Genomic DNA, 72089 nt, shown 5'->3' on the forward strand with positions numbered 1-72089 from the left:
CCTGAAATGTTTCGGTGGGTCCATACACATAGACAACAATAACATCATCATCATCATCATCATCGGCCAGGGTCAATCCACTGCTGCATGATAAAGGCCTTCCCAAACCGCCACCATCTCCTGAGCATCTTCCGATGGGGAAAATCCTCCCGGCTAATTTCTGCACCGCGAGCTCGTTTCGCTGATCCATCTCCACGGTGGATGTACTTTCAATTATAATTCCATATTTAGATTCTTGCACCCTAGCAAAACGTACACCACTATCATTCCCTCATTCTAAAGTTGTAGTTTTCGTATTTTCCTCTTATAGGCAAATAATAAAGTTTGTTCAAATAGTTCTAGAACATTCCATGCAATGTTTATCATTCACTCAATCTCGGCGGTCTACATGTACTCTGTATTAGATGCCGTCCAGTGATGTGTATATGTACTGCACGGGACAACAACACCACTAGTCATCATTAACAATAACAATGCCATTTATTCATCTTGGGAAGGGCCATCGAGACTCACAACTCGTTTTTGTGCGGGGGGGGGGGGGGTGGCGCTACATCGGGGCTCGTGATGCAGTTTTTGTTGTTGTTGTTGTTGTGTTAGATCGCGTAAATATATAAATGTGTCGTTACACCCGCAACCACCCGACCACAGCCAATTAGTAAGGTATGTCACGTAAACAGAACATGCCAATCTGTAAATGTTTCCTCTCCAACTGTACTAGTGACGAATTGGCACGTTCTGTTTACGTGACAAACCTGACTAATTGGCTGTGGTCGGGTGGTGGCGGGTTTCACGACACATTTATATGATAATAGGATTTTTCCCCTTTTTTCTGGCAACAAAACAGGTGTTAAGATGTTAAAACACCAAACTGAAACCTTTTACAAGGAATCATGTCTGCATTAACCACAATGCTTGTGGTCAGAATGCAAACAAAAAACATAATCTGATAATAAATGCATTGTCTTTGAAACTGATTGGTCCACACCAGAGACAGCTTTCTTTTGAGCCTTGTCTCAAACGGTGTTAGACCAGAGGACGCCAAAAGGCGTTACACGATCTAACCCAAAAAAAAAACCTTGTATCATGGATGATACTGGTCGTGAATGTGTTACACATTGGGGCCGTTTGTCAAAAACACAAATCGCACGATCGACAGTTTTAGCTTCACGCGGGAAGAAAACCCGCACTGCTGTGACCACGTGGAGGGGGGGGGGGATAACACTCAACGCTCCGCACAGATGGATTCGAGAATACATTGCCGTGCCGCCATCCTGGGACCACCTCGCACCAGCGCGGTATCTCCACGACGCGAGGCCGTCTCTAGCCCGAGTGCGAACCGAGCGTCCGACGTGATGTGCTCATCGGAAAAACGCACGCACTGTACATGCACACGCGCCGTTGTTGTGTGCAAGGTTATTGTCGTATAACTGGTGTATACATATAGAACTACAATGTTATATGGTGCTGTATACACGTCAGTAGTGGGTACACGTTTACGTGCTGCGTATACACATCATATATATCGTACGAACGTTAAAGTATCGTGAATAGACACACGTGTAACAAAAACACACGCATACGGCCCAGTATATGCTGTGCAAGTGATACGGGGTGCTGGCATGCGTGTTCAACCGGAGGCCACCGATATCCACATCACGCTGACCGCCACACAGGCTGCCACCAGGTCCACCGACTCTGCTGACGAGACCCCGATGAGTCGAAACCGGTTCAAAACGGCTGCTGATGCTGAAAAACATTTGTTCGGAAATCGCCGATGATAATCATGGTGATGATGGTGATGATTATCATGGTGATGATCATCGTAATAACGATGCCAATAATGCAACTCCAGTCATTTGGCTGGATGTATGTGCTGTGTGTTAAACTTCTTTCGCACCGCACGTAGCCAGCCGTGCTCGTCGGAGATGCGGGAGAGAATGCCTCTTTAAACTCCCCGCGTCTGATTCGGTCTGTTGGGAAGATCGCGTACGACGCCTTTTCTGTTGGGGCTGCGCTTTCTCGCAACGAAATCGTTCTCCACCCCGCCCCCCCCCGAGAGGAGGGCAATAAAACCCCCATAGCCACGTTCACTCCTCAAACTCAGCGTCCTTGCAAGACGTAGCCCTCGTAGGCCATCGGGGAGGAGAAAGAGGGTCGGACAACTGCGACTCCGAAGCCGCATGCCGTGGCTCTTTGAGGACCAAAACAAAACAAAAATGGCTCTTCTTGTTATTTTGGTTGCCAACTCCTGACCATGGAAGTCCAGTTCACCATGGCAGTCCAGTTCACCATGGGAGTCCAGTTCACCATGGGAGTCCAGTTCACCATGGCAGTCCAGTTCACCATGGGAGTCCAGTTCACTATGTGAGTCCAGTTCACCATGGAAATCCAGTTCATCATGGAAATCCAGTTCATCATGGAAATCCAGTTTACCATGGAAGTCCAGTTCACCATGGCAGTCCAGTTCACCATGGAAATCCAGTTCACCATGGAAATCCAGTTCACCATGGAAATCCAGTTCATCATGGAAATCCAGTTCATCATGGAAATCCAGTTTACCATGGAAATCCAGTTCATCATGGAAATCCAGTTCACCATGTAAGTCCAGTTCACAATGGAAGTCCAGTTTACCATGGAAGTCCAGTTCACCATGGAAGTCCAGTTCACCATATAAGTCCAGTTCACCATGTAAGTCCACCATTGGTACCTCATTTGCCAGTAAAAAATATGATAATTGGATTTTTACCCTTTTATCTGGCAACAAAATTTACACCATACATTATCAGAGTTATGTTTTTTGTTTGCATTATGACTGCAGGTATTGTGGTCCATGCAAACATGACTCCTCGTAAAAAAAGGTGTCAGTTTTGTTGCCAGATAAAAGGGTAAAAAACCAATTATCATGTAAGTCCAGTTCACCATGAAAGTCCAGTTCACCATGTAAGTCCAGTTCACCATTAAAGTCCAGTTTACCATGGGTAGGGGTCGACAACCTACGGCTCTGGAACCGCATGCGGCTCATTAAGAACTGCTTCGTGACAGTTATTTATTAAGGACCACCATCTCGTATTCACCGCCGTGGCATTGCGGCTGTTGAAATATCGAGGTTTTTTTACCGAATTAGAAAATAATGGATCCTCTTGTTACTTTGGTTTCCAACCCCTGGGCAAGAGAATAGTGAGCCCGTGTCTCTTGTGTGTGGATCGCACTTAAAGTTTCATGTTTACCGATTCAGTGTTTTAATTTGTGAAATGACGTTGTTTCTGTTAATGTAGTTTTGTTCGTAAAAAAGTGCACTCTCGTCATGCTTTGTGTATTTTTGTTGTTGTTGTTGTTTACGTTTTCGAGCGGTCCCCTACTTCTAAAACCTGTAAAACACACGAACCGATACTCGATCTTTGTACCGATACTCTCCGATCTCTGTATCGCCACCTATTTGAACCTCGATTGTGTAACTAAGATGTGTACCGTTGCAGGGCACCCATGAAACAATAGATCTTCATTTGGGCCCTTCCTGCTGAAATAAATAAAGACGCAATCTCTATCCACCGTTGGATGGAATCCAGTAGGTAACCGCAGCGGAGTTGGCCAATGATACGTGGCTGTGATTGGATGGACTTGGTCACGTGTCGTTGCGTATCGCCATTGTTATGTCACTTTACTGCGTCCCTTCACGCAGTTATTACTCGCCGCTGTGTTATAAAGAACGTCAATAATATTTATTCTGATGGACACTTTGATCAAAGATTATTTTTTTAAGAAAGACTTATAGAAATACGTGCGTGTTATTAGTTTTTATTGTTGTTGTAATTATTGATTTTTGTACAAAATAGTTCGTGGTCGAATGACATCTTTGTCGAATTCGGATAGAAATGTGAACTGGAAGGCCGACCCGATTCCTCTATGACTGTCACTCTCTCGCCTGTGTGTAAACATCGCCACTGGGGAGACAAAGGCGGCCGGGTGTGGTGCTCGCCACGCACCCCTTCGTGTAGCGTGCCGGTCCTATAATAGGTGCTCGCAAACAGCACTTGCCCCAACAGTCCGGTAAAGGCTATACGGGTGTCTTTGTACGTACGTTGTGTTCGCCACACCACTCCGTCCATCGTGTGCCGTCCCGGCCTTAATAGGTGCTCGCTAACAGCAATTACCCCAGCAGCCTTGATGGCTATATACATGGGATGTTTGTCTTTTGTATACTCTGTATATATATACACTGTACTGTAATGCCATACGCTCAAATAATAAGATACTGGTGTATATTCTAGATTTAATTTTATTTCTTTTTATCTTTTATTTTTTATTTGATTTATTATTTTCTTTACCTACGTGACTTTACCGAAGGAACCAAGATTACTGGTGTGTATATCCGTCGAGTAACTGTGGGGTGGAGCGGTGGTAAAGTAGTTGGCACACTACGCTTCGAACCCGGCAACCTGAGTTGGATTACCGATCACGGATATAACAAGAGAGTAGCGAGTGACATCTGGACCAGTGGTGGCTCTCCCTTCATCAGCTCCGCGGTTATAAATACCACACAATGCATATATTGTATATATACTGCCATATACGTAACACTGGAGGTACATATTACGATGTCGTACACGCACACACGCACGCATGTATACACGTGCACGTGAGCATAGGCTATATGTGTCTGTAGGGGCTACCCCTTAAACCCATACAGACTCCTACAAATATCCCCTACAGACTTCACGTAAAGTTCTATAGTGCCCTCTCAATGCGTGAGACCCACTCACTCCTACAGACACGTTCACATATCCCATGACAACCCCATACAACCCCCTCCCCCCGACAGGGATCTTATTAACAGACCCCGACACCCCAGATACAGATCGCATTCAGACCCCTGCAGATCCAATTTAGGACCCCACTGGGTGTCTGGAGCGACGGCGTTGGCAAGACCGCAGGGTTCGTGGAATGATCGAGTAAACACGTCAATAAACACATTCATAAATAAATGCACAAACAGATATAAACACAGTAGTAATAGGGTTTTACCCTTTCAACTGGTACAAAAACTGACACCTTTATACAAGGCATCATGTTTGCAATAACCACAACACAAGCAGTCAAAATGCAAACAAAAATATATAAACACACACGAACACGAAGGAATGAAAGGAGTAAATATGGAATAAACACGTAGGAAGATAAACAAGTCAACAAAACAGAGGCAAAGAAACAAACACGGGTATACACGCGTACACAAATATGTAAACAAAATATAGATGTAAACAAAACTAACACGTAAACAAAGAGGCACACGAGTCCAAACACAAATTAATATTGAAACATACCAAGAAATTACAATTTTAAACACACAAACACATAACAATAGAAAGGTTAGCAAATAAACACAAACAACTGAAGACAAACAAAGGCATGTAAACAAACGCATACAGTAACAGCAAAAACACTAATATATAAGGCATGATACATAAAACATGGGTTCAATAACCGACACGCACATCATTATTAAACAAACACCGAGGCATGAACACAGTTTTAACAAACACACACACATTGTCACGGTATGACTTTATTGTTGACTTTAGCCTACGTGTGTTAGACTTACACATTTTATAAATATTGGGCCCTCAAATAGTTGTTGGTGACAACTCAGGTCGCCCTTTGCAAAAGAAGGCAATGTTGTTCCACGTGTGCTCAATGGGTTTATTTCATCTCCTGGTTAACATAAAGGAGACAACAACAACACTTAGCACGAGACAAACACGTAGACAAACAGCAGTACAAAACACACAGCACTGGCTTTATGGGGTCAGGGTTACAGCTTCCGAATCCATTTGTAGAGAGCAGTTCCTTACCTAATTTTGGTCACCCGTTCAAATCCACATGGCGACTCAAAAAACAATTATCGCCAGGCACCATTTAATTGGGCGAGGCTCGATAATTATCAACTGGGTGGTCATGCACGATACAGCCGACGTGCTCAGCATCAAAGCGATCACACGTACACATATATCAGAACAAATAAATAACACGACTACAATAGGTCTCCATCCCACAGTTGTAACAATGGCAAGTGTGTGTGTTTTTACCCATCTCATCGAGCACACGGTATTCTGCGAGTCACATTTTTTCAACAGCATTTGCACGGATTAATGCAATCAACCACTCGACTGGTTTCGAAATTCAGTGTCTCGTGTAAATCAGCGGAAGCAGAGTGAACCCTTGCTTAAACCAATGTTGACGAACTACCGGATGTTTGTAGGCAAGGGCACTGTTAGACACGGGTCCGAAGTTGGACACAACACTCGACAAAACACAACACGTACAATAATCATGAGCGTCGTTGTGGAGAGAATATGAGTAACAAAATTATCTTCACATCGACGCTAATGATTATTTTGTGATATATGTGTGTAGATGTATATACAGTCGTGGGGAGACGTTCATCCAGCAGTGGATTGATAAAGGGTCTTAAAGAAATCGCTTTGTTGCCGCGCAATGAGGGGCTGTGGCGGCCGCCATTTTTGCTCGCAGTGAAACGCGCTCCCATTGGTCCATGCGAGTCAGAGGCGCAACTCAAAATGGCGCTCCCCCATGTGCTTGCGGGTTGTGCCGCGTAGTATTCAGCGGCGCGGTGCTCGACGTTTCGCTCTCGGCAGGTGATGGGACGCTCTTTCGTTAGCTGACCCAAGCAGCTCACCTCCTCTCGATCGAAACGTCGGACATCATGCCAAAGATTAGCGCAGTACAACCCAAAAACACACCGATTGACTAAACAACACAACCGCGACACCCAATATTGTTGCAACCCAATACATATTTAAAATACATAAATATATTGGGTTGCAACAATATTTAAAATATATATTGAAATCGGCGACCCGGATAGTATAGGCAATACAACATAGCATTGATTCTTGCACCATATGGAAATATATACTCTTTGGTGCTTCCGGTCAAGGCACGTAAATAGCAATAATATATCACGACGTTTCGATCACAACACAAGCAATCGTCGATTGCCTGTGTTGCGATCGTCGATTGCTTGTGTTGCGATCGAAACGATTGAAACGTCGTGATCTATTATTGCTAATTACGTGACTTTACCGAAAGACCCAAAGAGTATGAATTACTGCAGTCACGAAAGCTTTAAATCAAGATTAATATGGAAATATATAAAATAAATTCAACTTTAACTTTGTTCTATGGCAGCGAAACAGATTAAAGTTGATTCTGTGAAAAGAATATCACGAATCTGCATATGTGAGCCATGTTAGAGCTGCCTCCCACAATGCATTGTTTTAAAGTGTACGGCAGTTTCGCTGTAGTGACGGCAACGCCACAGCGTGATGTGGAGGCACAGCTGATTGTGACTTCAAATTATTTGTCTTGATATTATGACACGCAGTCTAAGTGTGTAGCTCATAGAGAAGACCTGTTTTAATGCATTGGGTTGTGTCTCCCTTTAAACTCAAGAGTTTCCCAAACTACAGTCCTCGCGGTACCAACCACAAAACTCGACAATACAAACAACAGCGACAATAACAACACTAACAACAACAGCAACACAGTAACACAACAAGAGCTGGTGTTAGATAGAACACGACAAACCAGCCGCTCACCAACCACACCGCAACGAACACACCGCCATTATCCACGTGCGGCAACACGTAAAAGACACGTGACGGCAACACAAACACGACAATGTGCTGTAGGCTATACCACATTGGAACGCGAAGTGACAGCTAAAAGCCAGTATTGCTTTCGTTTTCACACAGAGACCTTTTCATAAAAACTCATGATATAAATCATCTTAATCATTATCATTAACACCACCATCATCATCATCGTGGCCAGCCAGTATGACCTTTGCCACAGTACTGCCCTGCTGTAACCCATCAGTGAGCTCCAGGGGCAGGCGCCGTGATGTATGTATGTTGAACTTCTTGAGCGTCGTAACTAGCCAACAGTGCTAATCGGAGGTGCGGGGAAGGACAACAAACTAAACACAAAAAGCAGTTGTAAAGAAATTAGTTTTCAATGTAAATGATTTAAAAGTGCATCGCTCCTAATATCGGAAGGAAGAGCGTTCCAGACGGCCGCAGAAGCGCATCTGAAAGCGCGCGATGTGCTGACCGTCAAAAAGCCACTGCGAGGATGACCACCGGAGTTGACCACCGGAGTTCGCGTGATTGATGGTTTATGTCCCTCGACGAGTTTCGCAAGGCATTGTGGGTTCATTTTTGTGGCAAGCACTTTGTGTGCAATAAGTGCGATGTGATGTCATCACTTCTTAGAAAAAGCTGTCACGTGATTATAAATGGAGCATCCGTGTGTACAAGGAGGAGCTTCTTCAGGGATCAGTGTTATCGACGCTGTCACATCGAAGGATAGAGATTGAGCTGAGCACAAGTCATCGCAGGCGAGCGATTGGTTGGAAGAATCGATTACTTAATCGTTATCGTTTATGCCCCCTCCGTCTCGTCATTTGTAATGCTTCGCATGTGTTCTGTGTAATATCATCATCACAGTAATCGAATAAGTATACGTTTCTCCTATAACCGCAACCAATCGATTCCCGCACGAACAAATGGATGTGGCTAATCGTGAGCAAAAAAAACTAAATCGAAGCCGATCGATGCATCGTTTGCGTCAGCACGCGCCTATCGGTGTGTCACGCAGGGCTCCAGCGAGCAACTCGCTGGAGATTTGCCCTTTGAACTTGTAAACAAATTATCTGGCGATGATTGCTGCAGATGCTTGCGATAGCAGTGTCGCAAAAGCGCAGTCGACCTAAACAAAACTCAACGCATCCATCAATAACACTGTGTGGCTTTAAATTATATAAAATATATAATAGGCGACGTTCCGAGCAATGGCTCTTCTTCAGAGCACACATATGGAAAGTTAGACGTTTAAAACACTGAGATGCTTGTCTCAATGGCCATGACCTGGTTTATTTGAGGGTTGTTATCAGATAACCGGTAAACCGGCAAACCGGTTTTTCATAAAGTCAGGAACCGGTAACCGTTCCCAGTGGAATGTTAGTAGCGAGTGCACCGAACGGCACGGACAAACCGCACGGCGGCCGAAGTCACCGAGTGGTAAAACATTTTTTTTCCTATTAGTTTTTTTTTTACGTTCAAAAGGTACAAATGTTATATTTATTGCCCGGCGTCTGTACTCTATATATGCGGAAAACCGGTAACCGATTTTTACCGGTTTTTCATACGGTTACCGCTAATGCAACAACAAAAACATAGATTTTAACAACCCTAGTTTATATATAGTAATGTATGTAGTTGAGTGCCTACGTGTATGTGTGTGTACGTGTATATAGGTATATGTCTCTTTATGTATACAGTGTGCGTGTGTGTACGTAAGGCTATAAGAGGATCTTTGTATATTATAGGGAGCGGTGGGGCAGTGGTTAGCGCACTGCGCTACTAAACACGGCGAACGGATTCCCGCTCACATCCAACATTGGTGACGAATATCTGAACCGGTCCCTGGGCTCTCCCTGAGGTCGACTCAGCCTTAAATGACTACCTGTTGGGGTGTGTAAAAACATCAGCTCTGGGGAGACAAAGGCGACCGGGCGTGGTGGTGCCCCCCCCTTCAAAGGTTACTTACTCGCTAACAGCACTTGCCCCAACAGTTTGTTAAGGCTATACAGGGGAGATCTTTGCCTTTCTCTTTATGTGCACACGTATGTGCTGATGCTATCGTGCACGCGCCAATGACGAATCCACGATGCCAAAGCGCATTTGGAGTTTCTCAATTGAATCCACCTGCCCGCCTGATTATCAACCGAGACCGTGGAAAACCCGGGGTGGAGTTTTTCTTTTAGTTTTAAAGCCTCCTCAACCTGGATCCTGGAGCCACCACCACTGCTTGGCGTTTGTGAATCATTCAAGCGCTCGAGTCGAGGACTGCAGCGTCGCTACAAACAACAGCCATCGCGCCGCATGTAAACGGAGCCCGGGTCGCGCCCGGTTCGCGATGGAAACAAACACCGGCTCCGTGAAATGAACCACAGAGCGGCCACGTGGAGTTGGAGGCGCAGAGGCCTTGGGGGTTGTCGGTAGGCACGTGACGAGCATTCCTCTTCGAACGCTTTCTTACGCTCGTGGTACAATCGCGAGGGTAATCGAATATTATTCTTAGGTTTTTTCGGTAAAGTCACGTAGGTAAAACAAGCTAATTCGGCTGTGACGGTCCCACCTGATGACGGAGACTTGTGTTGCCTCCGAAACGTCGTGATTTTTGTTTTTATTTTATTTTATTTTCATTAATTTTGATGTTTTACCTACGTGACTTTACCGAAAAAACCTAAGAATATGATTCCTTGCAGTTACGAAAGCTTCAAATCTAGAATTAATCGAATATTGCGACGTATTGCAGCCGATGTATAGACGTGGGGTTGTTGTGCGCGCTTATGAAGCTACGGCGAGGCTGGTGGAACGAATGAAGGCGTCGACGGGCCGGGAGACGCGCAGCGCACGGGAAAGAGAGAGACCGAGAGACGGAGCGGTGGCACAAGAAACGAAAGAGACGTCGCTCGCGACGCGAACGATGCACACGAGACGGGGTGCGAACGAGGCAGACGACAGACAAAGGATCGAGGACGCAAACAAGGCGGTTCGAACGAGACAAACAATACAAAGAAACGATGTAAACGAGACGGGAACACATAAAACAACCATACCGATGGTATAAATGAGACGGACATTTTTTTTCAAAGTAAAAATCGAATATCGATCTCCGAATCGTGGTAATTCTGAGAACGTGAGGGGTAGGGAGGTGGGTGGTGGAGTCGTTAGGGGCCGAGAGCTGTCACGGTTCTGCGCAGCGCTTGGCAGCAGCGATAGAAGACTCAGTCGATACTCACACACACGCACGCAATGCACACATAGACCCACGCATGCACTTACACATACTCACACGCAGACTCGTGCACCTACACACAAACTTACGCGCACACAGACTCACTCTTGCATTTACACACAGACTCGCACACACGCAGACTCGCACACTTACACAGACTCGCACACTTACATAAAAACTCACGCACACAAAGACTCACACTTGCACTAACACATTCAAACACGGAGACTTATGCACTTACAGACTCACGCACACACAGACTCAAACATATACATACAGATTCACACACACACCTACTCGTTTAAGGCTGAGTCGACGTAGGGGTGGCCCACGCCCGGTTCAAACATCAGTCGCGCCACTCGCTTGAATCGTGACCGGGGAGGAAAGGGGAACGCGCGTCGCCGCGGGCTGGTGGGAACGCAGTGCGCTAACCACTGCGCCACCGCTCCCCGTGCACAGACGATTCGCACAGGCCACTCGTAGACACGCCGGAATAAGTTAGTCGATATCGGGTAAACAAAACAACGACAGTAGTTTCAACACTCTACTCGTCAACAACAACAACAACAACAGCGGCAACCACAACAACAAAACTACAACTATTAATATCAATTACAAGCGCGTGGCAAAGGAGCAGCACCTGCAATTGCCTGGCTCACGCGCTGCTCTTAGAAGGGCCTCCATGAGAATGCAATTGGCCGTATCGCTCATTGCAATGGCAGTTGATAACAGTCGTACTAATTCCGTGTCATTACGGTATAAATAACGAGGATCATACCGTGGCGCTGCTGTGCGGTGTAATGGTTGGTTGTAGCGAAGTGTGGACTTGCAAATCCAGTGCGCTTCGGTGCGGTTCTATCTCCGGGCGCGGCAGTTAAAGGGAGTTTCTTAACCCCACCCCCCACCATCTCCATCCAGCAGTCTTCTACAAACGGGGTCGCCATAGTTAGTCGATCGGCAGTTCGCGTGTGGTGGGGTAACGTGTGGGTAACTCCCACCGCTTACAAGATGTGGAAGCCTAGGCCAAAACACGCGCACATACCCTCTCTGGCGGGTCTCTCTCTCTCTCTCGCTCGCTTAGAGCTGCTGACGCGAGTGGTAGGCCCTTCCACCAGCAGCGGCTCGAGCCCGGAAATTGCAGAGCCGCGCCTTTGCCCTCCTCCTCCTCGCCATCACCACCACCATCATCATCATCATCATCGAGGGCAGCAGTGGAGAGTGAGTGCGGAGTGAGCGCCGTAAGAGGGCGTGTGAGCCCCTTTGTTTGTTTGTTGTTGTTGTTTACGGATCATCGCTCTTATCTCTCTTCATCTTCTTGAGCTTCATGCGCCGGTTCTGGAACCAGATCTTCACCTGCCTCTCGGTGAGGTTGAGACCGCGCGCCACCTCGTAGCGGCGGTCCCGCGTCAGGTACATGTTGAAGAGGAACTCCTTCTCCAGCTCCAGCGTCTGCTGCTTGGAGTAGGGGCAGCGCTTCTTGCGGCCCGCGCGCGCGTGCAGCCAGTGGGCAGAAGGGTCGCCTGCGGGGAGGAGGAGGAGGGGGCAGGGCAGGTGGGCACCGTGATGAGGACCGGGAGCATCGCCTTACCCTCGCAAGCTCGTGATGTACCACCGGTGGTACATCACGAGCCGCACTGATGTACCACCGGCGGTGCTGATGGTAATTGTACTACCGACTCTATGGCGAGATGGATACCGTGCGGACTGGAGTATCGCCTGCTGATACTATGAAATAAATAGGCAATGCACTGCCTTCACATACCTGTCCCTCGACACAAACAAACGTATCTTCTTTACGCATCACATCAGCCACACGGAGCTTCTGTGAGTGCGTGGGTTCTGTGTGTGTGTGCGTCTGTCACGCTATGAGACCTACATCTAACAGAGATGAGCCCCTGCCAATCCGTGTGGTAGTTCACCATACACGGCATTGGTTCAAGCAAGCCCTAACGCTGCTGATGAGACGCTGAAAGTCAAAACCGGTGCCGAGTGTGCTCGTGTTGAACCAATGCTGCTGCCATTCTAAGTAAGGGATGTGTACAAAACACTTTGCGATTTAAGTGTCCAGACAACCACGTGAAGGCAGTAGTAGTGTGTTGTTGACTCATTATCCGAGTGACGATATTCTGAATCAGTCCTGGGACTCCCCTAGGTCGTTTCAGCCGTAAATGAGTACCCGGTGCGTTGTGTAAACATCGCCACTGGGGAGACAAAGGCGGCCGAGCGTGATGCTGGCCACCCACCCCCTCGTGTGCCGTGCCGGCCTTCATAGGTGCTACTCGCCAACAGAACTTGCCCCAACAGTCTGTTACAGGCTTTAGGGGAGATCTTCGTCCTTGCAATACTCCACTAACCCGAGTACACAAACATATTTAATGACGCTGCTGCGATGGCCGTGGTGGTGCACAAAGCACGGACTAACTACAACGACGACGACGACATTAAGCCCAGCACGCTCCGTGTCGATGCCACTACCGTGTGCGTGCGTATTGGGGGGGGGGGGGGCTTAACATGCAAACGAATGTAACAGGGTGACGTTTCGGGCGATGGCCCTTCTTCATAGCATTGCCCATCAAATAAAGCCACCGTCGTGTTGACGAATCTGGCAAGTTCGTTTGTTCTCACGCCCTACGGAGAGCGACGCACGAGTTATCCGCGAACACGCTGAGCACGAACACCCCACCCCTTAATATTCGCGACGTCTCGCGTTGCACCGATGTCCGCGAACATTAAGGGTTCGCATGTTATGTTGAACTTCCTTCGCACCGTAGGTAGCCAGCCGTGCTCAATGGGAGGTACCGTTCACTGTGTTCATCGCTTTACCAGCAGCATCGGAGATCACCCCCCCTCCCCCCTGTCCTCAAAATCCAAACGCATTCGTTCCTTAACCCGTGCATTCGATTTATTCCTGGACAAGGGATTACTTTCTCACTCGACATTTTTTGCACGTTGACGCTGCTGCTAGGCTGCCGCGGAGTAAGATTTAATCGGCGTAAGGCACTACTACTACTACCACTACAGCTTCGTTCCCTCCATTCAATTCCCATTGTTTACGTCCCTCTGAGACCGACGCAGCGCTTACTTACACATGTACCTAACCTTGTTGATCTTGCTCCCCTCGCTCCCGTAGTTATGTTGCCACTCTTCGTTTTAGATTCGCGCGTGTTTCACTTAGGAATGTCAAAAGCACCTGGGTTTAACACGTAGGCTTTCGCGACAAATATCATCCATAATAGAGGTTTTTTTTGGGTTAGTTCTTTTTTGGGTTAGTTCTAACCCAAAAAAAACTCTCTCATGGATCAAAAAACACCTCGTTTGTTCGCTGCACAATATTCCTCGAGGATGCTGTGTCTTCGTTCTGTGCGAGGTCGATGCCTTCGTTTGTGTTGCTGCGTCTGCTGCACTCACGTTTCAAAGAGTCGGGAAACTGTGGCGGCAACGGGATCATAATTATCTGAGTAACAAATCAAATAAACTGAAACTCAACCTACAGCACAAGGTACGTCTATCCGTAACATAATCCTAACAGGAGGGTTTCTCCACACATCTGGCTGTCGCCTGATGATGCCGGTTGTAATTACTGGGAGAAACGTCGTGCTCAGATTGTAAATGTTGTGGCTTGGCTCTCCAACACACCGGTGTGCTGTACTAGTATACTACACTATACACTATTATACACTACACTACTATACACATCACTACTATACACTACACTATACACTAGTGCTGCACTAGTGACGAATTGGCCACGTTCTGTTTACGTGACAAACCTTACTAGTTGGCTGTGTCGGGTGGTGGCGGGTATAACGACACATTTATATTTACGCGATATAATCCACAAACACCTCTTATGGATTATATTGGTCGCGAAAGCCTACGTGTTAAACATAATGATCCTATATGCGTGTACATATACACATACGTGTATCATCATCGTCATGATACGAACAGGTTTACAGGAATATTTGGTGCAATGAGAACGAAACTATCAACGAAACTATTTTTCATTTTATCAGCTAAAGCCCCACTGAGCTATGCATCTATTTTTCAGAAGCGACCTGGCAATCACAAATGATAACTCAACGAAGTGTGCTTATCGCGTGTACATATATAGCAGCCAAATACTCTAAGAAGCGCGTGTTTGTAAATGTGGAGGGAAAAACCCGGAGGACCCGGAGCAAATCCACGCGACCACGGGGGAAAGAGAGAGACACGCAAACTCCAAATCTACAGCAGCAGGCGTCAGGGTCTGGATGGGACCCACCACCTCCTGCACACCAAGCGAGGTAGTCAACATCTCTTAGCCACGATGATGATGATGAGAGACACGCAAACTCCAAATCTACAGCAGCAGGCGTCAGGGTCTGGATGGGACCCACCACCTCCTTCATACCAAGCGAGGTAGTCAACATCTCTTAGCCACGATGATGATGATGATGAGAGACACGCAAACTCCAAATCTACAGCAGCAGGCGTCAGGGTCTGGATGGAACCCACCACCACCTACATACCAAGCGAGGTAGTCAACATCTCTTAGCCACGATGATGATGATGATGATGATGAGAGACACACAAACTCCAAATCTACAGCAGCAGGCGTCAGGGTCTGGATGGAACCCACCACCTCCTTCATACCAAGCGAGGTAGTCAACATCTCTTAGCCACGATGATGATGATGATGAGAGACACGCAAACTCCAAATCTACAGCAGCAGGCGTCAGGGTCTGGATGGAACCCACCACCACCTACATACCAAGCGAGGTAGTCAACATCTCTTAGCCACGATGATGATGATGATGATGATGAGAGACACACAAACTCCAAATCTACAGCAGCAGGCGTCAGGGTCTGGATGGAACCCACCACCTCCTTCATACCAAGCGAGGTAGTCAACATCTCTTAGCCACGATGATGATGATGATGATGATGAGAGACACACAAACTCCAAATCTACAGCAGCAGGCGTCAGGGTCTGGATGGAACCCACCACCTCCTTCATACCAAGCGAGGTAGTCAACATCTCTTAGCCACGATGATGATGATGATGAGAGACACACAAACTCCAAATCTACAGCAGCAGGCGTCAGGGTCTGGATGGAACCCACCACCTCCTTCATACCAAGCGAGGTAGTTGGCATCTCGCCGCTCTGTAGACGAGGAGATGGATGGATCATTGCCGGAGCAGCGTCCTGGACTGTTCCGGCTGGAAATTGACCACGGCGAAGAACTAACTCGGTCACATAGATCCTGGGCAAACTTGTAGCTGCGTCTACTTGTGTGTTTAGTTGTGTGTTTACTTGTGTGTTTAGTTGTGTGTTTACTTGTGTGTCTACGTGTGTGTTTAGTTGTCTACTTGTGTGTTTAGTTGTCTACTTGTGTGTCTACTTGTGTGTTTAGTTGTGTGTCTACTTGTGTGTTTAGTTGTGTGTTTACATGTTTGTTTGTGTGTCTAGTTGTGTGTCTAGTTGTGTGTCTACTTGTGTGTTTACATGTGTGTCTACTTGTGTGTCTAGTTGTGTGTTTAGTTGCCTACTTGTGTGTTTACTTGTGTGTTTACATGTGTGTTTGTGTATAGTTGTGTGTCTAGTTGTGTGTCTACTTGTGTGTTTACATGTGTGTCTACTTGTGTGTCTAGTTGTGTGTTTACATGTGTGTTTGTGTGTCTAGTTGTGTGTCTAGTTGTGTGTCTACTTGTGTGTTTAGTTGTGTGTTTAGTTGTCTACTTGTGTGTCTAGTTGTGTGTTTAGTTGTCTACTTGTGTGTCTAGTTGTGTGTTTACATGTGTGTTTGTGTGTCTAGTTGTGTGTCTAGTTGTGTGTCTACTTGTGTGTTTAGTTGTGTGTTTACATGTGTGTTTGTGTGTCTAGTTGTGTGTCTACTTGTGTGTTTACTTGTGTGGGTTAACATGTGTGTCTACTTGTGTGTTTAGTTGTGTGTCTACTTGTGTGTCTAGTTGTGTGTTTAGTTGTGTCTAGTTGTGTGTCTAGTTGTGTGTTTACTTGCGTGCTCTATTTAAACCAAGAGTCATGCGTGCGGTCTGTCAACTAAAATCTGTCACAGGGCAACATGCTGTCTCGTCTTCAGACTGCATCTTCTCAAGTCGATTTATTCTCCGTCGCCTCTCTGGCTCTCTGTGATGTTTCCTTATCCCTGATCTTACAAGGCGCATGGAGACATTGGTGGAAGGCGCCTTACTAATACATGTACATTATCGTCAACGATTATGTCCCTACATGTTCCTTTTCAGGGTTAAGGGTTCCTTGCACTGAGTATTTGACAGGACAATTGAGTTTCCAAACATTCCCAAGTATTTTTTTTATTCATTTATTTAAAAAAAAACTTACCACTAAGCGACCAGTAACAAGCAGCGCTATCAAAGTTGGTATATACGCGTTAATAGGTTTCTTGAATAGGGAAAGTTTCCTATTATGATTACTACAATAATTTGGGGGAAACGACGAGACGATGGTGGCAAGAGGAATTTCCAGAGTGCAGCGGTGGAAGGGAAGAAGCAGAAAGAGAGAGAAGTGAGGTGACCGGCGGGGTGGATGGTGAGTGAGTGAGTGGGTGAGTGTGTGGGTGAGTGAGTGAGTGAGTGGGTGAGTGAGTGAGTGGGTGAGTGAGTGGGTGAGTGTGTGGGTGAGTGAGTGGGTGAGTGTGTGGCTGAGTGTGTGGGTGAGTGTGTGGGTGAGTGAGTGGGTGAATGAGTGGCTGAGTGTGTGGGTGAGTGTGTGGGTGAGTGAGTGGGTGAGTGAGTGGCTGAGTGTGTGGGTGAGTGAGTGGGTGAGTGAGTGGCTGAGTGTGTGGGTGAGTGAGTGGGTGAGTGAGTGGCTGAGTGTGTGGGTGAGTGAGTGGGTGAGTGAGTGGGTGAGTGAGTGGGTGAGTGAGTGGGTGAGTGAGTGGCTGAGTGTGTGGGTGAGTGAGTGGGTGAGTGAGTGGATGAGTGTGTGGGTGAGTGTGCGGGTGAGTGAGTGGGTGAGTGTATGGGTGACTGTGCGGGTGAGTGAGTGCGTAAGTGTGGGTGAGTGCGTGAGTGTGTGGGTGAGTGCGTGGGTGAGTGAGTGCGTGGGTGAGTGGGTTGGAGTGTGGGTGAGTGCGGGTGAGTGAGTGGGTGAGTGTGTGGGTGAGTGTGCAGGTGAGTGAGTGGGTGAGTGAGTGCGTAAGTGTGGGTGAGTGCGTGAGTGTGTGGGTGAGTACGTGGGTGAGTGTGGGTGAGTGTGCAGGTGAGTGAGTGGGTGAGTGCGTAAGTGTGTGGGTAAGTGAGTGAGTGAGTGTGTTGTTGCGACCGGAAGTGTGGTGAGCAGGTGAGAATGTGCGTGTGTGAGTGAATGTGTTGTCGGTGGTGTAGCGCTGAGCGCGCTACGAACCCGGCGACGCGAGTTCGATTCCCGCTCACGGCTAACACCGGCGACTATTATCTAAACCGGTCCTGGACCTCCCCTAGGTTGACTCATCCTCAAATGAGTACAGTATCTAGTGCGGTGTGCAAACATCCCCACTCGGGAGACAAAGGCGGCCGGGCGTGGTGCTGATCGTGTTGGTGTGGTGAGTGAGTAGGGGTGAGTAGGGGTTGAGTGTGTGGGTGAGCAAGCATGTTGTTGTGACCCGCAGTGTGGTGAGTGAGTGAGGTAGGGGTGAGTGAGGTAGGGGTGAGTGAGTAGGGGTGAGTGAGTAGGAGTGAGTGAGTAGGGGTGAGTGAATAGGGGTGAGTGATTGTGTTGTGAGCTTCAGTGTGGTGGTGGTTGAACACACAGAGTGGTGGATGAGACGTAACAGAGTTTGCTTGACCAAGTTCGCAACACGGGCAGGGGAACCAATGTGTGGAACTTCCACGTTGATGGAGATTCACCCAAAGTTGATGGAGATTCACCCAAAGTTGATGGAGATTCACCCAAAGTTGATGGAGATTCACCCAAAGTTGATGGAGATTCACCCAAAGTCGATGGAGATTGACCAGCGGACTCGCTTTCACTTCTGTTTATATTTAGCCGCTACTCCCACACGGCTGTAGTTATAGTTCTAACGGCGAGTACCAATATAGCCGACTTCACTCTTAACATTACCGATATTTAATCATAATAATAATAGCAATGATTAGTCCCCCTGTAAGTCCAGGTCAGTGATGGTGGTCATTTTACTTGTGAGCGCATTCCATATCTCCCCTTCAAACAGCACACACAACATATACGCAACATATACGCAACATGTACACAACAGATACATAGAGGACACGTATTAGGCATACAAGCATTCTACAACATACACTATACACACGTATCGCAAATACCAGATACATAACAATTGCAATTATATAATGGACACATTTCAGGACATGTAACATGTAAACTAACTATTTAAACCTCTTTTTTAAAGCAGGTAAGACCCGCTCTTTTTCAGAAGTGAAGTGGACAACATCCAAACACTCTAAACGCGTGTTCATCCTAAATGTGGAGGAAACCGAAATCACGCGACGACGGCAAGAGAGACGCCGCAAACTCCAAATACACAACGGCAGCAGCAGGCATCAGGGTCAGGATCGAACCCACGACCTCCTGCATACCAGGCGAGGTAGTTAACATCTCCTAGCCACCGTGATGATGATGAGAGAGACACACAAACTCCAAATATACAGCAGCAGGCATCAGGGTCGGGATCAAACCCACGACCTCCTGCATACCAGGCGAGGTAGTTAACATCTCCTAGCCACCGTGATGATGATGATGATGAGAGAGGGAGACACGCAAACTCCGAATACACAGCAGTAGCAGGCATCAGGGTCTGGATCGAACCCACGACCTCTGCATACCAGGCGAGGTAGTTAACACTCCATTACATAACAGACACTTCGCAAACAGCGCACGGAAACAGAAGCATAACAAATAGACGTATGTATATTCGTGATTGCACAACGAATACATAAAGTACACGAGACACACGTGACAAATACACAACAGACGCGTCGCAAGCACCAAACGGAACACAAGAGACATGGAAAATAGACGCAATTCAAATAGCTGGTATGTAACGGATACACGAAGGGCACAAAAGCCGCGTATCAGATCGTGGATACACAACGTGTACACGTGGCATGTGCATGACGAGTAGCGGACACGCCAAATAGTAGTTCACGAGCACATGCTTAATAGACACGTCGCCGTCATCAACAGCAACAACAACAGCCGCTGTACTCTATCCACTGTTGGATGACCCCCCCCTCTCTACCCCACCGCCATTGTCGTGGCCGTTGTGAGTCTCGGCCGCTTGCCCTCATCATCATCATCACTCGCGCCGCCGTCACCATCACCACCATCATCATCACCATCATTGTCACTGATGCCGCCGTCACCATCACCACCATCATCACCACCACCACCAGCAGCATCATCATCACCATCATCATCATCATTATCAACACCAGCATCATCATCAACACCAGCATCATCATCAACACCACCATCATCATCACTACCACCATCATCATCAACACCACCACCATCATCATCACTATCACCATCACCACTACCGTAACCACCACCATCATCACCACCACCACCATCATCACCACCACCATCATCATCAACACCACCATCATCATCACTATTACCATCACCACTACCATAATCACCACCATCATCACCACCACCACCATCACCATCATCACCACTACCATAATCACCACTACCATCATCATCACCACCATCATCACCACTACCATCATCATCACCACCACCATCATGATCTATTCGGGCGACGTGCTCTTCACCGACTCGCTACACTTTTCCGATCGATTAATCTCGCATCTTTAACTCGCGCGCGTGTTCTTTCTCTAATCCACGTGTTCCCTTTCTACCTCTCTGTGTGTTCTCTCTAATGCACGTGCTCTCTCTCTCTCTCTAATCCACGTGTTCCCTTTCTACCTCTCTGTGTGTTCTCTCTAATGCACGTGCTCTCTCTCTCTCTAATCCACGTGTTCCCTTTCTACCCATCTGCCTTCTTTCTAATCCACGTGCAAGTAGCTACTCATACTGGACATTCGCGAAAAAGAGCTTCACAGCTCATCGGATTCCTCCAGGATAAAAACTAATTATTCTGACTATAGTATGATAGTAGCTACTGAGTACAGTACCAACATAATACAGCAAGCATGTACCGCAGGGGCAATAATCAGACCAAATACACGACAAATACCCGATCGATACGAAGTACATGAAAGACAAATACTCGATAAAGGAACATAGTATGCACAAGCCACCTTCTAGACACGTAACATATATAAGCAATACAAATAAGGTAAATACTGTACTGCAATCAATATATTCGGTGCATGAAATCGACGCAACCGAATGCCATGCTAATATTTGACAAAACAACAGATATACATATCACAATACATGCAACATTAATTAACAGGCACGCACTACTATATATATACATGGAATACATAACAAGTGCATAATATATACTCGACAATCAGAGAAGCGTACACAATAGACGTACATAGATCGACCAACAACTCGCACAGAACAAGAACGCAGCAGAAACGCACCAGATCATCATTAGACACACTGGGTATACATACCACACACACACAGCAACTGATACATAAACCATTCCAGGTGCATAGCCTATACCAGACCCATGCTCGTTACGTAACGCATAGATTATAAACACCGAAACATGATACACAACGGGCAATTCCAGAAGCATCATCGACGAACAGCTGATAGATGATACACATCGGATTCTAAACATACACACACCCGATACATACTATACACATGCACGGCATGAGAAGTGGAAGGCACACAACAGCCGCACACAGATACGGATGGATAATCCGGACACAAACTAGACAGACAACAGATGGTATATACACAATTAACACATATAAAGACATAACGTACACATCGAAGGCACGTAACATACATCCGAGTTCTGTAATGAGACCAACAGAGACACACCATAAACACAATAGAAAATACCCAGACACGTATCAGACACATACTTACATAACAGAGACATAGCAAACACACGTAACGGACACACACACACACACATGTATAACATAACACATCAAATACTTAATAGACACACAGCAGACGTGTACCAGACACATGCGAGATTTATGATGGATTGATCACCGACACATACATAATAGAGGCATGATTCACACACCGCAGGCGCATATCAAACACAAATCAGATACACATAATATGTCTATCATAATAATACCAAACACATAACAGTACACAATACGCACACCAATCATATAGACACATGATATAACGAATATGTGCAATAGTTACATATACACAAAGGAGACCTGCACATACATACTACACATGGCTACATGATATATATGTCAATGTACACAATGGACACCACACTAATACTATATAAACAACAGTCACACAAGGCACGTAACACACACACACAACAGACATGCAGCAGAAACCACACGCAACACAGACGACATCATACACACGCCAGTGAGACACACACCACACACACACACACCACACACACACACCACACACACACACCACACACCCCACACACACACCACACACACACACACACCACACACACACACACACCACACACACACACACCACACACACCACACACACCACACACACACACCACACACACACCCCACACACACACCACACACACACACACCATGGCAACACGTCCCAGACACACAAACAGATGCGTGATCGACTTGCACCGCAGACACACGGCCTACATGAGAGACACACAAAGGACACACACAACACTCCACCACGGTCCGTCGCCCATTATCATCACCACCATCATCATCACAACTATCATCATCACCACCACCATCATCACCAGCATCATCATCACCACCAGCATCATCATCACCACCACCATCATCATCACTACCACCATCACCACTACCATAATCACCACCACCACCACCAGCATCATCACCACCATCATCATCACTACCACCATCACCACTATCATAATCACCACCACCACCATCACCACCATCATCATCACCACCACCACCACCATCATCATCACCACCACGACCACCACCACCACCATCATCATCACTACCACCACCACCACCACTACCGCCACCACCATAATCACCACCGCCACCATAATCACCACCACGACCACCACCACCACGACCACCACCACCATCACCACCACCACCATCACCACCACCACCACCACTACCGCCACCACCATAATCACCACCGCCACCATAATCACCACCACGACCACCACCACCACGACCACCACCACCCCCGCCCGTGCCGCTTGACGTACTCGCTTGTAGCCGCGCCCGGCTCTCCTCTCCGGGGTCCGTGCCCGCCAGGTCCCCCTTGTGCTCGGGGTAGGGGTCCCCGTGAGACCCCAGCACGGGGTCCGGGGTCTCGGCGACGACCCCTCGGAAGAGCAGCGACTCCGCGTCGAAGCGGGCCACGCTCATTCCGTCAGAGCCGACCTGCAGGAGTCCCGGCGCCGGTCCGCACCCCCCCGGCCGGCACGCCAGCCCGTATGGAGCCAGGGACCCCTGCGGGGACCCCATCCCCATCCCGGGGTAGAGGCCGCCGCCGCCGCCGCCGCCGCCCGTGAGAGATTCGAGCCACGACGACCCCGGGGGGTCCTGACCTCCTCCCGGGGGTCCGTAGAGCCCCGGCTGAGTCCAGGGGGGGCCCCCCCCCATCTTGTGCTGCTGGAAGCCGCACGCCGCGTGGGGAGGAGGAGGGGGCGGTTCGAAGTCTGGCAGCTGGAAGGCGGCGATGCGGCGGCTCTCGCTCGACTGGAGGAGCGCCGGGAGGGAAATGCTGTCCGAGGGGTCCCCGCGGGGTGCAGCGTCCGCGTAGAAGCGAGCGTGGAGAGGGGGGCCGACCCCCTTTAGGGGTCCGGACATGATCGCGGGACTCGTGTGACACCGCCGTCACGAGTAAGTGGGGGGGGGGGTCTGGGTTTGGGTGGGGGGCAAAGGGGGGGATGTGACCGTGGATGAGGAGGGGGGGGGGCTCAGGTCGGACCCACTAATCCGAGAGGAGCGTGGTGGAGTGTTTTGGAGCGAGCCCCCTTCTGATGACGACGGCCGCTCTGTGCTCACGATCACTCGCTCCCAATTGTGCTCGTCACTCGCTCCCAATTGTGCTCGTCACCCTCACTCCTGCCTCGTCACCCTCGCGCCTGCCCCGTCACTCGCACGAGCCCCGGGCTCGCGTTTAACACCCCCGCCCGCCACTGGCGCCGTCTCAAGAAAACGCTGCTGCCCGATGCATAAACGACGCCCCCCCCCTCCCTCCCCTTCGTCGAAGCGCCGCCGAAACACTTCTTCTCCGATGCACAAACACTGCCCGAGCCGAGCGCTTCTGCAACGACGGCAGCGAAGCGCCACCACTCATTCACTCCCCTCCCCCCCCCGGCAATGGAACGGACGCCACTCGCGAGCTCCACGCACGCGACTCTGAACCCGACGATTCCGGCCAAGCTCCACGCGCCTCGCCCAACTAAGACGCGGACGCTCCCAGCCGCTCGTTTACACCCCAGTGCAGGGGTGGGTGCGGTGGAGTGGGGGGGGGTCTAGGGGATGGGGGTGGTTACAGGGATGTATTTATTTATTTACTTACTCCATGCTTAATTTCAGTCGGGAAGTCGTTTGACACCCAGCGCGTAACCCATCTCCTGCCAGGCCTTATCTCGCGATTACAAATTGTTTATTTGTTTTGGGATGCATGTAAAACGCGTGAATTTAATTGTAAGACTAGGGGGGGGGGGTATAATGGTGTGTGAGTTATTATGCATAGGTGCACTTTGTACTCTCGTGGTAGTGCCTTACGCCGGCAAAATCCATACTCCAAGCCAGGCCAGTCTGAGCAGCGTTCCGGAAAATATCGATTATTTTTTCTTAGTACTTGTGCACACATCACTAACTTACCTGGCTGCGTTCTCACTCGGTTAGAAACCTGCCCGTGTATTATACACACAAACACACACATATAGACACACACACGCACGCACACGTTGAATCTGAACTCATTCGCCTGCTTTGCTGTTCGTGTGTCTCTAACGCTGCATGTAGATGTCTGCCGTGTGTACGAGGATCAATGGATACGATGCGAAATGTGTCAAACACTAATCCCACTCACTCTGCCCGTGTGAGTCCCGTCTCCCGTTCGCGCGTCTCGTTCCCGACCACAATGCGCCCATTATTTTTTATGGGACCGAGGGGCGGAGGCGGTGGAAGAGGGGGAGGAGGGTGGGGGGGTTGGGGGATGGGGGGGGAATTGGTTACCCCCCCCCCTCTCCCGTCCCACTCTCCCACCCCCCACCCACCGAGGTCACGTGGCGCTCGTTAAGCGCGTCGCTAAATCAGCGGAGATGTCCCATATAAGGTCACCATTTGCATATATGCAAAGTAGTTGCGTCCCCAGCAAAGGCCGCGCTAAATTAATTCAACTGGAATTTGATCACCGACAGTGGCGATAAAACACGAGTGTGGGGGGCACAGGGGGGGCACACGCTGTGGGTGAGTGTTTGTCAATAGGGGGGGGGCATCAATAGGCGCTCGCTAACTGTGTACCCCTTTGGTTTCTCCAAAGGGCCACGAGGATTGCACGTGGCTTGATTTCGGTTCGGACCCACTCATCATCATCATCAACATTCTCGTCTGTCGTGGCCGATATCCACTGCTGGATGATTTCCTCCCCAATCCGACGGCCGCATCTTCACGAGCCTGCGATGGTCACGAACTCCATCCAGCCGCCGCACGCTAGAAACTCGCACCATCGCTACGCGGACTCCGTCTCTCCACCACCACGTGGCATCATCTCTCCTCCTGCCCCAGGCCCGCCGCGTTCCCCAGTGCGCCTCTTAACGCCACTGCGAAGCAACGCGCATCTCATCCAAGCGTCAGCGCGCACTTTTTAAAATTCCACTCGTCGATGGAATGGAGCGGCGAACGAGAGCAGGTTGGAGCGCTCTTGACGGGCCCACGACGACGATGATGATGATTTTTGAAAAGCAACAAAGCGGTGTGACTGGCAAACCAAAGACCGAGATCCCCGTAGAAGCCCTAACACGCCGTGCGGGCGAGCGCTCTGAGCGCGAGCATCTACGAAGGCCGGCACGGCACTCGGAGTGTGTGGGTAAGCACCACACAAGAACACGCGAGACCTCAGCGACTCGAGTCACCGCAAGATACACCTCGTCAGCCCGTGGCGGAAGTGGCTGAGCTCGCTTTAATTGTAAACACAGCGTTGCTATCAGGTCGAAAATATGTTTAACACGTCGTGGGCTTCCCGACCAAATATTTTCCACAATAAATTTTTTTTGGGGGGTTAGATCGCGTCCGTTTGATTGCATTTACGCAATTTAATCCAAAAACAATGTTTACTATCGGGAAATGTGCCCCTTCTCTCATACCCGACAAGGCGCGGCTAAAGCTGCGTGCTCTAAAACTCATTTGCGGGCCGATTCCAAGTCACGTGGGTCCCGTGCGAGTCGCGGGGCAAATCAAACGAAGCCGCGGGTCGCTTCAGGCCCCGTGGGCAATCTCGAGTGGCCACCCCAGAGCCAGGGGCGACTGCCCCCCCCTCGACCCACGTCACCCGTCCCCAAACCTCCCCACCCGCCCCCCCCCCCCGCGCTCAGTCGTCCAATCCGCTCTGCTGTCCAGGTGCGTGCAGGTGCGCGCGGGGTCGCCGTCTCCGCTGCTACCGGCGGCTTCTCGCTTCCTCCTTCGCCGTGGGGACGGAGTCAACGCGGCCCGCTGAGACACGCGAAGCGACCTCGCCTCTTGGTGGTTGTTGTTGTTGTGTTTTTTTAAAGTGAGGTTCGACCCCGGGGTGACATCGAATTACAATCGCGAGTCATTTGAAGCCATGGTGGGTATGGACGGAGGAGAAGAGCGAATCTTGGCATGAGATTGATCAATCGTCTCTCCGCCCCGCTCGACCAGCCTGATGATGACTACACCTCGCAGCGCCGCGCGCACCCTACCCGCCTGCTGTGTTGTCTGCCAGGTCCGTACGGTCACCCCCCCTCCCCTCGCAACCCCCTCCCCACCCCCGCCCCCACCCCCCGCCCCCCAACTTCCCTCCCTCCCCTCCCACCGCACGTCTTTGTGCAGCAGTGGTCCCAGTTGCATCCCCCAAACAGCCCCCACCCACTCCTCCAGCCCCTCCCCTCTCCTCCACCCTCCCCTCTCTTTAACACGTGGGGGGCTTTCGCGACAAATATCATCAATAGTAGAGGTTTGTTTGGGTTCGATGGCGTAAATATATAAATGTGTCGTTAAAACCTTCCACCATCCGACACAGCCAACCAGTAAGGGTTGTCACGTAAACAGAACGTGCTCTCCCCTCTCTCCCCCCATTCATGCTCTGTAAGGCTCTACCTGCCCCCCCCCTTTCGGTAATGATGCCCCCCCCCTCTCTGTCTCCTCGTGCCCATGTGGAATCGCTCGCTCGACCTGTGGGGAGCGGTGGCGCAGCGCTTAGCGCGCTGCGCCACAAAGCTGGTGACCAGCGTGCCATTCCCGCTCACGGCCACCAACAACGGAGACGATCATATCTGGCCCCCGACCCTACGTCGACTCATTCTCAGATGAGTACCTGGAGCGGTGCGTGAGCATCGCCACTTGGGGGACAAAGGCGGCCGTGCGGGCGTAGGTGCTGACCAATCACCCCCTCGTGTGCCGTGTCGGCCTTGAATGTATTATGCCGTACGAGGTCAATCGTGCTAATCAGAGGTGCATGGAAGGACTGGTAACAGCACTTGTCCCTACAGTCTGTTAAGGCTATACGGGGGATCTTTGTATTTGTCCCCCCCACCACCCACATTCCGCCCCTTGCTCCGTGATGACCACCACACCTCCTCCAGCACCCCCCCCCCCAGCACCTCCCCAGCCCCCCCCAGCCCCTCCCCTGCTTTATGGAGCCCTCTCCACTCTGGCTGCTGTTTTAGGGCCCCCTAATCACGTGCGCAGCCAAGCGACGCTTCCTGGCTCTCTTTTGTTTACTCGGAGCGCGGGGAGGAGCTCGTGTCTAGCGGGTCATAAAACAACAACAACAAACAAATACACAAGTAAACAATAATAATTATGCCTTTCCACGTTCTTCTCAGTGCGGCTGATGTTGATGTATAGAGCAACAGATGTCATTCGACATTCAGATGGCCGAGTCCCAGATGGCGGAGTGGTGAATCGTCGCGACTGTGATTGTCTAAATCTCTGTGTGAGTCTATAAACTATGACAACAATTTTTTTATGTTACCAGGTAAGATAGCCACTGAGCTACAGAGTTATTTTTCAGAAGCGACCTGGTTATCACAAATAATAGCTCAACGAAGTGGCTTTTCATCATCACGTGGAAATGTCCAGCAGCCAAATACTGTGAACGCGATGACTTTGATTTTAAATGTGGAGGGGGAAAAAACCGGAGGACCCGGAGAAAAATCCACGCGACCACGGGGAGAGAGAGAGACACGCATACTCCTAATATACAGCAGGTGTCAGGGTCAGGATCGAATCCACGTCCTCCTGTATACCCAACGAGGTAGTTAATATCTCCTAGCCACCGTGGTGATGATGAGAGAGAGACACGCAAACTCCAAATATACAGCAGCAGGCGTCAGGGTCGGGATCGAACCCACAAACTCCGGCATACCAGGCGAGGTAGTTAACATCTCCTAGCCACCGTGGCGCCGAGTCTAAGTGAGGATTTACCCCCCCTCCCCGCGTGCTCCGGGTTCCTCCAACATATTTGAACGCTGTATTAATTGGCTGAAAATTATCATAACATATGTAGAGGATAGCAGAACTCGGACAATTGTTGGTGGTGCCAGTTCCTCACAGCCTGGCTGCAGCTGCTGCCGCCGCCTTTCCTCGACGCTCTCCGTGAACGACGCCGACAATGCTGGCTGTAAAACTCAACACTTTAAAGTAATTATTACCATTAAACGTACCAAGCGTCTCGAGGCAGTGTTGTTATTGATGAAAGTGGAGTGCCTATTGTTGTTTGTTCACCGCTGCCAACGCAGCAGCATCACCAAACTATTTGTGTGATCAAGTAAGCGGCACTTATTCGGATAAGATATCAAAGCGGATCCCCCCGTTTTATTTACAATATTTCGCTGCTCTACATGTTCGTTGAGCTCTCATTTGTGGCCAGGTCGCTTCTGAAAAACGAAGCTATTAAGCTCAGTGGGATTTTACTTGGTAAATTAAAGAAAAGTTGAGTTTTATTTGGATATTTTTGTTTAAGTGATTTGTTTACCTTATGTATACTTTGCACTCCTACCGTGTGTATTTGTATATTAGTTATTGGGTTAGATCGCGTAAAAGTAAATGATACATATACACGTTGTGGGTTTACCCTCTAACGCACCGGTGTGCTGCCCTCGTAACTGATTGGCGTGTTCTGTTTACGTGGCAAACCTTACTAATTGGCTGCGGTTGGGTGGTGGCGGGTTTAACGACACATTTATATATTTACGCGACCTAACTCCAAAACAAAACCTTTTTTAAAGAGACAACGGGGTTACTACCGCACGACATTGGCCTCCCTCAACGTGACCTTCAATATCCACAAAGTCATCATCCATCATTCACTTCTCTCTCTAAATACCACCAATATAAAAGTATTCACATTACCGGAACATCATTGTTATATTTACGCAGCTATAAGTTGTTTTACGGGTGGCATTTAGAACTTACGGTTCGGGTAGTTTCATCAGAGTAGTTTACCCAACTAAATTTTTTTTAAATAAATATCGTAAATTTCGATGTAAAGCTTTCGTGACTGCAGGGATTCATATTCTTTGTTCTTTCCGTAAAGTCACGTAGAAGGGAAATAATACAATAATAAAAATAAACAATAAAATTCTCACGACGTTTCGATTGCAACACTAGCAATCATCTTGCTGTGGTTTTCACACATGATGATGATTGCTTGTGTTGCAATCGAAACGTCGTGAGAATTGTATTGTTTTATTTGTATAATGTTATTATTATTTCTTTTCTCTTTGACTTTAGCGAAAGAACCAAGAATAAAAATATAGTAAGAATACAAATATCAACTTCAAGGACAGTGCATACATTATCAGAGTTATGTTTTTTGTTTGCATTCCGACTGCAGGAGTTGTGGTCTATGCAAACATGACTCCTTGTAAAAAAGGTGTCAGTTTTGTTGCCAGATAAAAGGGTAAAAAAACAATTATCAAAATATAGTAAGTTAAATATGAATCCATGCTCGACACAAAAAGGCACTGGCATTGTCATTAATGTCCGGATCAAGCCGCGTGGAGTGACTCATGCAGCCAGCTATGGCTGCAAAGTTTGGTAGTACATGTTGTTTACGTAGTTTATTGTGAAAATTCGGTCACAGTTCCTATGACCACTGTTTCATTGCTTTTATGGCTTTATTTTGGTGATTTTCGAAAAGTTTTTTGGTTTGGCCATGTTTGTTTGTTGTAGTACAGAGTTAGACTGATGGCCTTAATCTAAGTTGTCTTGTGGTTGTTGTTGTTTGACTTGCATCCCACTGGGATTTTTGCACAGGGTTGGTGTACGGTGATTTTTCTGCAATATTTTGCTGACTTTTCTTGGATTTTCTGTTTGCACTTAGTCACATAGTCACTTTAAGATGCTTTCTTGTTCATGTTTTTTTGTTTCTTGCGGTTACACCCGATTCAAGAGCCGAATGGCTCACAGGGCTATACCTAAGAAATGAACTTTGAACTTTGTTTGCATCACAGCCACCGCGGGCCACGTGGAGGAGGAGGAGCGTCGCGGAGCCCCTGGTGGTGGCGGGGACGCGCTACCAAGAACCGCCGCCCGAGACCACCGCCGGTCATCATCCCTTGGGACTGGCGACGTTTCACCGACTTCACCTCGCGACGCGACACGCAAGACACCCGCGGCTTGTGGAAGTTGAGGGATGGCCCCGTGGTCGAGGCTAAGCGCAGAGTGGCAGTCAAACGATCGGCAATGCGCCCCGGGAGGACGGCCCAGTCTCTCATTCACCGCGCAGGCGACGTGGTCGTCACGATTCGATATCTAGCGACTCGCTTGTTTCGGCCGTCTCTTTGCTGTTGTTTTCCTTCGTTCTGATCATTAGCCTGCAGCGAATGGAATTAAACAAAGCGGCGTCGTTTCGGGCAATAGTTCTTCTCCATAAGTGCCATCGATGGCCCTTCACATCAGGGTCATTGCCCGTAAAGTCGCCTATTGTGTATTTGTCTAACTTTTAAAACGCAGTGTTACTTGTTAGGTTTTTGTTATTATCCTGAAGGATGATAATCGATAACAATAGGTACTCGCACGCGCAGTACCACGCGCGTAACATCAGAGGAAGAATCGATTAATCAATGAACCGGCAAAACCGCCGCATATAGGAAGAATATATGGTAAATAACATATATACGTACATAGTTACATACAAATATAAAATTATCAAAATTACTCTGATGCCCGTTTACCCCAGGAAAGCCCTCGCTGAGTCTCAAGTCTGGTTTTCAGGAGGGTCCTGCCGAGTTTTTGCAGTAGAAGGCGATGATGTTGTTGCTGCTGCTGCTGTGTGATCCCAATTCAGTAATGTGCGGTGTCATTTTTTAAACATTGTACGTTTAAAAAGAAAACATAAAAAGCCTATGCAGATGTTGTTAAGCGGACTAATGTTTGTGATATACCTGAAATAAATATGAATTATATATGCAAAACAGCTCCCATCCAGACAACCATTGGCAACAACGGCCTTCCCTTGCAGCGTCACGTGACCATCGCCCAGGTGACGTTGCCGTGCCACACAGGCGAGACAAGTCACGTGGCACACAGGTGAGAGACCACGTGACACATCGGTGAGACAGGTCGCATGGCACACATGTGAACACGTCACGCACAGGTGTGACGACATGCCAGGTGAGATCACGTGGCACACAGGTGAGGGACCACGTAGCACACAGGTGAGAGATCACGTGGGACACATGTGAGAGATCACGTGGCACACAGGTGAGAGACCACGTGGCATACAGGTGAGAGACCACGTGGCACACAGGTGAGAGACCACGTGGCACACAGGTGAAAGACCACGTGGCACACATGTGAGAGACCACGTGGCACAGAACGTCAAGGTAGTTGAATGTTGGGCTTGACTGCTTGACCCCCGTTTCACAGGGACCCGATTCCCTGGGACCTCGATTTGACCCCGGAAGTGGACCCCGCTCGCCGCGCCGCAACCTTCTTCTCCTTGACGCGCCGGTTCTGGAACCAGATGGTCACCTGTCGGAATATCGATTAAAATGTGAGCGTTAATTCGAATCGCATTATCATGATCACCACACGTCAATCAAGGTGTCATCGTGGTCAAATCCGTTGATGCTACTATTTCTCGCCTACACTGCCGACCCTTGGCCAGATGATCCCACACCCAGTGACCTCGCTCTTTCCCCGTGGTGGCCAGAGTCGTGGAGACCACTCCAATGCCTGCCTCTGTAAACCGGCCTTTCTCCCATCCAGCATAACACGTTCCATCCACCACAACCTCCTTTACCTCCTAATTGCATCTGCAACGATACCTTAAAAAAAGCAAACACTGTCGCAGCTAACTTCAACATAACGCTATCTGACGCGGGAATAATCTGCGGACCCTGAAGCACCAACGGGGAGACTCGCCAGAGGTCGCAACCGGGTACCCGATACCCGTACCCTACCCAATACCCGGCTACCCGTACCCGACCGGGTACGAGTACCTGTTTGCGACCCTGGTGCGGCCGGGTACGGGTAGGCCGTGAGTCACTGGTGAGTAACTGTCACTCATTTCCCAACGTCTTGTCTCTTCTCACAATTCAAGTTCCTAAAATCAACCCACCCGCGCCTGCAACATGGCTTCATCCCAGAGGTCGCCATCAGATACCCGATACCCGTACCCTACCCGGCCGGGTACGGGTAGGGTACGGGTACGGCCGGGTACGGGTACCCGTTTGCGACCCTGGTGCGGCCGGGTACGGGTAAGGAATCAAAACCCGTTTGCGACCTCTGACACTTGCTCCTGGCAGCGTAGCCGCACACGAGTAGCCTCGGGGGCGCTGCCGCAGATTTCCAAATGTGTCACTGCCCAGCTGGCTGCAGCGCGAACCCACCGGCCGCGTGACCACCCCACGCGTGCCTCGAGCAGTTCGGGTTGTGGATGATGACGTTTCTTTTGCGCTTGTTTCTGATTGAACCAATAAAATGTGTCATTGCCTGAAGACCACTCTTATGACGTAACGCGCTCGACTGTTCTCGGCGTCACGCACAACGAGATGCGGTCCAAAAATATCCCTTAAAAATTCGATGTTATAAAATCCTTAACTCATCCCGACTCTCGACCATGTGAATATTTTTGGAATATGGAAACGGAGTTTAGCTACTCCTGCTATAGACCGTCGTCCCGACCAGAAAAAGTGGTCAACACACTTTTTCTGGCATTAGGTATTCCAACGGTTTTAAGGTAATTTTGGGGTGCTGATTCCAAATCTAACATCAGTTTTTGTCTATCACATCAGGTTTTTGAGATATCAAATATTGCATTTTCAATAAAAATTGCAGAAGAAAAATATTAAATAAATGTGGATATCTACATAAAATTATATTATAAACACACTATCCTAAAAATACAGCACCATATTTTAACACTAACGCAGTCACTTACTCGCAACAACTTGCAATCATAAGTGACAGAGTTAATTTCGGGTAAAATCATTGAAAATGGGGTATGCCGATAGCATAAAAATGAGATGTGATAGAGCAAATCTGAGATCAGATTTGGAATCAGCACCCTGAAATTAGTCTAGAACAGCTGCAAAAGTCCAGGCCAGAAAAAAAACATTTTGTTGACCAGTGATAATTGGGACTCGGATAAGAAAACTCAACACATTCATCAAAATGAAAAATAATAAAACAGCTGCAAAAGTCCAGGCCAGAATTTTTGTTGTTGTTGTTGTTGACCAGTGTTAAACCATCGCCACGACCGGCTGTCAGTCGCCCCTACAGACCGTGGAGCCACTCCGCACCTGCCTCTCCTCGAGCTGGGTGCTGGCAGCCACTCCGCGCCGCCTCTCGCGGCTCACGAAGCGGCTCGCCCCGAACTCCGCCTCGAGCTCCCGCAGCTGCGCCTTGCTGTAGGGGACCCGCCTCTTGCGGGAACGCCGCGGCACGGGGTCCGCGGGGTACGGGAGACCCTCTTCCTGCTGGACCCCCGCGAACAGAGGGAACCCTTCGTCCCCTGCGAGGAACGTACGGGAAGGGGCGGGGGGGGGGGAGTCGTTAGGAGGGGAACTACAAACTTGTTAAATTTCGATTAAAGCTTCTTTCGTGACTGCAGGGATTCATCTTCTTGGTTCTTTCGGTAAAGTCACGTAGAATGGAAATAATAAAATAATAAAAATAAAACATAATAGCGCAGTGCGCTAACCACTGCGCCACCGCTTCACCCAACGGGGTTGGATCCTGCACACTACAAACGCGCTGGTCCGTGCGTGCTGGCGAAGGGGGGCACAGGAGTGCAGTACAACAGTGGAGTTGGTTTTCACTGCCCTCTGCTGATCATCACTATGCACGACTCCACGTGGGTTCAAGAGGGGGGGGGGTCATAATGGGCGTGTCCAAGACGCGAAGCCGCCGCGATTGAAACCTGGGTTCAAATCCCTCAGCTGGGTCTCGCTGGGGAGGTTTACAATGGCAGTGTCAGGTTCACAATGGACGTGTTTCAAGGTCGTTAACGAACGGGTCAGAGACGCAGATCCGAAACGGCTGAGAACCTAGGTCCAAGCCCTAGTTCTGGGTTCCTCCCTCTCTCAGGAGTCGTGTTCATGATGGCCATGTCAGAGACGTTGAGCCGGCATGGCCGAGGACCTGGGTTCGAAACGTCGTAATCTATTATTTTTTCTACCTCCGTGACTTTACCGAAAGAACCAAAGAGTATGATTGGATAGAGTTATCAAGCGTAGCGAGTTGGTCTGAGCGCAGTCACACATGACTTGCATTAGAGACCCACAGATTTACGTAGAAACCCAGACTTAGATAGAGATCCATAGACTTAAACACACCGAGTTGACATGAAACCAAATTCTCGAGTGTAGCGAGTTGATGGTCTAAGTAAATTTGGGTAAAAGTTTCTGGTTATTCCAGCTCTGATGGGGAAACATTAGGGGTTGATTGACAGGCAATGAGCACTCTTCTGCGAAGGACATTTAAGGGAGTGTCCCCATAATGGCCGATAAAGAGGTCCATTGAGATGGAACTTCAAAGGCAGTTCTGTGATCTCATCTTCCGCGGCCCTTTTATGGCCATGGGAGTTCCAAATGGACGCCGATGGCGCATTCGGAATACAATTTGGATCATAAACACCAAGACGAATCTTACAACTGATATTATTTTTCGGGAGATTACTATTTGGGATTAATATTATTATTATTAGAAACTGAAATACCGTTATCATATTCTCAATTATTATTAAAACCCATTGTTTTCACCATGTGTGTTTAAAGCATCTTTTAATCCGGTAGCTGTAAATGCGTGAGTGGGCGTGATCAGATTTGCATAACTTTATTGACACGGGGCACACGTTTGAGGTGCGTCTTATAATCTGGAGGATACGATATTATTATTCCATTTATTGTACGGTGTTTCTATGTTCCCAGTTGGGCCTCTCAAACCGAGTCCAAGCGGGCATCTATCTGCCCTTCTCTGCGCACTCCAATTAGCACGGTTGGCTACGTACGGCGCGAAAGAAGTTCAACACACACACATGTATATATATGACTCTAGAGCTTTAAAAAAAGTGTCATCATCATTTTCCGCTCCACTCGGTCACTTTATTCGTCTAATTAATATACTGGGCCCTGCCGTGGGAACGTGGAATGCCCACAACCGACTCAGAGATGTCAACGGGGTTGAGCGCCATTCCACGCTCGTTTGCGCAGAGCCATTCCACCTTCCCATGGGAGAGCCCAGTCTACTTAGAAACACGCGTTTAGATTATTTGGCTGCGAGACATTTCCACGCGATAAGCCACTTTGTTGAGCTATCATTTGTGATAGCCAGATCGCTTCTGAAAAGGAGCTCTCCATAGCTCAGTGGGCCTTAGCTGGTAAAATTCAAAGTTTAGTTTTAGTTCATTAATTTGGCATGTCAGGGGACCGAGTGGAGTGGACAATGCTGATAAAAGTTAATATTTGTATTTTATCAAGCCGAAACCTTTACGTGACAATGGGCTGTGTCGGGTGAAGGAGGGGTGCACGACACACACTTCTACCTGGACGGCGATCCGACCCTCGATAGTAAATTACGAATCGCGTTGTCAGCGTTGTCAGCGTTGTCGCTTTTCGCTTTGACACGGGTCAGAAGGCGCGCGAGCACTGGACGAGAGAGGCCGGATCGAGAGCTGAACGAGTGCGCAAAGAAACACGCACAGAGAGAGGGAGAGAGATGCACGTGGTGGGGATTACAACACGGGAGACAGCAAGAGGGAGAATGAGAATATTTTTGAATAAAAATATGAATAGTAACCACACCGTAACGGTGACGCAGATCCAAAGGATGTGTAACTATCAATATAAGGATCTACATTAAAAATAGATCAGATGCAGCAAAGCCATAATATAAGCAGAAAAGGTTGTTTTTCCTGAATATATTTCATAAAGATACTGTATTTGATTCACTGTTACAAGTTGACGTGTGTGTTATACACAGTATCTGTATCTCTGTGTGTATACATATATGTGTGTGTGTGTAGTGGTTAGCACGCTGCGCTACAAATCCGGCAACCCGAGTTCGATTCCCACTCACGACCACCAACAGTGACGATTATCTTAACGGTTCCTGGGCCTTCCCCTAGGTCGACTCAGCCTTAATTGAGTACCTTGTGTGGTATGTAATCATTACCACTAGGGAGTTATGTTTTATTTTTATTATTTTATTACTTCCCTTCTACGTGACTTTACCGAAATAACCAAGAAGACTATGCTGGACCATCAAGTAAACAGTCTGCTCGCATGTAAAGTGTTTTAACATTTTATTTTACGCGTAGGATTTCACTACCAATATTACGATTCGCAATTGGTTTGTTTCGTACGTGTGTAGAACTTATTTTGCATCGTACGTAGCCAACCGTTTAAAATCGGCGGTACGGGGCTAATCGGAGGTCGTGTAAAATAAAGGCGCATCGTTAAAAAGCCTCCTCGACCCGACGCAGCCAATTCGTAAAAGATTGGCCACGCGCATAAAACCGTGGGCAATTTAAATATCGGTTTCAGCACAATCGATGGCGCTCTTGGAGGCATCTCGCAACGTTTAAAAGGGTAACGAAGTTTCGCTGGAGATTACAGCCAGCATCGTCAGGCTGCGAACAGGAGCTCAGATCGCGAGTGAGATTTTATTAATTAGCTGTGTCGGGTGGTGGAGGGTTTATTACACGACATTTAATTTTTTACTACCGCAACCTAACCCAAAATAAAACCAATTACGAATGATTACGTTTTTTTAAGTTTACCTTTGTAATTTTTTTGAGTTTACTGCGCTTTTAATAATGATTGTAATTTTTTGTGGAAATTATATATTTGGGAGTGGACTGGTAACGCACTTCGTAAACACTCCTCATATATACGATACATTCATAGGTTGAACACGTAGACTTTCGACAAAAATATACGATATATATACACACACGCAATACTGTACTGCAGTATAACAATTGTACAGTACAGAACTTTACTTAAAGTATTGGATGTTTTATCTACTGTAAAGCGATAACTGTGTAGTGACGTGACAGAAGTTCGCGGTTCTAATTCCAACGGCCGCCCTGATTAATACTGCGGTGGTAAGAACTGTAATACTAAACTAGAAACTATTTTCTATTTTACCAGGTAAGAAAGACCCACTTAGCGCCAGATCTATTCTTCAGAAGCGACCTTGCTATCACAAATGACAGCTCAAAGAAGTGGCTTGCCGTGTCGAAATTTATAGCAGCCAAATACTCTAAGCGACCACGTGGAGAGAGACACGCAAACTCCACTTACACAGGCGTCAGGGCCTGGATCTAGCCAACGACCTCCTGGTAGGATGGGGATGGTTTCGTTTTATGTGTATGAATCTTGACTTCAAGCTTTCGTGACTGCAGGAATTAATATTACTTGGGTCTTTCGGTAAAGTCACGTAGATAGGTTCAAAGAAAATAACAAAAAACTACGACGTTTCGACCGCAACACAAGTGGTCGTCATCAGGATAGGGGGGGGACGTCGTAGTTGTTATTTTCTTTGAACCTATCTACGTGACTTTATGTGTATGTCTTTGGTTGATGTTTACCTTTCTGTAATTTGTTTGTTGTCGTAACGTTCTTACCCGCCGCAACTGGACATCTGTGAAACGGAGCTTGACAGCTCATGGGATTACTCCACTATAAATATTCAGATTTTGTATACCGGGCGAGGGAGTTAACATCTCGCCACCGATACAATATCGACACGGTAGTGCAGTATTATCCATGCAGCGGCACGTGTTTAAGCCGGCACGCGCGCTGCGCAAGGAACTTGTGTCGCGGTTGCCGGGACACGAGGTGAGCGGTAGGGCGAGCGGCTCACAATCAAATACGCCACCCCGCCAAGGTCGATAAAATACGTGAATGCATTGTGGGTGAGAAATCAGCAGCGGTCGTCAAACCGAGATACTCGCTCCCTGCCATAGGAATGTGGAATTTCCACGACTGGCCGTGCATGGAGTTGTGAACAGAAACGGAGCACACATTGTGGGTTGCCGATGGGCGCACGTACAGGTTGTGTGTGTGTATGTGTACCTGTGGTGAAGGCGGCCTTCCACAGGTGAGACGGCTGAGCGCGCTCCCTGTACCCACCACACACCTGGGCCGACCAGGTACCCGGCGCGTACACAGCCCAGGGCGGTAGCTGTCGGGCAGGAGTGGTGCCGATCTGCGGATGCTGCTGCGGCTGCTGTTGCACCTGATGAGGATGTTGTTGTTGTTCGGACACAACATCCACATCAAACCCCATGTATCCGCGTGGTTGAACCGCCTGGACATCCGCACATCTGCTCAGTGCTCCGTCCTGCTGTTGATGCTGATGATTCTGATGACTTTGATGAGCTATATAGCAGCTGCACATGTGACCCGCAATGCAGCGCCTTCCTGGCGAGCTCGGGGTAGGGGCCTCGGCGAACGGGGACGTCCAGGGGTTGCGACTGGGGTCAGGAACTCCCTGATCGTGCTCGCCGAGCCTCCGCGACTCGTCCCAGAGGACGCCACCAACACCACAGCCGCCACCGCCAGAGCCGTGCAGGAACATCGTCTCCAGCGGACGGAGGAGCAACTCCCCCCGTGTAGACCCGCGTGCTAATGCGCGTTTGCAACTTATATACACGCGTGGAAATCGTGGACAGCGTTTACGCAGAACCTGGGAGGGAGGGGAGCGTGTGGACACAGCAGCCCCCGGTATACACCGAGGTACACGTGGGTGCACCTGTGCACATTCGCGTACGCACGCCCGCGTACACCTGGATCCCACAGGTATAAGTGCGGGAGGGGGAGGGGGGGAATGGAAGGTGGCAAGTGGCCAACGTGAACCCTGGGCGACCCGATGTACACACGTGGACACAGAAGCCACACGGACACGCGCGTGTACACCTGTGCGCGCGCGTCGTGCCGGTGGTCACGTGGTGCCGGGCGCGCGTGCGTGCGAGCGCGTGCGTGCCTATCGCAGCGCCGCTTCATATCGGCGCGAGCCGCCGACGCACCGCGTCCCCATTGGCTCCGCGCCGCCACGTGACGATGCGGGGGGGGGGGGCGCGGGGGGTGTTGTGGGGGATACCCCCCCCTCCTCAAACTCAGCCCCCACCCCAACCGCCCACTTCGATGATGAAATTCGTGGATTTGGAGAAGCCGCGGAGTTGGAGTTTAAGGGGTTGGATCTCGGACCGTGGTTCATCTTTTAAAGCGAAATCTCGCAGCACTCACATCTCCTCGGACGCGTCCGTCAGTCCCTCCAGCAAGCAAACCTTTAAGTGGTGCACACACTACAGGATGTAATTCAATTTAGATTTAAATCTTTCGTGACTGCAGGGATTCATCTTCTTGGTTCTTTCGGTAAAGTCACGTATAATAAAATAATAATAAAAAAGCATAATTTGTTTTATTTTATTATGTTTTATTTTCATTATTTTATTATTTCCCATCTACGTGACTTTCCCGAAAGAATCAGGAAGAGGATGTAATTCATAATAAAGGTTCTTGGGTTAGATCGCGCAAGTATAAATGTGTCGTTTCGCCGGTAATTACATCCAGCATCATCGGGCGACCGGCGAAACGTCGCAGTCAAATTGTAAATGTTGTGGATTTACTCTGCAACACACCGGCGGGCTGAGGTCGTAACTAATTAGCGTTTGTTTACGTGACAAATCCCTTACTAATTGGCTGTGTCGGGTGGTGGAGGGTTACGACACATTTATACTTACGCGATCTAACCAAAGCACCTTTATCGTGAATAATATTGGTCGCGAAAGCCTACGTATGTAATATTTCGCCGTGTTATACAACGTAACAACAACAACACGGGTCTTTAACTGCCTGGTGGATTTGCGCAAGTGACCGTGGTGGTGTAACGGGGCAAGCGCACCGCACTCTCCACCCAGCTTCTCACTTCTCTCCGTCGCCTCTCGTCTCGCCCAGCGGTTCACACACAAATACGCAGAGAAGCGGGCGCCCCACACGGTGGCTACTCGATCCCCAGACCTCCTCTGAGATGCACTGGCCAGGGGTGGAAGAGTAGGCCAAACGCACCATAGATGGGGTGTTCTCTCCAGCTCTGTCTTGCCGAGGCGCCTATCGGCCGACAGTGGCGCGAGCGAGCAATTGCAGGGCTGCGCCTTTAATCGGAATTGCCTTCCAGGATGGTCTACACAAGTTTGCGAGTCCGTGAGTCTGATTAAAAATATTAAATAATGGAAAATGATCAGTGGAACATAAATACAGCCACACACAAATATACAGCGACATAATATATACGGAGACGTACAGACACGCACAAATACGCTTAGATGTATGACAATGTGCCTATGTGTACACACAAATGTGTGTTTGTTTGTGTACATAAATGTGTCTGTGTAACACACGTACTGTGTGTGTACACGAAGACACATAAAGGCAACTATACCACAACTACCGCTCCGCAGACACACACACACCTGTACCTACGCGTAAACAGACACTTGTGTACCTGTTTACTCACACGCGCGTGTCTATATGTACACACACAGTCTATGTTTACACACAACGTATGTGTACACGTGCACGTGTTTGCACACGTGTTTGCTTACACTTTACATCTGTGTGTACACAACAACAACAACCGCCATTCGCCACTAAGTGGCGGTGACATCACCACGACGCTTGTGCCAGGCCATGTGCACCTTGAGGCCACGTGAAGTGTCGAACGCCCGCTGGCAAGAGGTCACGGGGCAGACCCAGCAGGTGCCACGGGTCGACTGACTGAGATGACCGAGAGGACTGGCTGATGCACCACCTGTGCCCCCTACTGTGCCAACTTGCTGTGCTTTAGCCACCCGGCGCCCCGATCGTTGTTGTGAGCGTCGCTCCTCCACCCTCCGTTGTTGCTGGAGGGCGACTGCCTCCAACTGCCCAGTAGCGTCCTTCACGAGCCTCCTCCACCGAGGCCGATCTTGACACCGCTGGTACCAGTCATCGGCAAGTCCACTCAGCTCCACGTCCTCCTGTACCACATCACTCCATCTCTTCTCTAGCCCGTGCCGCGCCCGTTTAGCCTCCTCGATCCGGCCGAACAAAAGCTGTTTAGGCATGCGGTGGCTGGGCATGCGGGCTACATGACCCAGGCAACGCAGCCTTGCCCGCCGGAGGAGCTCACCGATGGGACTTTGTCCAGATCTTTCAAGGATGTGTGTGTACAGAGACACACACGAGCATCCATTCCTTTAATCAGACCAGACCGCAGCGCGGTGCGTGTGACGGCGTCGACGTGGGGAGCGGTGGCGCAGCGGTTAGCGCACTGCGCTACGAACCCGGCCACCCGAGTTCGATTCCCGCTCAATAACAGTGGCGAATATCTGAACCGGTCCTGGGGCCTCCCCTAGGTCGACTCCGCTTCAACTGAGTAGCATGGAAACCCAGTGCGGTGTATAAGCATCGCCATTGGGGAGACAAAGGCGGGCGGGCGCGGTTCTGGGTTACCCACCCGTAACAGCACTTGCCCCAACAGTCTGTTAAAGGCTACACACGGGGGGGGCACCTTTGTCTTTTGTTCGTGACCGTGACGTCAGCGCGTGGCGATGTCTGCTCACGTCTGACGCCCCGGAGTGGGAAGTCGTCGCCGTGCGTCGATTCGCAGCCGCTGGAGGCCGCTATTCGGGCACAGAGCCAGACAGGGGGGGAGGGGGGGCGTAAATCAGCGGGCGGCGAGATTCCTCACCTGCCACAGGTGAGTAGCGCTCAGCCGACACCGCCCCCACCTGCTTGCCGAGCCGCTGCCTCGACCCCAACGCGACCTCACCGCGTGTCTCTCTCTCTTTCTTTTTTTACGATCAGTGGAAACAAGAAGATGCTCGGTGTAGTCGGCACTTTGCTTCGTTCATCATTTCGTATTTTTTTTTTACTTTGCTTTATGTAACCCCCACCTCTCGTTCACTCTCTCGCTCACTCTCTCGCTCACTCTCTCGCTCACTCTCTCGCTCACTCTCTCGCTCACTCTCTCGCTCACTCTCTCGCTCACTCTCTCGCTCACTCTCTCGCTCACTCTCTCGCTCACTCTCTCGCTCACTCTCTCGCTCACTCTCTCGCTCACTCTCTCGTTCTGCACGCAGCCCTTCTCGCAGTCCGACGGCCTCCGACGGGTAGCTCATATCAGCATGCAGAGCTCCCCGTCATCTGCCACTCTCTCTCTCTCTCTCGCGAGCTCTCCCCAGCAGGGCTTCACCAGCAGCGGGTTGATCGTCTTTGAGTGTCACATCGTGCCAGTCGACAGCCCCATTGGCACTGCGGGTGCTACACACACCGTGCGTATGTTGAACTTCTTTCGCGCCGTACAACGGCCAATCGTGCTCGTCGGCAGGTGCCCGGTTCACCGAGTGTGACGTTAAAGACCCCGTGACATCGTTGCGTGCCGAAGGTAGGGTACACATTTGCCCAACGCGAAATATTTAATGGGGACTAAGCGTGGCGATCTTCACCCCCCTCCTGGCAGACGAACGCCACAAATGCGACTCGCCCCGGTCCCTCGAGTTCCTACCTGGTTACACAAAATCAACTTGAAACGTGAACAGTTGTAATTTTCATATTGATATATTACCCCCCCCCCCCATCCCACTCCCCCGCCCTTGCCATAGGAATGTGGAATTTCCACCGCCGAAGGTAATGACCGCCGCCCCACCCAAACTCGTTTGATCAGAAAGACGATTGACATTTTTATAGCAGAAAGCACTCAAGAGCCGTCTTCCTTCTCTCTTGTAAACCGAGAGGCTATGATCAGCCGCCAATGGGTCACTCATTCATGGCTAGACTCATTCATGGACCCATTAAAGCGTTAATTAAATTGGTATTGCATAACCCAATAGCATATTATCATCCTGTGTTCAATAATCCATTCGACGGCTCATTAATTCATTTAAAAACATGTCAAACAATACGAGTGGTTTCTTAATTATGTAATTAATTTGGTCAGTAATGTATCAATTCGGTTATTGGATCATTCACTCGGTCACTAAATGAGCAATAAACAGTCTGGCATTTAATGTATTCATTAATCGATATATTATTAAAACAATAATTTATAATGTTATGCGTTCATTCGCGTATCCCGTCAATGACCGCCGGCACAACGGGGGGCGGGTGGGGGCGGGTGGGGGCGGGTGGGGGCGGGTGGGGGCGGGTGGGGGCTGGTGGGGGCTGGTGGGGGCTGGTGGGGGCGGGTGGGGTCGGGTGGGGGCTGGTGGGGGCTGGTGGGGGCGGGTGGGGGCTGTTGGGGGCTGGTGGGGGCTGGTGGGGGCGGGTGGGGGCGGGTGGGGGCTGGTGGGGGCTGGTGGGGGCGGGTGGGGGCTGTTGGGGGCTGGTGGGGGCTGGTGGGGGCGGGTGGGGGCGGGTGGGGGCTGGTGGGGGCGGGTGGGGGCGGGTGGGGGCTGGTGGGGGCGGGTGGGGGCTGGTGGGGGCGGGTGGGGGCGGGTGGGGGCGGGTGGGGGCTGGTGGGGGCGAGTGGGGGCGGGTGGGGGCTGGTGGGGGCGGGTGGGGGCTGGTGGGGGCGAGTGGGGGCGGGTGGGGGCTGGTGGGGGCGAGTGGGGGCGGGTGGGGGCTGGTGGGGGCGGGTGGGGGCGGGTGGGGGCTGGTGGGGGCGAACCCCGTTGGCAGCCCCCTCGAGGGCCATGGGGCCCGGGGTTGAACCTGGGTGGGCCGGGCTGTGAAGGGAGCGAGGAGGCGGCGCCGGCGGGGCCGAGAGACCGGACGCGGAGGTTCCGACGAGGAAGTTCCTCAGCGTGGGCAGTCTCCCTACGGGTGAGTGAGTAGGTGAGTGATTGAGCGAGTAAGTGGGTGAGTGGGCGAGCGAAATAAGTGGTTGTGGCGAGCGGTGGCGCATCGGTTAGCGCGCCGCGCTACACACCCGGCGACTCGAGTTAAATTCCCGCTCACGGCCACACCATTGATCAAGTACACTGGTCACACTTTTTCTGGCATAAGGTATTCCAACGGGTTTAATGTAATTTTGGGGTGCCGATTCCAAATCTGGCATCAGTTTTTTTCTATCACATCAGGTTTTTGAGATATAAAATATTGAATTTTCAATAAAAAACTGCAGAAGAAAAATATTAAATAAATGTGGATATCTACATAAAATGCTATTATAAACACACCATCCTAAAAATACAGCACCATATTTTAACACTAAAGCAGTCACTGACTCGCAACAACTTGCAATCATAAGTGACAGTTAATTTTGGGTAAAATCAATGAAAATGGGGTATGCAGATAGCATAAAAATGAGATGTGATAGAAAAAATCTGAGATCAGATTTGGAATCAGCACCCTGAAATTAGTCTAAAGTCCAGGCCAGAAAAAAATGTTTTTTTGTTGACCAGTGTTATCTGACCGGTCCTGGACCTCCCTTCGGGCGCAAAACGCCACTGGGGAGACAAAGGCGACCGGGCGTGGTGCTGGATAGCCACCACCTCGTGTGCCGTGCTCGCTAGCAGCACTTGCCCCCAAATAGTCCATCAAGGCTACACGAGGGAAACGAAGTCCTGTGCGAGTGAACGAGTTAATACACCGAGTGAGCGAGTCGGTGAGTGAAATTTAAAAAAATGTAATCGATTGAATGACAGTGATTGGCTGAGAAGAACGAGTCGGAGAATATTCAAGTCCGTGAGCAGGCGAGGGACTTGGTGCGTCACAGATTGAGCGATTGAGTCCATGGACACGAGAGAGCGAATCAATGAACGGATGAATAGATTAGCGGCGACATCAAACGCGGAGGGGGGGGGGGACTTCTATAGATCCGTGGCGCCGAGCAGCCATCGCCTGGTCACGCGCCGTTAATTGCCTCGTCAATTGCCAGGTGTAATGGTCACGTGTCATTCCCAGAGGTAATTGGGTCGAGGTCGTGGGTGTGCGACTCTCACGGCTCTCACGCCAGAAGTCTGACGCGCGCGGTGGGGAGGGAAGCGAATATTGGAAAGAGTCCACGGACAAAAAAAATCCTCGGAAACCTCCTCCTCCCTCGCTCCCCTCGCGGCACAGGCGAAGCGCGCCTGGCAGTGCGGTCCTTTCGCGGATTTCGTCGACATCGTCTCACGCCTCTGGGAGATGATTCAATGGGGGAACTCCCCAAGCTGCCTCTCCCACTCTTCGTCACCCCCCCCCGCTCCTCCCTCCCTCCTCATCATCATCTCGAGTCCTCCGCGGCTCCCCCGTGTCCTCTCCGGGCGATGCAGCCGCCCACGGAGGTAGGCGCCACTGCGCACGTCTAGAAGTCTACGCAAGTCGATGGCTCTCTCTGCGGTTTATGAGTCAATGTGTAGCACTGGCGGGTGTCCGGGCGAAGGACATCGGCTCGTTCAACCCGATTTAATTCGGGTTAAACCCGGTTTAACATCGCGGAGCGCCTGAAACCAAGATTCGAAAATGGGTTTTCTCATCTGCACCGGTCACAAAGCGATGCGCGATGCTTCTGATGATGGTGATGTTCAACGTTAAACGAGGGTTATGAGGATTCGTGATGGTTATAATCATGATGGTAAACATTAAGTGATTATTTAGGGAGAGAGGCGAGTTGAAGAAGATTACGAAGGAAAGGTGGCGAGGGGGTGAAGGACATGATAGGAGGATGGAAAAAACGAGAAAGGGAGATATGTAAAGAGATACGAGCGAGGAGCTGTCGGGAGTGAATATAAACAGAGATATATTATTGGTTCTTTCGGTAAAGTCACGTAGAAGGGAAACAATAAAATAATAAAAAATATGAAACAATATTTTATTGTTTCCCTTCTACGCGACTTTACCGAAAGAACCAAGCAGAGAGAGAGAGATGTTACAAAGATGACACGATGGGGAGGCTGAAGGTGAGAGAGAAGCGAGCAGGCTAGCCGAGACTGGAGCGAGAGACACCGAGGGAGGGATGAGAGTGGGTGGGTGGGAGAGTTGGGCGGCAGGGGGGACCGCGGAGTTGATTTACGAGAGACCCGATGTTCCCGTCCACAGATCTGTCCCTTTTGTTTTTGTTTCCAAACGCAATTCCCCCCACCCGCCCCCCCGCGTCGCTTCTCCTCCAATCGCTTCATCTTTACGAGCCTCATTGTCTCATCGGGCCGGCTCTTCCCACCGCTCCGAAGGCCCTCCGCTCTCCTCTCGCCTCCCCGTTTCCTTTTATTTTAAACAAATATCGGGGGCGGCGAGCGGTGGCGCAGTGGTGGGCGCACTACTCTGCACTGGGAACTCTGCGACTGGGAGGTTCGATTTCCGGAGAGCGAGCGAGGTGGCCGCGGCTTAGAAACGCCATCATCCAGCAGTGGATGTACCACGGACGATGGGTGTTTCGGTGATGGCATCGTTCAGGCACAGGAACACGACACATCCTAGACACTGGTCATGCAGTTTGGATATAAACATTAATTTCAAGCTCCCCAAACAAGTACGCAATTTGCTAATTATATAGCAGGCGTAATATTAATTTGCAAGCCTGTTTATCCACTGCTAATGACGGCCTTCCCGTATCGGTCACGGAGGTCGTTTGACCATACTTCACCAATGCGGGTTGGTGGGGTGGGAGATCGGTTCCGGCTCCGACATCACGCGCGTCACTCTCGTTGGCCGTGGCCGGGGATCGAACTCGGGCAGCTGGACTCGGAGCGCAGAACGCGAATCGCTGTGCAAACTGTTCACACCCTCCGCCAATAGAGATTCATAAAGTCAAAAACACGGGCATTTAAATGTGTATAAAAGTCGGCGACGTTTCGGACAATGGCCCTTTACAGAAAACGATTTACGCTCTATGAAGCGCCTTTGCTAAAACAAACTCTCCTAATATAATTTACCATAAAGAAGAACGCGTTATTGACGAAGACGTTGAGTGTTTGTGCTGTTGCACACCATTGTCATAGCTGTAATGGATTCAAGGTTTACTATCACTGCCAGCTCTAACCTAATATCCTGTACACACAAAGCACACGCAGATTACACCCCCGACTCAATTACCATTTCCGAAAGGCGAGCCACCGTGGTGAACATTCATTGCGAGTCGTTACATCGACCTCTTTATCCAAATCGGGACAGAGCTTCGGAAAACATACAAATAATATCACCCCGAGGGGGGCAGTGGTTGATGAGAACCGGGAGAAACATTTGTTCGATACATTAATCCCTGGCCATGACTACAACTAGCGGAAGAATGTCAGACGATTTGCCCGATGAGCTTTACGAGCCTTCTTACCAAGCAGTTCGTGACAAATCTGGTTTGGCCACCACGAATCGGCGGCATCTCCCAGCCAGCCAACCGCCTCGAACGCGCCCCATCTCGTCCCGATCGCGGTAGCCAAGCAAGGAGACTGAATACTACACCTTTTACTTTACCAGGTAAAGCCCATGAGTCATAAGAGCTCTTTTCCCAGGGGACATGTCCATACACAATAGCTCATCGCAGTTTGCCGATGTCATCATGGGAATTTAGTAGCAGCCAAATAAGCGCACGAGACTCAATGTGGGGCGGGGGGAGGGCGGTCCGGAGCATCCGGAGAAAAATTCTCGCGACTACGTGGAGAGAGAATACGTGGACTCAAAATATACAACAGGCATCGTCAGGGGCCGGGATCGAACCCACGACCTTCCTGCATGCGATCATCCTCGCAGTCCAAAACCAGTCTATAGCAGCGAGTTAGAAATGAAGGGCTGCGGCTAACGCAGGCGGTGCAGGTTTTGTCGTAGTGGAGTAGGGAAACGAGAATTCCTGCCCGACGCCCGGGCACTGCCCTGCCTCGTCCCTACGAGGGGGGAGGGGAGATGGAGAAAGCCGACCCCTCGAGGTCCGCTCCCCACGCCGCCCGCGGTCACGGCTGTGCCACGGCGCTGAGAAATCTCACAAGTCTCGCCTCGTATCTCCACCCGGACCTGCGCGGCCCGAGGCGCCTGAACGTAGCGTTCATCCGCGGGCAGTCGGGGGGTGAGATGCGAGAGCCACGTTGATCCGTACGCTACCCACACTTCGCAGTCCCAGTCGTTCCTTTATTAACTCGTGGGAAGATATACTCGGAGGCGCGTGGCTTGTATTCACTCCCATCGCCACTAAACCAGACACACGCACCCTCTAATCACCAGCAGGCTGACTGTGAAGGGCGAGTGAGTGCACCTGGTGGTGATGACGTTATGGGCTTGTCCCCGTTGATTTTTAGTTTTATTTGTATGTGTTTGGGTGATTGTTTTACCTTTCTATCATGTTTTTTTTATTGTTTATTGTTGTAACGTTCTTATCCGCCCCTACTGGACGCCTGTGAAAAAGATCTTGATGGCTCACCGGATTCCTCCAGGACAAATACATATTCTGATTCTGATATTCTGATGATACTGAACGTGTGATTGCACTTGCGCGGATGTGATGAGTGGGTTTACGTGAGTGTGAGTGAGCGCACCTGTGGGGTACGATGTGTGAGTGTGTGAGTACATGTGGTGGGGGGTGATGAATTCCCAAATGATTGGCTTGAACCGTCGGCACCGCGCTAATTACTAACACTACTTAATTGGCATTGCGGTCCGAGAGACGACGAGGGTTTCCAAAATAGTTTCGTAAATAAATGTTACAAATACTAAATAAGTAAAACATTAACATAAGTATTGTATGAAATATAAGTATTACCTGTCCGCTTAAAATTGGGTTCGACAATCGATTAGATGGATTTAAAATTATAATGATTTGATAACATGTAATTAAAGATCATGACAAATGTAACGTAATGTTTGTATGTCTTTGTGCCGTGCTAGCCTCCATAGGTCCTCGCTAACAGCACTTGCCCTAAACGTATATTACGGATATACGTGAAATCTTTGTCTTTGTATATATAAAATATATTAAAGAAGATTAAATCCCCATGTGTGTTTTTTTAATGAAACCAGATGCAGTGAATGAGACTTGTGGGGTTGTGACGAAGACATCTGATTTCAATGGCACCAGAATATCTTGGCGTCAGTGCCTGGTGATTCAACGCCCTGGATGCAAGGGTTGGTGGATCACGCAGAGATCTGTGTGAAACTCCCAAACACGCCGAGGTGTTGCGATGTGGCCAGGAGATGCAGTACAGCAGGTGGGTTCGTGAACCCATCTTTGCGGATCTTTGAGCGTTTGGACCTCATAGCCCAGGTGAGCTCCCGTGTCTGGTTTTCTCCCGGACGAAGAGCTGAAGCAACTCATCCAAAAAAAGTATTGACACACAGCAGTGCTCCTTTTCTGGGTAAATAAGGAGCATTAATTGAGTGGTGTACTGGGGCGGCCCCAGGCTCGCTGCTGCCAGCAACTGGCGCCCGAGGCGAACCACGCACCGGGCGAACCACCCCCAAACCCCAAGGGCAGATCTCGGCTGAGGTTTATGGTAAACCGGGAAACATTAGGGCTCCTATTTTCCGTTTAATGTTTTTTTAAGCGTAATTATTGTTTTAAACGGAGGCATAATTATTCGGTTTGTTCGTCCGTCTCTCCAACGAATACATTCTCAGAAAATGCTGAGAAATTAATTGCACAGTAATTCATATTCACTTTGTACGCGCACGGGAATTGACATATTGAAAGCTTCGTTATTTCATTTTTTAAATTTGTGTTTTGAGTTCGCCGATACGGTTCAAGACTTTACGGTGGAGAATGTAGCTGCCTCTTGAGTGGCTGGAGACGGCGGTTCGATGTGTTTTATGTAAACAAGCACAAAGTTAATTGTACTCTCAGTCTGAACATGTCTGCCCGAACCGACTTATGTGACGCAATGTTTTATTTCACATTGATTTATGATCGTGCGATATTTTCGATTTCTCATGCAACGTTGTGGTTGTTTTTGCGCTGATTTCTATTTGCTGAATTGCTGTACTTCATTGTATTCGTTCTTTGCTTTTGACATTTCAGTGACCCAGATCACTCTTGCAAATTAAACCTCTCCTGGTCTCTTGAGTTCTCACCTGGGTGAGATTATTACACAACGCGACATTGACGCACGTATCGTGAGATTAAGGATATAAATCACATTAATCGATCAACCGTCACGGTCTCTATTAGCTTCATTTTGTATATTAATACGATCATCATCCAGCAGTGGATTGGCCAAAGTCCGGTGATGCTTTCACTCGGACAGCGCCGCCACGTGGCCACCACGTGGGTGGCACTGCCACGAAACTCAAGAAACGCACCGCACGGGAGGGGGGCGGGGCGTAACAGGGAGAGACGCGTCACGTGTTCGACATTTGTAGCCAATGAGCGCGAGAGATACTGCCGCGTTGGCGTTCGTCGCTGATTGGGGGAAGGGCGTGTGCACGTGGGCGCGCGTCTCGACCAACGAGAGCGACGTTTGGAAGTCCCCGCGTTACCGTCTTCTGCTCGCCGCCGGTAATGGCCGCGCCCACGGGTGACACGGGAGCCAAGGGGACCTAGAGATCAAGGGGATTCAGGGAACCAAGGGGAGCTAGGGATCAAGGGGATTCAGGGATCAAGGGGAACCAAGGGGACCTGGGGCTCAAGGGGAGCTAGAGATCAAGGGGAACCAAGGGGATTCACAGGGATCAAGGGGAGCTAGGGATGAAGGGGATTAATCGGACTTGGGTACCAAGGGGACCCAGGGGATCAAGGGGATTCAGGGATCAAGGGGACTCAGGGGTTAAAGGGGACGCGGGAACCAAGCGGATAAATCGGATTTGGGTACCAAGGGGAACTAACCTATGAGACATAGGGTCTAAGAGAGTCTTACGGGTTATAGGAACTCCGAAGTGGAGTCGGCAACCAAGGGGATCCAGACTTAGGAGACGGAGCTGCCTAAGGGGACCTCGAGGGTCCAGGGAGCAAGGGGATCAGTGTCTGGGGGGGGGGCGGGGGGAGATGATCAAGCGATTGACCCCAGGTCTGTTGCGCAGACCCGGGTCCCCGTACTCGGTGGACACAGCAACTATGGGGACCAAGGTAGACCAGGAGCGCCAAGGGGACCCGGCGCTCGAACGAGAATAGGCGCGAAGACCAAACAGGGGAACTCGGGATCAAGGTGTCCCAGGTGCCAAAGAGAACCGAGCCGATGCGCTCCAGGGATCTAGAGGACTCGTCCAACATGAACAACAGTCTAGAGGGGCCCCATCGAGCACCGCTCAGCAGCCAGGCTGCTGAACTAGCGAAACGCGGTGGACCAAGACCACGACCCACTGCTACTGCTGCCGCTTGAGTCCCCTGGATGGGGCCTGGGGCTCTGGACCCCCGTGACCAATTGACCTCTACCCCCTTTCCGTGTTCCCCCCGCAGGTCTCAAGATCTCCTCTGTTCGCCATGTTCCCCTGCGCCAATATCATGACTGCGTCTGCCCTGGTGAGTGGTGGTGGAGTGGAGGGAATTGGTGTTTGTGTGTGTGGAACAGTATTTTGCACTCCGCGTTTGTGCCGCTTAATACTTGTGTGTGTATGTGTGTGGTTCTCAATGCTCATACTCATGGTTACGATTTGGTACTTTCCGTGGATTGTATAGCGCATGGTTTAGTGGTGTTGGGTAATTGTGGGTAGTACTTGTTATTAGGATCCGTAGGGACTAATACTCATGCATGCAACTCGATAATTGTGCAGGTTACTTGTTCTTGTTTCTGTTTGCCCAATGTCATTAGTGGAGTTGATTTACTGTGGAAAAACCTCGCTGAGTTTCAAGACTCGGGTCCCCTTTGCTTCATGTTCATGCATGGTCCTCAATTCTTGGTATTTACTTACGGTACTTGGGGACGTGATGCAAGGGCACTTAAGCGGTGGATTGGTCATCAACGATGGAGAGATCTCCCCAAGCGGTCACCATCACTTGACGGTCTCGCGTTGCAAAATTCCGTCGCTCCATCTCCGCCGTGTTTTTTCTTCCTCCCCTCGCAGGTCCGGAGCGGCGTTCGCCTCTCGCTGGCGCGGCCGCTCTCCGCGTACGCCCTGGGCCGCCCCGAGAGCCGTGCCCTCGTGGCTGCACCGTCCGCCACGGGGAAGGTGGAGACGGCGCGCCGCGACTTCCAGACTAGCGCCGTCTCTCGTGACATCGACACGGCCGCCAAGTTCATCGGCGCCGGCGCCGCCACGGTCGGCGTGGCTGGGTCGGGCGCGGGTATCGGCACGGTGTTCGGAAGCCTCATCATCGGCTATGCCAGGCAAGGAGGAGGGTGTACAGTGTGGGCTCGCATAATGCGCATGCATAATGTGCGTTGATTCATCAACCCCCCCTCTCCACAACTTCGCGCAAGAAGAGCGCACAAGTATTGTCATCACATCTACTGTGCCTCTATTTAAGGGTGGACTTCTCCACAAATCTGGCTATCGCCTGATGAAGCTAGTTGGAATTACTGCCGAAACGTCATACTCAGATTGTAATTGTGGCTTGACTGGACTAGTAACGAATTGGCATGTTCTGTTTACGTGACAAACCTTACTAGTTGGATGTGTCAGGTGGTGGCGGGTTTAACGACACATTTATTTACGCGATCTAACCCAAAAACCCTGTATTATTAGGGTGACATTGTTCATCTCCAGTGTAAATGAATATTGCTTCTGCCCTTGATTCTTAACAGAATTCTCAAGTGTAGTAAGTTGATAATCTCAGTCTCGTCATAATCAGAATATTTATTTGTGCCGGAGAAATCCGATGAGCTATAAAAGCTATAAGGCTCGTTCGCAGATGTCCGCCAGTAGTTTAACAGATGATCCAACAATGATTGCAATTTGAATGTCATCGTAACAGCGTGAAAGGGTAGGACAAATATCCTCGAGAGGGGCTCTCAAGTCCGCGTGTCACACACAAACTCCCTCTAGTGGCGGCTCTTCCACAAGAATTTGCATGCACACGCAATTGCAGGGCTGCACATTTTACCTGCACCATCATCATGCTGCTCATTGTTTATCTACACGTTCAGCTTTTACAACTTGTTTGTATAACATCCCCCCTACCCCCCAGACACTAGGTAATCCAAATCGTAGAACTCTTATCGCATTTATCTAGTACCTTTGCACCAAAGTTTGGCAATCGACCATGTGATGGAGCAATATCGACCATGTGATGGAGCGATATCGATCATGTGATGGAGCAATATCGATCATGTGATGGAGCGATACCGGTCGCGTCTCTGTGCCAGGAACCCGTCTCTCAAGCAGCAGCTCTTCTCCTACGCCATCCTGGGCTTCGCGCTGTCCGAGGCCATGGGGCTCTTCTGCCTCATGGTGGCCTTCCTCATCCTCTTCGCCATGTGAAGACCCTGGGGCCCCACAACCCCCCGGTCCACGTGCGACGTTCGTCATTGGTGCTCCCCTCACGGCTGCTGCGGGGGGGTCGTGACCTTTCGACAGTTCCAGGGGTCCTCGCGACTCCGATGTTTGGGGTTTTGGTTTCACCGCCCACAGCCCCGCTTGTGTAGTGATGTCCGTCGCCGTCGTGGGGGTGTGTCCAGCAGTTTGTAAGATATGCGCCTCCGTAAAGGTCCCACTAATAAAATACAATTCAAAAAATGTGCATTTGATACTGAGTGTGTCCTTGAAGTAAAATGGAGGCATGTTGCGTGTCGTGGGTTTAATCGCGATTGTCGACTATGTGCGGCGCATGTTGCATTTGCGAAGGAGATGGAGCGACGAGATCGGCTCGTATGCAGGAAATGTGGATTTCTGCATCGAAGACAAATGCTCATTAATAGATTTGGGCAAAGAGCAGAATGTAGCAGGATCCTCCTGTAAACAAGCCTTGAGACTCAGAATCAGAATATACTGCAGGAGAAGAAATCCTTTGAGCTATAAAGCACTTTTTCACAGATGTCCAGTAGGTGCAGCTCAACGTTACCACGATACAGAAACATAATAGGAGTGCAAAGTATAGGAAAGGTAAATACAAATATATACAAATAAAACGTTTTATCTTACCAGGTAAGGTCCATTAATCTGTAAGCTTTATCAGAAGCGATCTGACCACAAATGATAGCTCAACAAAGTGGATTATCGGCCAGGCTTTCGTGGGTACATGACGACATTGCTGCTAATAGGGTTGGTTAAAGCACATCGTGAGACTGATGGTGGAGCGGCAGCCAAAGGGGAACGCAGGCCCGTGAGGACATCGGAGACGAGGGGTGAGATCGACCCGCGTGGCAGGAGCCACGTGGGTCATCCTGGGATGGAGAGGTGCCGACGGCTTGCGGATTCTTAATCCAGCAGTGGATCACGGCTGCTGATGATGAGTGTAATGTGCGTTCTAAATGTGTGCACGCATTCCAAAGATAATTTCCATCGGCTTCTAAAATATCGCGCGCGTCTATTTAATCCGTGACTAATTGGCACGTACAGCTCGGTTCAATTAGGTTTATCTGCTGTATATTGAACTTCCTTTGCACCGTACGTAGCCAACCGTGATAATCGAAGGTGTGGGGGAAGGACGACAGCTTGTGATGTACGGCGAATGTGTTTGGAAACCCTTTGACCCAATGATCCGGCATATCCTCTCTCCCGTTCGCAAGATCGTACCATCGGATAGGCGTGTGCCATGTTTGGGGGGAGTGGTGGCAGGAGCGTTGAATCTCGAAAGGTTTAGCACGGTTGGCTACGTACGGTGCGAAAGAAGTCCAATATACATAGACTGGTCCGGGCTGTCAGGTGAGCGGAGTGACGCCTCTTCTTTATGGCGGGCTGCCCCACTGGTTTGTGGTAAAGAGAGCGATCGCAAATATGGGAAAAGTGTATTGTGGTTATTTTGTAGCAACACCAGTGTGGTGAAGTATGGTCAACCCCCATATGATCGAGCTGGTAGGAACGTTGGGTTGCTCGGTCAATGGCCAGGGTCAACGGCGGCGTGGTGTATTCCGCAAATATGGGCGACTGAGGGCGGGCACAAGCCGGCGTGAGTAGGTTAAACGTTGAGTTTTATAAGGGCACCACGGGGTGACCAGCCCCTCCCCACCCAGCCCCACCCAGCCCCACCCACCACCCAGCCCCACCCTCCCCACCCAGCCCCTGCCCATCCAGCCCCTTCCTGCACGACGGACGGACACAATAATCACGTCTACATTTTTGGTAATGGCTCTCCCAATCCTTCGCTGCTGTCGGGGAGGCAACAAAAATGTAACGTACATTGCGGTGGCGCTCGAAACGAAACAAAAAAATTGTCATTGATCTGACCCAGACGTGACCTTAAGAAGGGCCACTGGCCGAAACGTCGCCTATTATACATACCAATATATGTAGTAATGTATATATATCTATGAATGTTAGGGACCGTCCATAAATGACGTCGCGCGATTTTGGACGATTTTTGACCCCCCCCCCCCCTCGTCACACGGCGTCACAAAAAGTCAGACCCCCCCTTAAATATGACGTCACAAAGCTCTGCCCCCCCCCCCCCCCCAAAAACATATCTCCATTTTGAAAATAAAACATGCTTCAAATCGCTTTAAACTATTGTCATTGTAGTGCGTATTTAATGTGGCGCTGCACTCTGATGTTGTAGGAGTGTTGTTATAACAATTAGTGTTGCTATAACAATTCTATATTTAAAGTTGCGCATTTTGATGTGACGTCACATTTCTCACCCCCCTCCCTAGGTGCGTGACGTCATTTATGGACGGCCCCTTAAGGCCAAGCACACCGCGAGGTGCTGTTGTGTGCGTGTCCCAGCCAGGGCTGCGTGGAGCGCCACGTGGAGGCCGCGCTCGACAAACAGAAGGGGGCGGGAAGTCCACGCGGCTTTCGAGGGCGCGGACCAATGGGAGCAAGGGGGCGGATTCCCCCCCACCCACCCCCCGCACCCCCCGCATCCCCCACAGCCCCTCCCCCCTCCCCTCTCAGCCTCAATCCACGTCGACACCGGAGCAGCGCGGAGACTCAAACGTGGCCCGGGCCGGGAGTCGAACCTGGACCAGGGTCGGCATCAGGATGCGGACTAGGAACCAGGGTATGACCCGACCCGACTGACTGCCGGACAAGGCATCAACTGACCCACTCCGGATTTGACCTGACTTGAACCTGACCTGGACAGGACCAGAACTCGACCCTGACAAGCTTCAAGATGTGGACCGACCCTCGGGTATACGACTCGACCTGACCTGTCACTGGACGGAGCAGGACGAGGAACCCGATCCACATCTGGTGCTGGATATGATCCCACCTGAGCTGCCCCCGGACAGGATAAGAACTGATCCGCTACGGGTTTTGACCTGACCTGGACCAGACCTCGACTCGGACCTTGACCAGAGCTGGTCTGAACTAGCATCGACCTCATCAGGACTGGCTGGACCTGGGCAGGAGAAATTATCCGACTGGATAAAAAAAAAACGACCCGGACCAGTGTCCGACTCAGGATCGGCTCAGAATCGGAAACGGTCCAGACGAGTCATGTGCCGGACTCGATCCGAGGAGCCAGGGACTCAACTCGAACCGAACCCAGTTTGTCAACCAGTACAGGGCCCGTGCGTGACACGAGCCAGGATCAAAGCTGACCAGGACCCAGCCTCGCTTGACCCGACCCAGACGAGAACTGGTGGGTTGCCCTTTGCTGACAGATCCCTCTTTGGACCATACCCGAACGGGACGTGACCGTACCCTGACCAAACTTAACACCGGACCGAAACTGTGCCGACCCAGAGCTGTTCGACCGGGCGATCTTACCCGACACGACCCCGTCCGTTTCTCGCACCTGGATTTTTATTTAGCACGTGTGCCGCGTCCCCGTGGCTCCGTGCACCTGTGCAGGGGCGGGGCATGCCTCTCACCTGTCCAGTGGGAAGGGGCTGGTGGTGGGGGGGGCATGGTCCTTACCTGCTCCTGGAAGGGGGTGTAAACCCATGGGCTCGCAGCTGCTCGGCGCGCCGGTTATAAGGTGCGTGGAGGAGCCGTGCCCGCACTCAGGTGAGAGGGTGGCCAACCCAGGTAAGTGTGGGTGTCCAGGTAAGCCGTGTCACGTCCAGGCGAACTACATCACCCAACTGAGTTATATCAGGCGCGAGCCACCCCATTTCTCGGATTATAGGACGCACTTTTTCACCCTAGTGTTTAAAAGCAAGAGTTGTGTGCGCTTCTTATAATCCGGTAGGTTTGTATATATGTTGAACTTCTTTCGCACCGTACGTAGCCGACCGTGCTAATCGGAGGTGCGTTGTGTGCGCGCGTGTGAGAATCCAGAAAGATATAACTGCATTAACGACCGGGTCCGTACGCTTGGCGCACGTCTTATTTTTTTGCCGAAGCGTCTTTACAATCGGGGAGAATGCGGTACATCAGGTGAGCTGTGCCCCCCCCCCCTGGACACTGGCGCTCAGGGCGAGGTTCTGTCATTCGCTCCGGACTCTTCTCGTTGCTTGCAGTCAGTGCATGACAGAACTTGACCCTGGCTGCCCCGAGCATGGCTTCTTACATCACAATCATCCTCATCGCCAACGGCGGCGGTCGTCATCTATCCGCTGCTGGATGAAGGCCTCCCTCCCCCAAGCCGACACGGCGGCGATCCACCCCCCTCCTGGCACCACCGTGCACGCGAGTCCGATTTTCATCGCTCCGTCTCCGCGGATGATTGTTCTCTCAGCGTGTGTGTGTGCGCACGCGCGCCTCCCCTCCTTTGGCTGCCACTCCGTAGCTGGTCTCGACCGTGCGCTTTAATCCACGAATTGCAGACGACAATAATGATGTTGGTCCTTTGTTTATCCAGGAAAATCGTCACGGAATCTCAAGACTTGTTTGCAGGAGGGTCATGCTACATTGGGAGGTTCGGCCAAATCCACTGGCTGCATGTTTGGGAGGAAACCGGAGAGCCGAGAGAAAACCCAGGACCGTGCTGCACAGACGGATTTAGGAATCCATTGTTTCTGCGCTGCCATCTGGCCACCTCGCAAGCTAAGCGGGCGTTGAGACTGCAATCCTCCTTAGATATCGATCAGTATGTCAATTCGTGTTTATGATGCAGTTAATGAGAGAAGAAAAACATAATCATGGAATAAAAATTAAATAGTGCAGTCGGTTCTCCCACAATTGTAAGCCCACTATTGCGCCAATCCTAACCAACTCAAGTAATTTGCACACACCCCAGTAAACATGACAACCGGACCCTGACCCGTCAATGTGAACATTTGAAGGTCTATTGTAGTGCAAGTTAGCATCTCACCATATTTCGATTTAAAGCTTTCGTGACTGCAGGGATTCATCTTCTTGATTCTATCGGTAAAGTCACGTAGAAGGGAAGTAATAAAATAAAAAATATGTTTTTTCAAATAATTTTATTACTTCCCTTCTACGTGACTTTACTGAAAGAACCAAGAAGACATCTCACCATACTTCACCACACTGGCCAGAGACGCGCTATCTCGTGATCTTTTCTGCCAAACACATCACGTGGTATAACGCCACCACGACTCGCCGCCGGAATTGGGGATTCCTTCAATTCGGCGGACCTTCCGTGGATCTCTGCTGCGCTCTCCCCGCGTCTCGCTGGCTTCTTGCACGGCCGCGAATGCTTACGCCTCTCGCACATGCGCGCGACCCTCCTACCCCTGCTCATCAAGGGGATACAGGGCACCCGTGTTGAATCAAGGGGGTACAGGACCCCCCCCCCCCCCCCCCAATGATCGTGGAAGCGGTTCGCAATGTATGTACTCTTATTACCGAAGGGTTACAAGACAACCGACGTCGGGCAAGGAGAGACAGGGCACATGGTGACGGTGGTTTGTGTTGGTCGAGGGGGATACCGAGATACCTGTGTTGATTCAAGAGGGTACGAGATACCTCTGGTTATAGGGACACTGCATACTTGTGTGAACCAAGGGAGGTATGAGAAACCTGGTGATATGGGTATGGGACCCCCCATGCTGGTCAAGGGGGTACAGGACACCTCTACTAGCCAAGGGGGTACGGCTCCAGGTGCACTCTTCAAGGGGGTACATGACACCTATATTAGCCGTGTGGGTACAGGACACCTGGCCATCGGGGTACACGTGTACCTGTACTAGGCAAGGGGATACGGAGACATCCAAACTGGTGATTCATGTTCTGCCAAAGTGGTACAGGACACGTAACCCCACCGTGTCTGTGAGCCCTGTAAGCGGGCTCTGTGTCTTAGGGGGTCCAAGGTATTCGCCTCTGGTTCTATCTGAAGGCTTTGGGTAATTCCCACAGAGCTATGGGGTCCAATTTGCATCCCTGCCCTGCGTGTATACGATAGGTCGCATGGAAATAGCTGAAACGTCGGCGGATTAAATTTGCTTGAGTGTGTCATGAACACACAAGCGAAGCGTTGCACGGTGGTTATTTAAATTGTTTTATAATTCAGGCTTAAACGGTGCGGATTAAAGTGGCAAAAATCTACAATTATCTTCCATATTGTGTATCGTTGTGTGTGCGTGTGCATTATGGGGAGCGGTAGTGTAGTGGTTAGCACACTGCGCTACGAAGCCGGCCACCAGATTTCGATTGCCGCTCAGGACCAACACCAGTGACGGTTATCTGAACTGATCCCGGGATTCCCCTAGGTCGACTCAGCCTCAAATGAGTACCTGGTGCGGTATTTCTAGATTCGTGTACAGTTCACCGTATGTCATGCGTTCACTTTGACGATCCCTGTTGACACTGGAGGTGGCGATTTTCACGGCAGTGTGAATATTAAAAAAACACGTCATCTCTCCTTGAAAGGTGACCACACTTCCGGTTTGCACGCACGGTTGGTGGCTACGTGCAGTGCAAAAGAAGTTCAACATACATACAGATGCTGTGCAGAGATGATGAGATTATGATTGTTCCAGGGACAATCAGCTATTCACATAGATAAAAGAGAAAGTGCTTGAGCCTGGATTTGAACGGGGGCAGGGAAAGCTCCTATCCAGACTACTGGGGAAGAAGCAACGAGGAATGAGAGACCTCTCGCTGAGCGAAGGTTGAGTAGGGGCTTCGACAGAATGCTTGTTGGAGCGGGGAGTGCGTGGAGGGAGTGGAATGAGATTGAGAGGGGAGAGATAGGAAATTGAGGGAGTGGAGTGAGATAAGAGCGGAGAGGTAGGAGAGTGGGTGGAGGGGAGTAGAGAGAGAGGTAGGAGAGTGCGTGGAGGGGAGTGGAGTGAGATGAGAGGAGAGAAGTAGGAGATTGCGTGGAGGGGAGTAGGGTGAGATCAGAGGGGAGTGGTAGAAGATTGCGTGGAGGGGAGTGGAGTGAGATGAGAGGGGATAGGCAGGAGAGTGCGTGGAACGTCGCCAACACACGTGTGCAAAGGGCCTTGTGAACAACTGTTGAACAACCCAAGCACCATCAACACACCCCTCCACTTGGAGGTCATTGCCATCTCAGGGCCTCTGTTGTGTTTGCACGCACGTCACTTGCACCTGTGAGGTGCCCAGGTGTGTTATTTCTCATCAACGAGTCCCTTTAGCCCCTCATTATCGGTTACTAATTAACATCAAACCGACCCTGGCTGGGGAGGGGGGGGGTCTCGACATGCGATTGTGAACAACGGAAGCCACTCCACGTGTTGTTGTTGTTGCATGAGAATTGTCCTTTCCATTCGTAATATTTAGGCGACAACGTGGCATGTCTCTGCCACGGACAACGGGGAGAGGGCACGCCATCAGAGGTGGTGAATTTTTTTTTGTTCGGGAAGGTGGCCGAGTGACTCCGAGGTCAGAGCACTGAGCTTTGCACCGCTGGGATCCTGGGTTTTGGATCCACGACGCTTCCCGTGTGCAGAGAGTTGATGGTTTCATACGGTTCTCCAGTGACAGCAAATAGGAACCCATTGAATTTCACACTTAGATAGAGAGCCACTGACTCACACAGAGACCCAGATCGCGTTGAGGTGAAACTTGGTTTTCAAGTGTAGTGACTTCATGCTCTCTGCCCGGTCACCAATTACTGGCTAAATTCCAGCTCTGAGAATGAAACATCTGTGTTGCTGGCATGCGACGACCATCACCCGCTTTAGCAGGGCGGGTTGGAAAGTGCTGAACCCTACGATGTGGGCCAGAGGTCACCAGAGGTCACGAGATCTCAAGATACCTCTGAGATCCGTGCCGTCGAGAGGGGAAGCCACGAAGGCCCCAAGGAGCAGGGTTTGTCATTCAAAGTGAAGAACGCGAACAATATAAAAAGCGTGCAAAAGAAGCGTGCAGAGGATGAACGTTTTGAATGACACAGGCGTCGCACTGTCGATAGAAAGCGGTCTTGAGCAGGCCACGTGGCCAGAAGCCATCACGACCCGCGGTCGAGACTAATGCAGGGCACGGTGGCATCGTCTCGAGTCCAGGTGATTGTCAGATTGCTACATCGCAGGATCAAGGGACGGCGACAGCTCAACGAGGCTTTCATCCAGCAGCGGATTGAATACCCCACGGCAAGGGGGATCGTCACGACTTGATTAATCTCCTTGCGTGTGGCTGTGCAGGCGCGCATGTACGTTGGACTCTGATGTTATTGTTTCGGTCGTATCCAACCTCGTTCCAGCGCCACCGTTTCGATCGCTGCCCCGAAAAAGTGTTGCCTACAATACCTGCATACTTGTGTACGGTGGCAATAGCATACCTGTCAACCCATTACCGTTGCCTACCTTATTAAAGACCAATTTAGACCTTATTGCTCATCCCGTGCCCCTTATAAATCTCAACGTTCATCCTACAAAGTCCCATCACGAGGGAGAAACACAACGTCACAAATTATGTTTTTTTTGCCCCTATTGAAACGGTCGTATGCCGTATGGACCTCAAAACGCAACCCCCCTGCATAAAGAATACGGGGTAAGCCGCGCGGGTTGACAACTGTGGAACAATTCCCCATTGCACACGTGGTTAACGAATAACGCGGGAGTGGACGTCGTTTGATAACCGCGCTGCAACCCTGAACACGTGGTGAGCGGACACGTGGTGCGACACGGTGCATCAGTGTCACTCGATCCGTGCACGACCCGAATGGTGTTTTCCATCCAATGCCTTTCTTTGGCAACTCAGACTCTGCAATGTTAATTATTATTTTTTTGGCTGTAACTTTCTCGATGTATATTTCACCAAGCTTCCTTCGCGGGTAAATTCTTGTTTAACGGCTTGAGGCTGAATGTTTCTTATCCGCGACAACAAATAAAATTAATCCGCCCGATGGATGCAGGCCTCCTCTTTGCCGGCAGTATCGCTCCACACGCGCATCATTCCATGCGTCTGGGCGCACCTTTCATTCAGCGTTTGTTCCATTTTCTTCCTCCAAGTTTGTGAACCGCGTCGTCTCGGTGAATATACCATACTTTTGACATCAATGAACACTTTATTTAGGATGTTGCTTTTCATTGCGAAGCTAAGTTTTCCTAAAAGCACTCCAATCTGTGTTTCCACTGATGTTTTTTATTCGAGTCCGCTTTCAAAAGATATCCTTTTAAACCCCAATATTTGTAAGTTAATTTGAAATTCGTGGTATACTTCTCCGTGACAGCCACAGCCTTAGCCGTGTATCTGCAAGAGATCTTTGGTTTGTGTGTCTCTATTCTTAGGTTTTTTCGGTAAAGTCACGTAGGTAAAAAGATTAAAATTGTGTGTCCCTGTATTTAACCCCCATGAAGGCCACTTCGCCTACGACCAGGGTTGCCAAACCTCCCGGATTGGGCAGGCGAACTTCTCTCCCGGAATTTACATCGATCTCCCCGTGACTTTTTGAATGGAAACCCACAGATTTTAAAATGATATTTAAATAAAAAAGTTAATCTAATACACAATTAGTGCAATAAGTTAATTTTAAACAATGCCACTTCTTACATCTGCACACAATATGCTGGCTTGATGTGTGAACTTATTTCGCACCGTGTGTACCGTTTGAACAGTACAATTAATGACATTAAGTCATGTTCGGAAAACACATCTCCCAGAAACAAGTGCTTCAGTCAGAGTTAGCAACCGTACCTGACAAAAGCACCCAGAATGCGCCCGATGCCGTTCGACGCGAGAATCGAAGCGGGGTCTTTCGAGTTTGGGATCGCGCTCCGATGACGCGCGATCAAGGTCAAGTATTAGGTGTAGCCCTGTGAGCCATTCGGCTCTTGAATCGGGTGCAACCGCAACAAACAGAAAACAAAGACTAAGTGCAAACAGAAAATCCAAGAAAAGACAGCAAAATATTGCAGAAAAAAACACCGTACACCAACACTGTGTGCAAAAATCCCAGTGGGATGCAAGTCAAACAACAACAACCACAAGACAACTTAGATTAAGGCCATCAGTCTAACTCTGTACTACAACAAACAAACATGGCTAAACCAATACACTTTTCGAAATCACCAAAATAAAGCCATGAAAACAATGAAAAAGCAATCATAGGAACTGTGATGGAATTTTCACAATTAATGGCATAAACAACATGTACTACCAAAACCATCACCATAGAGGTGGAATGGGGCTGCTTCGGGGGGGGGGGGGGGGTTGCGCAGTTCAGCAGAACGAGGCCGGTGTGTGCTCTGCTGCTGTTGACTCCCTTGCCTTCACTCGCCAGCAACAAACGTGAAGTACAACTGCCAACACAGGCGTCAACAATTGTGGCCTTAAAAGAAAAAACGTTCTGGACAATATATATTCAATATGAAGGGGCAATGTGCATTACCATACACGTCGCGTTTGATACACTTTTTAAGGCAGTGTTATTAATATTCTCGGTTCTTTCGGTAAAGTCACGTAGATGGGAAATAATACAATTATATAAATATAAAACAATACAAATTCTCACGTTTCGACTGCAACACAAGCAATCATCATCAGGTGTGAAATCCACAGCAAGAAAATATTCTTGCTGTGGATTTCACAGAAAAATTTGATTGCTTGTGTTGCAGTCGAAACGTCGTGATAATTTTTAATTGTTTTATAGTTATATAATTTTATTATTTCCCTTCTACGTGGCTTTACCGAAAGAACCAAGAATATGAATCCCTGCAGTCACGAAAGCTTTAAATCAAAAGTGTTATTAATGTTCACTTAACCCCCGGGTCCCACAACCAGAGGCCCTCACCCAGCAGTGGATCGACCACGGCTGACGAAGAAGCTACCACGTGCTCGCAAGCAGACATTCGACCCACGTGGCACACCGCCGCGTGACCCCTGACCCCAGGGACCCCCCCCTCCCTCTTCGACAAGGGGCACACCCACCACAGCGACAACCAATCAGCTACGCTGTGCGAGTACACCACGTGACCGCTTGAAAACCAATCGCACGCGACAAGGGGCCGGCGGGGGGGGGGCTGTTGGGCGTGGCGGGCCTGCGACTCCTCTGGCATACCAGCGAACGTCATCGCCAAGCGGCAACAGATTTCTTTATAAAGGGCCGTCCATCTTGGTAAGGGGGTAAAGTTGGCCTCGCCATTTCCGACGAAGACCGCGGTCGGCTCCGGGGGGGGGTGGGGGGCGGGGCTGTCGACGTCTTGGCGGCGTCACGCGCCCTGGCGAATGGGAGGGGTGGCGGTATCTGCGAGCGACTGATTTATGTTTTTTTCTTTTACTCCCTTAGTAAGATGGCGTCAGCGGGCGAGGGGGCGTCACCGGGGCGAGGCGTGGCCCGGGCGTGGGGCTCTGTGGCTGGGTGGAGGAGAGGAGGCGGAGGCGGCCGTGGGGAGTCATGGCCGCGGAGCGAGAGGACGCGGTTCGAGCCCGGGCGCGGCTCGGTCTCATCGCGGGGCACCTCAAGGCCCGGCCCGCGGCGGGCTACGCGGGAGCGACACCCCAGCAATGCGCCTCCTCGGAGGAGGGGGGAGACGCGGGCAGGACCATACCCATGCGCAGGTGACGGCGTGCGAGAGTGAGACAGAGAGGCAGGGAGGGAGATTTCCCGCGTGTCTTCCTGTCAGTTTGTGTGTTGGTGCACCTAGCCTGGCACAGGCGCCGTGGTGAGCGCGGCGAATTGCGGTTGCAGCAGGACAGAGCGGGGTGCGCGCCGAGAAGTTTTGTGGCTGTGAGTGTGTCGGGTGCGTGTGTGGTGCACCTAGCCTGGCACAAGCGGTGGGTGACGTCGCGGACTCACAGGGCTGTACGTCTTCTTGGTTCTTTCGGTAAAGTCACGTAGAATGGAAATAATAAAAATAAAACAATAAAATATTTTATTATTTTTATTTCCATTCTACGTGACTTTACCGAAAGAACCAAGAAGATGAATCCCTGCAGTCACGAAAGCTTAAAATCGAAATTTAGGGCTGTACGTGATTGTGTTTCTGTGCATGCTTTAATAGGAGCCTGCGAGTTTGTCACCTGTGGTCTCCGCGTGTGTGTGTGTTGTGTAAGTTGGTGTCGGTTATGAGTGGGTATTTTGTGTGCTTGTAGTTGGAAGTACATTCGTCCGTGTGTCCGCCTTCATTTCTGTGACGGTGCGTGCTTTTATCTGACGTGTGCGTGTTGTTGGTGTGTGGTGTGTTTGTGTGTGGTGTGCCGATGTCCGTGTGCGCTTGTGAGAGTTCACGGTGACCAAGTTAAATCGGTAAACCTGTCACGGTGGTTCATTGCCGAGGTGAAGTTCTCCGGTGACCCGGTCTCAACCCCACATCCCTCTCGTCCCCTCCCATCCCCTCATCCCCACCCCTCGCTCCCCTCTCAATCCCCACGGCTCCCCTATACGCCCCCATACACCCCCCCTCGCAGACAGGACCTGCTCAAGTGGAACGGATGGGGGTACACCGACTCCAGATTCATCTTCAACAAGAAGGGGCAGGCAGAGTTCACGGGGAAGAGGTGAGGAGGAGGAGGAGTTGAAGGGAATTCCGAGCACACCTCACGACCACTCCCTTAACGGTTGTCACAGCCGTCAACCCGTACGGGTTTACCCTGTGTTCTTGTACAGGGAAATTCAGGTTTCAGATCCATATACGGCGTACAGCCGTTTCAATGCGGGCAAAACAAACCGTCGCTTTTGTCTATTTGTTTGTGTTTCTCCCTCGTGATGGGGCTTTGTAGGATGAACGTTGAGATTTATAAGAGACACGGGGTGACCACCAATACGGTCTGAATTGGTCTGTGATAAGGTAGGCAGCACCGATGAGGGGTTGAAAGGTATGGGTTAGGATCAGAGCGGGCGAGCTGGACTGCACAGCCATAGGCTGATGATGGTGGCCCACTCAGGGGATACATTCCAGCCGGGTTTGTCCAGGTTGATGACCTGGAAAGTTTTATATTTTTGCACCTGGCACACCACATCCATCATTTCTTTGGCTGTCGTGACGAGTCGTGTGCCTTTACCGGTCTGCTAGCCACGAGAGGGCTTCAGCAGCCTCGACATGCGTCTGGACAACGATGTTATTTTTCCTTACGTTTCTGCCCAGGAAGTCACATGTCGGCGTTGAGAGTCCATCAACACTTAGTTGGTCCACTTGAAGACCTCGTACGATCGGTTTCTGGCCCTCAACAGGGCCTTTTTCGTTCAGCATTTAGCTCTACGAATCACAAATGGATTTGAATTAATGACGTCCATTTCACCCAGATTGCGGTGTTGGTTCTATTGAAGGTTGACGTGAAAAAACAACGCAACAGGTGGAGCCACCGTGAGTAGGCGGCCGACCGTGATCCGGTGCTAACGCGCCGACCCTGTGGCTGTGTCACCGTGTGGTGCAGGTACCGGGTGAGCGGCCTGGTGTTGCCGGCGCTCCGGGAATGGATGGAGCAGACCTTCGGCGCCAGCGTTGAGCACCACAGCGATGCGCGGGTGCGCTTTCCCACCTTAGCAAACGGTGGTGGTGGAGATTCCACATTCTCATGGCGGTGCAAAGTTCACCCGTAGAGACGAACGCTTTTTGACTTCCAGCAGTGGTACTCGAGAGCGATGATTCACATGGCAAACAACGCGGCTGTGACCATAACATCGGTCCTCCCGTCAAGTATTACAAGTAGCGTGACAGCACTATGCAGCGTGTGTGATGCGCGCAGACTTCTCACACTTTTTTTGTCGGCGGCAAGTTTTTCGTCATACACGGATAATGTGAGAATTGGTTTAAATTGATACTTATTTTAATGACTGACTCCTGAGTGACGACTGGACTGGATTTTAAAGTATGTATGCTGTGACCACATTTTATTTACATTTTTGGTGGTAATAATAATAACTTACTGAAGTTCCCCAACAACTTTCTAAAGTTAAAAGATTCTGCTGATATAGCTCTCTCCCATGTCTGTCTCCCGCATGTGTCCCATGTCTCTCTCCCATGTCTCCCTTGTTTCACTCCCATGTCACCAATATCTCTCTCCCGTGTCTCCCGTCTTATCTCTCTCTCTTCCGTCCACAGACGTCGGTGAACGTGGAGGCGGTGCCGCCGCCGGTGCGTCACGAGGCGTTCGTGCGCGACCTCCAGCGAGCGGCGGTGCCGATGTCCGAGGACCCCGAGGACCGGCTGTTCCGCGCGCACGGTCGGTCTCCCGCCCCGTGCAGTCCTCGCACGCTTACTCGTTCGTGATCACAACAACTCCTGTGACCGACACCGTGTGGAGAGGCCTTCATCCAGACAGTGGATTGACCAAGTGCTCCAAATAATCTAAATAACAATAGTAACATGACAGCTCATGGTGACCTGCTCCTTCTGCGCACTTAAGACGGCAATATTTTGACCTCGCAGTTTCGCGGTCAGTGGTCCATCGGCCTGGAGCTCACTGACGCTGCGCGATGTTGGAGACTCTTCGCAGACATTTAACCAGTTCGGTAGAAGATGCAAGACATAACTGTTTAATAGAGCTTGCTTTGTACGAATATTGCATACTTGTGACAAGGTTATAAGAGTTGCGTGTATATAAATGTACTTGCAAAGGTCTGGGCGGTGGGTTAAGAAACTGGGCGGAGCGTAAACTCCTCGCTGACCGGAGCAGCCCTCTGACCCTACCGCACACCACCGCCACTCTCTCTCTCTCTGTCTCTCTCACCCCTGTGTCGTTTGCGCAGGTCACTGCCTGCATGAGATCTTCGCTCTGCGGGAGGGCAGGCTGGAGCGAGTTCCCGACCTCGTTGTGTGGCCCGGTGAGCGTCTCTGGGGAATTCCAACCAATATTCCACTTTAAATCAGCAATGGACGTGGTGCTCATCTCCCATTGGCAACCATGAACCGGTGGTGGAAATTCCACATTCCTATGGCAGGGTTGGGTGTCTCGGTGGCGGGATGTTAAGTACCTTGCGAGGTGTACAGGACGTTATGGGTTTGATCTCAACCCTGATGCCTGTATATTTGGAGTTTGCTTGTTCTCCCCGTGGGCATGTGGATTTTTTTTCTCCCGGTACTCTGGTTTTCCCCTCCACATTTAGAATCAGCATGCGTTGATTCTAAATGTGTATTTGGCTGCGATACATTTTCACATGATAAGCCAAAAAGTGAACTGTCATTTGTGGCCAGGTCACGTCTTAAAAATAGCTATATAGCTCAGTGGGCCTTACCTGGTAGAATAGAAATAGTTTATAGTCCATCCAGAGGGCAACCACTGTTGTGAACTTTCCGCAACGTGGTATCAATTTTATTCACCCCAGAGGGATGATGGGCTGAGTGAACGCCCCACCCATCCAGAATTTTAAGCTCGCAGTCTTCCCATTGCGAGCCGCTCACCTAGCTGGTTCGCTTTAATTACAGGTAATACCATCTACCCATGTTTATCCAGGGTGATGCGGCAGAGGAGTGACCAGCGTAAAACTAAAACACGGATAGCGCCAAACAAATGTCAATTAAACTACGAGCGTGCAATTATTGTTTAGCTGCGTAGAATGCTGGTGAAGCCGCAGAATGTGTCGTTTGTTTCGATGAAAGTAATCCATCGGTTTTCTTTCCAACATGTTTGTAGTTGTATATATATTTTTATATTATTAATTATTATGTAAAAATATATATTTATAACCCATGCTAACCTGATTGGGATACTTTACAATCCACTGTTATTGCATCATCTCCCTACAGACGGGCTTGCACAATGACCTTAATCATTACCTTTTTCCATCCATTTCATTCACCTACTGTACATAATACAGTTTTTTTGGTTTAGATCGCGTAAATATATAAATTTGTCGTTAAACCCGCCACCACCCGACACAGCCAATTAGTAAGGTTTGTCACTAAACAAAACATGCCCATTGGTTACGATGGCAGCACACCGGTGCGTGTTAAACTCACTTACTGTATCATCTTCATTTACCTACTGTAACCAAGAGCCTACTTTATGGACAGTTATATTTCGTGAGTTAGAATTTTTTTTTGTAAAATTACATTGCCCATGCTCATCATCATCATCCTCGTCATCATCGAATCGATGGCTGGGGAGGAACGTGGATCCATTACCTGCCTGCCCATGTCCGTGTTTTTCGACGGGTCGCAGGCAGCCATGAAGACGTGGTGCGGATCGTGGAGCTGGCTGTGCAGCACAACGTCTGCATCATCCCGTACGGCGGTGCGTTCCGTGTGTGTGTGTGTGTGCGACGCCACTTAATACAAATTGCGAAACAAATAAAGAACTAAATAGATAAACATCTCTTCCCCGAATGGAATTCCAATCGTGCGATTGGCATCGTGTCATTAGACCCAAAAATCCGTTAGTTTTTTTCTAAAGCCTAACACGTAGGCTTTCGCGACCAATATTATCCATAATGCAGTTTTTTTTTGTGTTAGATTGCTAAAATATATAAATGTGTCGTTCAACCTGCCACCACCCGACACAGCCAATTAGTAAGGTTTGTCACGTAAACAGAACGTGCTAATTCGTTACTAGTACAGCACACCGGTGTGTTTGAGAGCAAAGCCACAACATTTACAATCTGAGTACGACGTTTCGCCAGTAATTAGCCTCATCTGGCGACAGCCAGGCCGCTCTGCAACACAGACTCGGATATTACAGAACTGTTTTCAACATTGCTTTGAGTGACCTTGTTTCCAGGTAGAGGGCAGCACTTTTTCACCCGCTCTGCTACACGAGAGTGATGTTCGTTAAAATACAGTCAAACCAATATTTTTAATTCTCAGAATTGGATTTAACCAAATTAACTGTAGAACCAATTTTAATACAAATCATATATTTATACGTACAAAGTCATTGGAGACCAGGCTAAGGACAGCAAATTGCCTGCACTTATAAACTGGTATAACCACTGGCGGCTGCTTGGATTGGCACCAGGATCTCAATGGTGGCAGCTCAGAGCACAGACCTCTTGAGCCACACGGCCACCTCCCAATCACCGCTTTCATCTGGCTGTGGATGCGTTTCCCGGTTGCCCGTGCACACTCTGCACCACTGCATGCTCTTGAACCCGGCGGTCACACAAAGCAAACGCAGAGAAGCGGCGGGTAGGCATGATGTTGACATAGTTTTATGGTAATAATTATCTATTGTACCCATCATGTTAGGGTTTTCTACAACATGCCCGTTGTAGATGGACTCTCCCATTTGTTGTTGTCTTGTTACCAGTTTTGTTCTGATTGTCCTCTCGGTGTTGTGGCGTGAGACAAAGTGCACGTTCGGAACTCTATTAGAGAATGGTCCGTTGACGGAGATATCGCAGAACTGATTGTTAGATCCATTCACATGACCTCGTTTATCCACACGAAGGGATGCTCCGCTTTCTTACCTGCCCTGCTCGAGAGATGTTCATCGCTTGAGCTACATTATATCCCAATGAAAAATATCGAAAATAGAAAACACCAACATTTGAACGTGACAATTGTATTATACATTCATTGGTGGCTGGGCGGGAACCTTCGACTTGAGAACTGCATTTAATCGCGGTCGTGACAAACCCGTGATCTCAGCAGCGTCAGCTCCACGTTTCTGACCTTTGAACCATCCAGCTGCCTCCATTTCACCCGTTAATCACGCCAATAATTCTCGCATGTTTACTCTGCGTACGCAACGCTCTAATGTGCACCACATGCCCTGTTGCGGTTGACACTTGAGTGTCGTGTTCCATAACGCCGCGTGTCCATCTCAAACTATATATGTACGTACGTTGAACTATCGTACGTAGCCAACCGTATGTGTGTGTATGTGTGTACGTTCAACTTCTTTTGCACTGTACGTAGCCAACTGTGCTAATCGGAAGTGCGGGGGAAGGACAACAAACTAAACACAAAAAGCATTTATCAAGAAATACGTTTACAATCTACATTTAAAAGTGCATAGCTCCAGTGGTTTCCGAATATCGGAATGGAACGGCGTTCCCGACGGCCGCAAAATCACATCTTTGACGAGTGCGCGTGTTTCCCGTCTCCATGTCTTCGTGTTTGTGTCCTGTCCTGGCAGGCGGCACCAGCGTATCCAGCGCCCTCGAGTGTCCCAGTGACGAGACGCGCACCATCGTCTCCGTCGACACGTCTCAGATGGTACGGCTTGCCGCCTGCCTGCTCGCTCACTCGCACCGTCTGCTCTGTGGCCCCAAGGGCCCCCCCCCCCCTTTGGACTAAGAGGGCCCCAAACACATGTTCTGCAGAGTTTATAGAGGCCACCACGCCTTGCAGGGTTTTCGGCTCAGGGTGGTAGGGAAGCTTTTCTTCACTGAGGGCCAA

The 72089-nt window shown here is 50.0% G+C and overlaps 4 protein-coding genes across 4 annotated transcripts in view; 2 read left to right on the forward strand and 2 right to left on the reverse strand.

The window, feature by feature from the left end:
- Nucleotides 1-12162: 12162 nt before the first annotated feature.
- LOC144938076 (homeobox protein Hox-A9-like) lies at nt 12163-23797 on the reverse strand. The gene is made up of 2 exons (XM_078865770.1): nt 23191-23797; nt 12163-12401 (listed from the first exon to the last, which is right to left on the reverse strand). Exons 1-2 carry the CDS (start codon nt 23795-23797, stop codon nt 12163-12165), a joined length of 846 nt encoding a protein of 281 aa, XP_078721896.1.
- An 8256-nt stretch (nt 23798-32053) lies between these two features.
- On the reverse strand, nt 32054-39645 carry LOC144938109 (uncharacterized). The gene is given in 4 exon segments (XM_078865807.1): nt 32054-32164; nt 33937-34148; nt 38716-39457; nt 39460-39645. Coding segments are annotated over 4 exon segments (1251 nt in total).
- Nucleotides 39646-50994: 11349 nt separating this feature from the next.
- LOC144938077 (ATP synthase F(0) complex subunit C3, mitochondrial-like) lies at nt 50995-54133 on the forward strand. Its single transcript, XM_078865771.1, has 4 exons — nt 50995-51016; nt 51914-51976; nt 52519-52781; nt 53760-54133. The coding sequence occupies exons 2-4, from the start codon at nt 51938-51940 to the stop codon at nt 53872-53874; spliced, it is 417 nt and encodes a 138-aa protein (XP_078721897.1). The 5' UTR covers nt 50995-51016; nt 51914-51937; the 3' UTR covers nt 53875-54133.
- An 11016-nt stretch (nt 54134-65149) lies between these two features.
- AGPS (alkylglycerone phosphate synthase) overlaps nt 65150-72089 on the forward strand; it is a 16811-nt gene continuing 9871 nt past the window's right edge. Inside the window, exons 1-7 of the mRNA XM_078865772.1 lie at nt 65150-65370; nt 66220-66309; nt 67186-67276; nt 67854-67974; nt 68501-68575; nt 69913-69984; nt 71827-71906. Coding sequence (XP_078721898.1) covers nt 65207-65370; nt 66220-66309; nt 67186-67276; nt 67854-67974; nt 68501-68575; nt 69913-69984; nt 71827-71906 — 693 coding nt within the window. The 5' untranslated portion in view covers nt 65150-65206. The remainder of the gene's footprint in view (nt 65371-66219; nt 66310-67185; nt 67277-67853; nt 67975-68500; nt 68576-69912; nt 69985-71826; nt 71907-72089) is intronic.

Source organism: Lampetra fluviatilis, chromosome 21 (assembly GCF_964198595.1).
Source record: "Lampetra fluviatilis chromosome 21, kcLamFluv1.1, whole genome shotgun sequence".
Taxonomy (NCBI): domain Eukaryota; kingdom Metazoa; phylum Chordata; class Hyperoartia; order Petromyzontiformes; family Petromyzontidae; genus Lampetra; species Lampetra fluviatilis.

Bases quoted from the DNA above. Each gene is read 5' to 3' on its own strand.
- LOC144938076 (XM_078865770.1), bottom strand. From the start codon at position 23,797: ATGTCCGGACCCCTAAAGGGGGTCGGCCCCCCTCTCCACGCTCGCTTC. The intron at 12,402-23,190 runs GTACGTCAAGCG...TCCTCCCCGCAG, and splicing joins CCGGGCGCGGCTACAAGCGA to GCGACCCTTCTGCCCACTGG.
- LOC144938077 (XM_078865771.1), top strand. From the start codon at position 51,938: ATGTTCCCCTGCGCCAATATCATGACTGCGTCTGCCCTG. The intron at 51,977-52,518 runs GTGAGTGGTGGT...CTCCCCTCGCAG, and splicing joins TCATGACTGCGTCTGCCCTG to GTCCGGAGCGGCGTTCGCCT. The intron at 52,782-53,759 runs GCAAGGAGGAGG...TCTCTGTGCCAG, and splicing joins CTCATCATCGGCTATGCCAG to GAACCCGTCTCTCAAGCAGC.